Genomic DNA, 72,089 nt, shown 5'->3' with positions numbered 1-72,089 from the left:
TTATTTATTACTCTAAAATAAAAATAACAATTATTCAAATGGGGCAAAAAGTAAGCACACGGACCCCCATTTTTTGTGCCTGATTTCGAAAGAACAACCCTTTCCCTAATGATATGCAAAATATTAAGAAACGTTTAATACCAGACCTCTTTCTATGAAGGGGTAAATTTGGCAAAAATGGCTGAAATTGTGCATTTTGAAGCTCAAAAGTAAGGGGTAGGAGTAGCATTTGTTCTTATTCTGAGAAATTCAGAACTGTTATATATTTTTAATGAAGACTATTGGAAAATGAATTCTATAAACATCCATGTTCATCAAACATCTAATTAGGAAATTTGGCAATTTCTTGTGTATATGGTCAAAACGGGATATTATTTTGTCAACTAGGTATCTTTGAGTGACAAAAGCTCAAAAACGAGCACACTGACATATGTATTTTCTTTCATTTTCATTTATGGTGTGAACTCTTATTTCCAAAAATCTATATGGGAAAAAAGTCTAATACAAGAAATGGTTAACTTCTCAGAGGAGTACATCTTTAAAAAAGAAGTCCACAGAAGTGAATTTGTTTCTTGCACATCAGTTTAAAACATCACAAAAAATAGTTATTTACAGTTGCAAATATTGTGAATAACAAGGTAAAATTATCAAGTCCCGATGCTCTTGCAAATATTGACAGATTTTGACCAGTGTCAAACCGAATCGAGATCACATTGATGTAAAGCAATCGGACAATAAATACTAATGTTATCATACGGAAACCTTTTTCCGGACGCCGTCGAGACCGACGCGAACAGGAGATACAAAAATATTACCATGTTAATGTAAATTTGTAAACACGTAAAATCGGGACATTTTCTAAACGTATACAAAATTGGAAAATGATAAAACGCTCAGTAAAGATAACAACACGAATCAAAATAGCAAAATATTCGTAATAATATGATTCACATTCTCGGGACAATTGTTCTAATAAATCAAGCAGATAACCATGACATCCGATTATGTCTGACAAGGAATAAAGTAATGAAAATATGCTTGATTAAACGTTTTGTAAATGCTTCACACATGTTTATCTCTGATATTTTAACACGGAGAACACCTGTGATATAAAATCAAGAAATAATGCATGTCATAAATCAAATCCAGGAAAGATACCTGCAAATGATGCATCGCCTGGAAATATACGACGGTTACACAGCACTTCGTTATCATAAGTAATTACCTATAATGAGGAATGATCATAGAGAACCAACGTTTCTTGGACACGGTATAAATGGAAGTCCCAATAACTTTCACACAGTGCAGACGGCGTAAGTACAGAGACATGTACGTATGTTGCTTGTTCTTTTCACGTGGGTTCATTAGTCTGTATTTGCATATTCCAGAGTTATCTGCCATTGCGGATATAATGATAACATACATTGGGTGTTCTAGCATAGCCAATGGTGCGCATTAGCTCACAATGACAGATATGCTAGGACACCCAATGTATGTTACACACCAAGGTATGTACAAGAAATGCGGGAGGACGGTAAATGGGAATGGAGATTTGCTTGTGTTATTGTAAAACATGAAATCCACAGGAAAATGATCTGAAGTTGAATTCAATACTTAACAGGTTGGTATCGATCGTGACGTTATTATTTTATGACCGAATCTTACGTCGTTTTCTCAGAAAACTATGACATTACGTTTGGACACACATGGCGTCACAATCGATACCTACCCGCCAGGTCAAATAACTCTTGTAATATGCAAAGGCGGAATTAATCTCCAGTTCAGGTCATTTTCGTTTGGATTTTAGGTACATCGTGTATAAGAGAAAAAAATATAAAGATATAATATAAAAAAGTCCTTGTAAGATTCCATACAAACATTAAGATGTTTCCATGTGATTTATTTTTATCAGTACAGAAGTCACGATGCTGAAGGTTACAGCTGTGCTTTTTGTGGTTGTCATTGGTGACATCAGTTTATACGAATAACTATCGTATAACACCATAGGTTTAGGTGATGTAGGAAATGCATTTAGTAAGTAAACCTTCGCTGTCATTATTATGAGGAAGGAAAACTAATACCTCCACTGTTTATTTGATTAGCGCTCATTATATAACAACACTGTCTTTATTGTGACAAAAGGAATTTATCTGAGATCATGTAAAAATTGCAACTGTTTCTGTAGATAATAGGTTTTTCTTATGTCATTTACTGCATGACAATTTCTATATGAAGATTACTTGTCAATGGGTGGCTCAGGCCAATTCCAACACCCATACTGGCGCATCAACCCATATCAGCCAAGATGTAGTTGTAGCTGTAGACGTGGTGGAAGTGGTATTGACAGATTAGGCTACTGGCACAGGAGGGGACGAAGGGCTCAGGGATAGACTTGATGGCTTTTCTGTCAATAAAGGTAAACTAAAAGAGCTTTAAAATTTGATATTGAAATTATTGACTTATAAAAAGCAAAGGTAGCATAATTTTAATGAATTATGGTTTTATTCTGACGTTTAAGTATATGCATATATATGCAGCTAGTTACGCTTGATAGTATGTTATTACGTCATTGTTATGTTTGAAGACCATCATCTTGTTCAGCAAAAATGACGTATTTTCGCTCACAGAATAATGATGTCACAATCAATAACTTCCCGAAAGGGAGATGCAAAGACGGCATATATCAATAGTAGGTTTTGAACATTTTGAACCTAAAATACTTTTGACATTAGCGGCTGTCAAATCAATGTACTACATGTATGTTCTAATGCCTAATACTGTCGACTTACTGGTACCGAAGAGAGACCCTTCGGTCCCTTGAGACCGAAGGAAAAGAACTTTGACTGTTGACGGATAAGACATAAAACAATTTGTTTTGTTATCGGAATTGTTCAGAAACCTAATGAGGTACATGTAGAAATAAAGCAGTATTAATATCATCGGTGTTAATGACGTCAACAGTTAAGTATGTAAAGTTTTATCGCCGGACAACAGTCAAGCTATAGCTTATGGGAATTCGTATATTTATATGACGATTTCATAGCAATATCATGTGAGAACAGTCAAAATATTCTATATACGTTTATATAGAGACTTGAGTGAAAGCTACTTAGATGGTTATTAAATATTCACATTTTAGACAGCAGTTTAATTTCTATTTTCAGAAAAAAAATCTTTACGGGGTGCATTATCTAAACATTTTAATCCATCACAACTACTACTACAATTTCATATTTAAGGCATTATTTGGTTGTATTTTTCAGATCCAGGTGAAGCCATTTCTGATTTATATGCAGTATATAGCATTCAAATTAAAGTACTTAAATGACATGAATGTTTTTGTTTTAATACAAACATCAGTCATCAATTGATGCTAACATTTATTTGATATTTGTGACAGTTATAGAGAGTGGATGAAAACGGAGTTCCCGAAGAAAAACCACTGACCAGCGTCGGTACCTAGAACTGAACAGGTTATTCAGCTTGGTATCATTCACGGGTTGTATTTCGAAAACAATCATGTATGCAATAGAATAAGACACATACTTATTATAGACGGTAAAATGTTCTAGTGGTATAGATCATTAGAGATCGCAAGCTTCTAATGCTTTATTATAGACGACAATGTAAACGTTTGCTAATGCCCAGGTTAAATGACCGGTCATTTATCACTAACATTAAAGAGATCATCTTCTAATATACCCTGGAATTAAAACGTTAAAAAGATCTACCATCATGCTAAACGTTCATATGGGGTCGCAATATTATGTTGAATTCCTCACCACAAATTCACCAACGTCTTCATACAATTGAAATATATTTTATTCCCTTGTCAGAAATAAACTTAAAATAATTTTACAATTCTTGACGTGCGTTACACCTGCATGTAATACCTAACCACACATTAAATGTTTGAAACTTATGCACCCTAAATACTCAACTATCAGAATATGCAACATGCATCTCATGAGGAAATTCCAAAAAGCTTTCTTTGGATTGTTTCTCTGCCGTCTGTATTAGCCTGCAGTTTCAATATATATTGTTGTTTCTGGCAGATAGGTTATATCCTTAGCCAAATGAGCATCAATAGATCTACGTAAAAATAAAAATTTATGAAGCGAGCGATGTACCCTTTCTGCGGAAGTTTTTTTATATACAAAAGTCATCCAAAATATGAACGACGTCTGAACATTATAGTTTTGATTTAGAAATGCATGTACAGGCTGTGCTGAATGTCTCAAAGATTTAACACGGTGGAGAGCAAGCCCCAAAGTAGTAGTTATCATTCCATTTTATATTTAACAAGGGTAAAACATGAGAATGAAAAGATTATGTAATAAATGGAATCGACATATGTTTTATCGTACAGGCCTTTGGAGGTTAATGCTTTACTATATTATTAGATTGTCAATAGATACATAAGAGACGATATAAATTATCGAGGAATACCTGCATTGGTCGAATCTATACTACCCTTCCGAAATGACAAATGGTGTATTAAGCGGAATTTACACTCGACCTTTTTCGGTACTAAACCCAACGGAGAAATTCTGAATGTGTCACAAAGGGCTTTAATTCTACCTTTATTAACTTCCTGTATTTCCCTTTTGTCAATGCTTGATTTGTAAGTAGTCAGGAGCTTAATTGATGAGCCTTGCTGCAGTCGGTTTCTCCTCTCTACTAACTTAAATTGTATTCTTCAGCATACAGAGTATTTGATTTAGTTATATACATTTAATTATCTATACATTACATAGATCCGAGACGGATATCGTTCAACTCACATGTCATAACAAACACGTGGTGTCCATTTTGTCGAACTACTTTTATTCATATACAAGTTATATTCATACGCAGGGCGTGATTAATAGTAATTATATAGGAACCAACTGGTTTCCGGAATTTAGGTAAATACAGGATAGGGATATTCTACCCGAGGGTCACAAAATGGAGTAAATCCTGGTGTCCAGAAGGGTGCCAATAGTAGGTGTCTAGTAAGACTGTCGATAGTAGGTGTCCAATAAGGCTGCCCATAGTAGGTGTCCAATAAGGCTGTCCATAGTAGATGTCCAATAAGGCTGCCCATAGTAGGTGTCCAATAAGTCTGTTCATAGTAGGTGTCCAATAAGGCTGTCCATAGTAGGTGTCCAATAAGTCTGTCCATAGTAGGTGTCAAATAAGTCTGTCCATAGTAGGTGTCCAATAAGGCTGTCCATAGTAGGTGTCCAATAAGTCTGTCCATAGTAGGTGTCCAATAAGGCTGCCCATAGTAGGTGTCCAATAAGGCTGTCCATAGTAGGTGTCCAATAAGGCTGTCCATAGTAGGTGTCCAATAAGGCTGCCCATAGTAGGTGTCCAATAAGGCTGCCCATAGTAGGTGTCCAGTAAGACTGTCGATAGAAGGTGTCTAATAAGGCTGCCCATAGTAGGTGTCCAATAAGGCTGTCCATATAGGTGTCCAATAAGGCTGTCGATAGAAGGTGTCCAATAAGGCTGCCCTTAGTAGGTGTCCAATAAGGCTGCCCATAGTAGGAGTCCAATAAGGCTGCCCATAGTAGGTGTCCAATAAGGCTGTACATAGTAGGTGTCCAATAAGGCTGCCCTTAGTAGGTGTCCAATAAGGCTGCCCATAGTAGGTGTCCAGAAGGGTGCCAATAGTAGGTGTCCAATAAGGCTGTCCATAGTAGGTGTCCAATAAGGCTGTCCATAGTAGGTGTCCAATAAGGCTGCCCATAGTAGGTGTCCAATAAGGCTGTCCATAGTAGGTGTTCAATAAGGCTGTCCATATTAGGTGTCCAATAAGAATGCCCATAGTAGGTGTCCAATAAGAATGCCCATAGTAGGTGTCCAATAAGTCTGTCCATAGTAGGTGTCCAATAAGGCTGTCCATAGTAGGTGTCCAATAAGGCTGCCCATAGTAGGTGTCCAATAAGTCTGTCCATAGTAGGTGTCCAGTAAGACTGTCGATAGTAGGTGTCTAATAAGGCTGCCCATAGTAGGTGTCACAATAAGGCTGTCCATAGTAGGTGTTCAATTAAGCTGCTAATAGTAGGTGTCCAATAAGGCTGCCCATAGTGGGTGTCAAATAAGGCTAGTGCCAATACTTCATAAAACTGTACCACTCAGATAAAAAAAAATTGTCTCTCATAGAACTTTTTGTGGGAAAATCGTTCAATTGTTTCTAAACCCTTCAAATTATGGTCTGAATACACATGTAGCGATGTAAGTTCATTGCAATATCAATGAGATTTCAAGTTTATGTTAAAATGTTACATTTTAGTTGACAATCATCATAGACTACTACATCAGAGTGCATCACTATTTGAATTCTGATACGTCATTTCGTCCTGGTAAATGCATTTTTTGTCGATTTAAAAAAATGCATGAGTTATCACCCTGGTTACCGGAATTATCTAGCTAAGCAACAAACGCAGTTTTAAATTCGACGATGAAAGATAGATATAAATATATTCCAGAGCCGATAAGGGTGGCATTATTCCCCGGGCCTCGCAGTTGTAATGAAATCCCAAATACATCAAGGTCAAAGTAGCAATTATTCAAGTATATAACTTTAAATGTATGCGAGCATTGTAAAACTGAAAAAATAACAGCAACTAACAAAAAGAAGCGGTAATTTGGTATTTTTTTACCAAGTTTCGGTGTTGACGGAAAACGTTCTAAAAATGGGAGGTCCGCAATAGCAAAAGGCACGACTAGGGCACTTGTCTAATGTTTACAGAAAGCGTCATGGAGTTGCGTTGAACAGGGTTTAAGTATGCCCATAGTAGGTGTCCAATAAGGCTGCCCATAGTAGGTGCCCAGTAAGACTGTCGATAGTAGGTGTCCAATAAGGCTGCCCATAGTAGGTGTCTAATAAGGCTGTCTATAGTAGGTGTCCAATAAGTCTGTCCATAGTAGGTGTCCAATAAGTCTGTCCATAGTAGGTGTCCAATAAGTCTGCCCATAGTAGTTGTCCAATAAGGCTTTCCATAGTAGGTGTCCAATAAGGCTGCCCATAGTAGGTGTCCAATAAGGCTGTCCATAGTAGGTGTCCAATAAGTCTGTCCATAGTAGGTGTCCAATAAGAATGCCCATAGTAGGTGTCCAATAAGTCTGTCCATAGTAGGTGTCCAATAAGGCTGCCAATAGTAGGTGTCCAATGCCATAGTAGGTGTCCAATAAGTCTGTTCATAGTAGATGTCCAATAAGGCTGCCCATAGTAGGTGTCCAACAAGGCTAGTGCCAATACTTTATAAAACTGTACCACTCAGATTAAAAAATTGTCTCTCATAGAAGCTTTTTTTTTGTGGGAAAAATCATTCAATTTGTTTTCTTACATCCTTCAAATTTATGGTCTGAAAACCCATGTAAGCCGATGTAATTTCCAATGCAAAATCTATGAGATTTCACAAGTTTAATGTTTAAAATGTTTCATTTAAGTTGAAAATTCATCATAGAGCATACTACATCAGAGGTGCAATCCCCAACTGAATTCATGATGACGTCATTACGTCTTGGTACATGCAATTTTTTGTCGATTAAAACAAAATGCATGAGTTATCACGCGCTGGTTACCGGAATTCTCTAGCTAAGCAAACAAACGCAGTTTTTAAATTCGACCGATGACAAGATACATATAAAATATAACATGGGAGCCCTATAAGGGTGGCTAGTATTCCCCGTGCCTCGCAGTTGTAATGAAATCCCAAATACAACTCAATGTCAACAGAAGCAATTAGTATCAAGTAAATACCTTATAATGTATGCCGAGCATTGTGTAAAACTGAAAAAAGATAACAGCAACTAACAAAAAGAAGCGGTAATTTGGTATTTTTTTTTACCAAGTTTCGGTGTTTTGACGGAAAACTTTCAAAAAATGGGAGGTCCGCAATAGCACAAGGCACGACTAGGGCACTTGTCTACTGTTTACAGAAAGCTTCATGGAGTTGCGTTGAACAGGGTTTGAGTCATAGCTCTGAAAAGAATCTCGGACAGACGCACGGAGCCAAATTTAATAACCCCTGAAAAACGCAATTATCTATATATAAATGTTGAGGGCATGTTTGTAAAATTGTCTCATTATTATATATGAATTTATTTTGTATTTCATAGACATATTATTATAACTATAACATTAGTAACATTAGATTTATGCGTTTACTACCGTTGGACCCTATCTGAGAATGACGACAGTACTATATTACTGTAGCGAGTGTACATTGTATTGAATGAAGTGACACAACAAGATAGTCGCGTCCCACTCACCCTAAGGTGACGATGATTGGCTGAATTTGAAGTAGGCGGAGTTAAAAGGATTGAAGTCTCATTTGCTGAAGTTCAAACGTCAGCTGAACGTTGTGGCTAAATTTCTAACCCGTCTACCTTAAGCGGCTATAAAAACACATTTCTAGCACATCTTCATAAAAACGGCTACTACCGCTGGAAAGAGCGATAATTTTCCTTTCTGTTCAAAATCATTCTACACATATGTATATATGAATAAATGGGACAAGTAAGTAATTACAACCGTGTGGACAAAATAAAATTGTCAAATTTTCGAGGTGATCTGCCCCTTTATTAAGACATACAAAACGAACACAATTACATAATAGGATACGAACAGTAATGCGGGACAAAGTAGATAAATATTAAACTATACAGCACAATGGAGCGCAATTTACCATTCGGCAAGTGGCAGCCGAAGGCTGGATCTATTCAAATGTATCCATGCTGTTCGGCAGAACGCTAAAATATGAGCGATCATTGGAAAGCGTGCCACGTGTGATGTCAAATGTGTGGCGAAAGTTATATATAGTGTTCATTGGTATAAGATGCAAAAGTGGCCTATCTTCTCGGTGTGTTGGCAAAGAAGCAAAGTCCCAAATTAAGTGTCCTTTTGCTGGGCAGCATAAATAAATGATCAAAAACGCGTAGAACAGAACGGAAAAATGCTAGAAGTAGGGATAATTAATTGAAAAGCAATTGATCAATTGATGCAATGAGTATATTTTACGTTCGTTAATGCCTTTGGGATAGCGGGTCTGTAGATAGGTAATCCAATGAATCCCTCTCTCCCGACGCTTGGGTTTGTGTCCAGTAGGAACAGTGCTCAATTGCAATCACCTGCATGCGGCTTTCCAACTAAGGCTCCTGGCCTGGATGGGGTTAACCTGGGGGTAAGTTGAAATGTCCTGGCAAACTGGAGATAGATTAGGGGGATATATAGTAAGGGTTTTTGTTTCTGGTTTTGTTTGTATTAGCACCATCGTTGCTTATGGTAGTTGGTTTGTTGTTTCTACCGTTGAGTGGGACAACCGGGGTTCCACCCAAACAGTCATTGCAATTGTTGCATATTCTACATGATGAGTAGTTTAGATGACATTGCTGGGGTGGATTTGCCACGTCAAGCTACTGTTCGGAATTCTGTATGTTATGTGTTTGATGAGCAGCAATCATAAAGTGTCTTTGGGGGATGCTGTGTATAGGTGACCTACAGTCATCGCCATCTATCCTGTCGTTTTATTGTTTGCATGTATGGAATGAACCGCTTGTGCACGCAGGAGCAAGAAGAGGACGTTTGCTGCTCACAACAAGGTCTTTTACATTTTTTGCTCAGCGGTAGGCTAGTAGGATAGAAGGAAGATGTGGTAAGTTAGGATGGAATGTTACCACATAGAGAACACGTTGAGTGGCAGTTCTGGTTTGGTATATGAGGATATTGGCTCTATCTAGGGCGCGGACCTTGTCGATTTCTTTGTCGATCAGATGCGATTTGTATCCTCTAGAGAGAAGGTGGCTTTTCATCTTTTCGCACCGGCGTTCGAAGGTGGTATTGTCGGACACTATTTGACGGATTCGTAAAGCTTGTGAATAGGGAATGCTTCTGGTGGTATGCGAGGGATGACAACTGGTGGGACGGAGGTATAGATGAGAATCAGTAGGTTTGGAATACAAGTTAGTACTAATGGCCCCTTCAACTAAGGTGGATCTAGTGTCTAGAAATATATTGGTATCTGATGATATATCGGCAGTGAATTCGATGGTATTGTGGAATGTGTTTGCATGTTCAATAAATTCATCGAGAGACTGTCGGTTGTAGGTCCATTTGATTTCAATATCGTCAATGAATCTGAGCCAGCAGTTTTGTAGATTTATTATTCCCACTGAATGTACTTTCTACGCCAACCTAAACCAGTGGTGCCATACGACAGTAGATTTGTATCAACTTTGCCTTGGACAGTGGCAAAACCAATGACAACCACAAAAAGCACAGCTGTTACAAAAATGTACCACCAGCATCGGGATTCCGCTTATAACCAAAGTTAAGGGAGATAATTTGAAAAGTGTTTTAATTAATGTTCATATGGAGTCTTTTTTAAATGTTTTTCTTTTAAAGTATCGTAATCTTTAATATCTAGCCAAATAGTATTTAATTTATTATACAAACCACTTCGCGATATTCGCTTATTGTTTTTTTAAATGTTTATTTTTTCTTTTAAAGTATCGTAATCTTTAATATCTAGCCAAATACTATTTAATTTATTAAAACCACTCCGCTTATTGTTTTTTTTTAAATACTTTTCTTTCTTAAGTATCGTAATTCTAATATTTATCCAAATACTATTGTATTTCTTGGAATTTTCGACATCACAAACGCTCATAAAGCATACAATGTGTGAATATAGATGCTGACATATGATGGTTCAGATCCATGAAAGCACCAATTTTACATAGCTATTTTAGTAGTAATTTTTAATAGCCAGCCAAATACTAATCTATTGCACACATCACTCCGTCTAGGTATTATCATGTTTACAAATACAGAAAAGTCACAAGGATAATTCAACTAAGTTCTTTTCAGATCTTGTGGCGTCCATGAAACGTCGATCGCTTATGATATCTCCATATAATTAGTTATGATCAGCGAACTATTGCGTAAACCGTTATATAACTATATATGAGTTCATTTGATTATAAGGTATCACAAGGTATTAATCGTTTTTTATTACAATCCAACCACATATTAATGTTGTGTGATATTTTTAGTGTTAATTATCTATGGTTGATTTGTTACAATAATGACACTGTGGTGTGACTCGATGGGTTAATAAGACCGTTTTAACATGAAAATTGATGTCAATACTTCCTCCAGTGGTTTGGTTTTTGAATAATTCAGTCCTTGCCTTGAATTTTGAAATGTGTTGAATTGTCAGTAGGTTTGACGATGATTTATGCAAGCCATCTTTCATGAATAAAGCCACCACTCTTTTGACTGGGTTGCAGCTCTTACAATCCATTAATACCGGTAAACAACGGTTTTAACATGGGCGACATTTCGTCAGCTGAAATCGTGTTTTATAAGATATCATCTGGAATATATAATTTCAGTGATGGAATGGTAAATTTAAGTACGTGCTCTCGGCTCCATTAAGGGAGATGTTTAGCCCAGTTGGCATTTCAGAAATTAACTTGTCTGCCGTTGGAGGGCGTGTTTTATTCGTGTCTGCGTCCGGCATACACATCCCAGTCCCATTTTTTGCCTATTATCTGGATATAAATTTTACCACGATGCAAAATATCTAATTTTAATAAGGATGGGTGGGCAATGATTTTGGTTTTCTCCTACGAATCCACACTTATGTCAGGTCACAATATTATTTCATTTGCTTTTCAAGCATGGCGTTTGTCAGATATATCTACAACTCACTTCTATACATGTATTCTCAATCCCACCCATTAACCCTCTGTGGGCATATTACTTCTGTGCCTAGTTTTATTATGTCAGTAGTTCTAGCCATATAATCAGCGCTCTCGGTTGGACTTGTTTCGTGTACTCTAGCATGCATTTGTGATTTATCTGTGAAATATCAATTACTGAATTTCTCGAAAATATTAAATATACAAGTCTGAACAGAGAGATTTTTTTCTTCATTAAGTTGACTTTAACAACATATACAGCTAGTAACCTAATGGGCTGAGTTTGGAACTGAGTTTATAAAGGTCTATTCTATGCGTTTTCCGAAACAAAACATGAAGGATTTCTTAAAAAAAAACATTAATAATATCAAAATAATTTGTATTATCGCTTGGCCTAAGCTGAGGTGTGCAACATGACAAACATTCAGCATGGAAAAGAATCCCTGCCTGCCATTTTAATATATGATAACAGGGGAGAGTCATTTCGCTCGGTTTGGCGTCTGGCGATTGTGATGTATGCAACTACCGCGGGGTATTTAGGATGACGGCGGGAAACATAAGACGTAAACCCGCGTTATGAAAAATAACATTTTATTTTATTTCATATTTAATATTGGTTAGAAGGTAATGATAAATGCAGTATTAAATGGTACACTTAATAATAGATACTTTGGCGACCTCTACAAATTTATCGTTGCTTATTTGAAAATTCCTATTTGAAAATTAAAAGCCGTTTCGAGAAGTAGTGGGCCTTTTACAGTACTCTTTAGATATCGCTATGGAATCACAACACGGACTACGTTTTTGTCAGTCTGACTGACTTCCCTGTTTTGGATATTCTCCGTCCTGCCGTCGCGCATAATTTTAATCGTGTCGACAAGTCTTTTCAAACTCACTCTGAATCAACCTCACTGACACTAATCTGTTAATGAGGAACCATTTACCGAAAAATTTATGAGGGCGGATTTGGTCACACAGCTGGTATCACTCTAAGTGTGATTATTCATTGCAAAGTATCATTTGGGATTGGATTCTACCGCACACAGAAGATAGGAATGAATTGATAAGCATATATGTTTTTTTTTTCTTCTATCGATTGGCAATATATCACTATGGTTTGAAAATTGACCTGCCACAGGAAAATAACTAGAGGTTTCCAATCCGGTAAAATTGAGTTAATGATTGTGAGATTTTAATGTATTCACTCATCCAGATGCGAACGCTTCGTTCCATGGTCATATAGTTTGTGACAGGTGATGAGAATGTGCGGCTACATTGAAATCTGAATTTTCAACCCTAAATAAACCTTTCAGGGTTTCGCTTTATAACTATCGAACCTGCATTGTAACCCATGTAACAATACTAATAAGCCAGCATAATCCGTATCTTTCAGGGTCCGTAAATCAACTAAAGAAAATTTATGGGTACATATATTATAAAATAGTACATACCCTTTCACCCTTATTACACACCCAAAGAAAGTCCCGAGTTCAAAAGAAATTAATGATCTAAAAAATGCGATATCAGAGTGTATTGACTATGCTTTTTCAATCGTATGTCGATCAACGTGACCTCTCCAACCAACGAAATGGCGTGCCAGGTTCAAAAGTGATGTCGTTCATGGTTAGCTTGGATACTTCTACGGCTAAGAGCAGAACGTTCGTTATCTTATCATCAACAAGTGTATTGTTTTGTTAATGTGATGAAGTTAAGTATGCTCCCCCAGAAACAAATATATATACTTTATCGTCGTGTAAACAATACTTCCATTCGGTCATTTTGTGTGGTTTCATTACGGCGATTCAGGGTTGACTACGTCTTATGCCTAATTTACGGGGGACTCCGGATGGGATTTGTTGTGTCTTTGCACACACGGGAACGAGCTTATTAATCTTCGTATAATAAGACGTGTTGCGATTACATAAAATCTGTACTTGATACAAGATAATTAAATGGTACATATATAATTGTTCTCTGCTCATATTAAAATTTTGGTATTGATTTATAATTGTAAATAGACTCAAGACACATCGTACTAATATTTGAGAGATGATATAGGGTCATATTCTTCATGTCACTTCTTATGGTGATATTTTTAATAATTAATAAATAATCTCAGACACGTTATTGGTCTTTGCAGTGGATTACCATTATAATCTTGTTTGTTTTATAAAGGTCCAAATGTTATTTAATAATAAATCAACGTAAATTATGCGACGGAGTGCATTAGCTATGATTCGAACTTGGACATCCTCCATCAGATATATGAGTGACTCTTCTTCGTCCTTGGTAATGCAATTTGTTATTGGATTCATTGGATTATGGCTCTTAGTTATAAATATCACCACTGTACCGCACCCAAACCAGAACGTAGCAGTAATAAAACTTTAACTACATGTTAATTGGTCATTGTCATATTTCTGATTTGTTTAGTTGGAAAAGCTTCATGGTTCGTTACAAAAAAACCATCCACCCCCAACCACAACCACATGTGATATAGTTTTATGGGTGAAAACCTTCTTTTTTTGTTCTGTATTTCTATGTTTTTTAAATAAAAACATTTGGTTGTTTACAAAAAAATAAAAAAAAATAATTTAAAAGAAAGATGAATTCGTCGGTTGACTTGGGGGGTCGGTGCCACAACAATATGGGCACGGTTATTTTTATGTGTGTTTAAAGTTTTTTTTGGGGAATGTTCTAAACAAGCAATTTTATGTATTTGCTTCTCTGGGTGTATATGTGGAATAGATCATGTTCCCTGGTTTAAATTTGTGGATGTACATTGGACATTTAATAGATTGCCATATATACACTTATTGATGACCATTTATATTTTATGTTCAAGCCCCGTGATTTTGTCACCCTCTTGAATCCAATGCAAATCATGACAGGTATAATTTTTGTTGAAAATATAGACCATTTGTGTTTATTAAGTACTAATCACATTCATATACTCATATAGCTCATCTGTATCGTTTGTTTAGTGTTTCCCAATGCTATAAATTTTACGGCATTGAAATTTTTAAGTTTCCAATATAAAAAAATGTAATGGAGTTTCAAAATTAGAATACATGTTAGTGTAAAATAAGCTTTGCAACATAGAATGTTGATTATCATGTCTATTATGAGTTAATTGCTAGTTTAAAAATTCATTTTTTTAGTACTGTTTTTTATTGTTCTACTAACTCTGGTGGGAAATTCTAACTTCTTTTTTTTTTGAAGTTTTAATGTTGTTATGTTGTTTGTTTATCGTTTGATTTTATTTAATTCAATTATAATTTCTTTAGTGTGATCTTGGCTCCACAAACAACTAAGTGATGTTTGATAAAGACCTCTCGTTTGTATCCATCGTAGTACCCCTTTTGATTTGACCTTGGTGCTACATTAGAAGAAGAAGAAGTATGCATGATAGGAAAAAGAGTGTCACCCCCTTATTGCTCAGTCTAGTCACATTTAACCTAATTATCAATCAAAATATTTGGAAACTTAAAATCTAGTTCGAATAATGAATATTTGCAATTTAACAACTTGCGTCAACTGGCTATGATGTCTGCTAACAGATTTATGGATTTACTTACTTATGAGTAATGGTGCATTATCTGTGATATTTACAGATACATATCAAGATTGTTTGGGGTTTTTCTTAATTGGGGCTAAATGTATACATATCGTTGCACAACTCAAATCCTGAGATGTGACACTGACTGTGCATTAATCACACCTAAGAACCTTGTGATTTCCTAAGCTTTCCTGTTCTTGTTTTGCTATTTTTTTTTTCTGTATTTTGATACATTTATAAAATGTACTCGACATTAGTTACTACTACTAATCCAAAGTACTTTTTGATACTATATGTGTATTTAATTGGTTGAATTGTGCCACATCATATATTGGATTTTACATCTCATTGTAACCTTTTAAATTCTATAAATGATGCAGTATAGTATTAATTACTCGGTTTGGGAATATTTGCATGATTCTATTTTTATTACTTTTGTTTCTTTTGGTTTGTGATGAGAAGAATAATATTTTATATGTTATTGCGTGTTTTATATACTTGTCCACCACGTGATTAGATAGTATAGGAATTATGCTAGGTTTTGTTCTGTCCTGTCCTTGTGAATATTATATATAAAATTAATTTCTTTCTGGGTGCATATTTAATGGTACATTACAAATACGACTTTTTTTGTTTTTTCTTGTCTGTAGGGTTTGTGATCTCTCAGTGGAGACTTGTTAGTTGTTTTTCCCATTTCTATGAAGTAAAATGTCAGTTATGTACAGAGATAAATACTGTATACATGTATGTACATAATATTCCAGTGTAAGCCTACATGTAAAACAAACTAGTTCCAATTGTTTTTATGTCAAACACAAATTTATGACAATTACACATTCTTTTGATCACAAGTTTATCAAAATCAAACCTCACTAGATACTACTGAGTCAATTCTTGAATTACAGAGGTTTAGGCATTTTCCATGTGAAGAATAATGGTACTAATAGTACTAGTGCCAGAATTTATGTAGCCTAAATGTATTGGACATACTATATAATACATATTGTAAAAAGTCAATTACTATTCTTTACTTACACCACTTGTGATGTATTGGTGTGAATTTTATATAATTAAGACCAGCAGATAGGATAACGAGTACGTGACTAAGTGACTGTAAGTCTAAAAAAATACAATCTTACACACACGGGCACTGATGAAGTAAGTTTGAAAGTGGCTTCTTTAATACAGTAATATCCATAGCATACAGTAAAAGGATATATATCACTGCATATACATACATACACAAATAGATATCGGAAAAGATATCACACTCCTGACGCTGAAAGTGTAGCTAACAGTAACAATATATCGTACATAACACTGAAGAATGCGATCATCTTTAGGGAACCGCGTATAATTAATACGACTCTATTGTATGCTTCTGTTGTAATCCAAGATTAAATCTGTTATATGTCCCCCAATTTATCAACACTTTTCCTGATTTCTAATCTCTATTTTACTATGATACTAATTAAAAAAGCGACCAAACACTTACAGTATAGAATATAACTGTTATCACTTCGGGGCCCCACTCACCTTATAGAGACGAAGAGAAGTCAGTTTATGTGGTTTTGGTAGATCATTCTCAAATCATAGTTGTTGCCATAGCTTTCACTGCAAAGCTCGCGCCATTGCGGTAAACAACTTTTATTTCCGGACATGCGCAAAATAGCATTTCTAAGCTTTGGAGGCGGTAGCTTTTGACTTTCTGTCGGACCGCGCATAAATCTAAAATAAGATTTTGCATATCTATATCTTTTGATCTCTTAACTTTCTAGACTTTTAATTTGGGGAAACTTTTTAGAGCTATTACACCATATCTTGTAATTTTTTGTTTTACGGACCCTGAAAGATACGGATTATGCGGCTTTAATCTCTAATCTTTGAAAAGTTAACTTAGCATCGTGTATATTGAATATTTCATATTTCCAGATACATACTGTATGAATCTGGTTATTAATTAAAAATAAATTTATATTACTGCAGTTATATTCTTGACGTAATTAAGTACATTTTTGTTCATGTATATCATGGATATTTATTGTGTATAGGAATATAAGAGACGGATTAGTGAGCAAGTTTTCAGCTGGAGAAAAGACAACTAACTAAAAGCGAACTTTATTCAAGTGATTTACATTTAGTTTTCATGGTTATACACGTACGATAATATACCCCATGTTGGTGTCCCGTGTATGCGTACACTATTAATAGACATTCCCAAGCATTCAAAGTACGACAACACCGACATGATCATACAGAGGTGTCCGTATTCTAGGAGTTGAAAAGCATGTGTACAATGTACAGTGCATGGCCGGTAGCGGCAAAATTTCAAAGGAAATTGATCCTCAAATGAATGAGCGGCAAAGGTTCTGACATGATTGATTATAATTATATAATTAATTATTTAAGGTGGTTCGATACAGTTCGGCCTAAATAATTCCCCTCGTTTAATTTTCTTTAAAATTTGCTCACTGAAATATTGGTTGATAAACTGTTTATTAAGGCTTTTAATTGAAATTTGACCGAGCGGTTTTGGAAATATTGTACTCTCAATAACCCTACTTTACCGTCTGTTTTTCTCAAAATACAATTTTACACACATATTTTCAAAGCTTGGTAATTGACTGAAATATTACAAACAACACTTTTTATCTTTAATATGTAAGTTTATATGGCTATCAATGACCTCAATGTCGTTTCCACTCTTAAAAATACATTAATTGTGATTTTTTTACGCAAATGCGTGTAAATGAGGCCTAAAAAGGGCCAATTTTTGCATTTGAATTTCAATTTAAATACCTAATTTCAAAAAATTGTGTCATTTAATTTTCTTTATTTTTTGTCCACATAATAAAACAGTTGTTTGGGTTGGGATGAAAGAATATAAAAAAAAATTGACCGGGGAATTTTTGAGTAATTATCCTTTCTATACCCCTACCCCCTAAAAATGACTTTTTTTCACAATTATATTATTAGACCGAAATCGAACGGTAATATTTTTATAAATTACAACTTATATATTCAACATTATAAAGTGTCATAGTCTGATAATATAAATTGTTATAACTATTAATTTTATGTCACGATGCTACCGATTTGGTGCTATGCAAAGCTAAGAAATGGTACAAATAAGCCATTATCTGGCCTGGATATAATATCTGAAAAATGATTATGGAAAATTAATTACCCTTTAGACAATCTATGATTTTATATTGTTTTAACGGATATATATTTTATCAAAATCTATCTTTCCATCGTCAAGATATCTTAGCTTCAAAAGTCGTTTGAGGCAGATATTTAAGCATAAATTTGAATTTGGCGCCAAAATTGTAGCCATGAAAAGCGTCTACGTGACAACGATCGAAGTTCGGTAAAATCGATGTCATCATACACAATATTGAATGTCATTGTATGTTTTTTAGGAGATATCTGCATATCTAATACATGTAGATATATATTTATTATCCGAAATAAACTAAAACCGATTTTTGGAACCTCAAGATTAGCTGTACTGCAAGTGTACGCCTAAGAAAAAAATCTCTTTTTTTTAATCCTCGATCTACGTGTCAACCAGAAGTTCTTCCGACTTGCACAATTTTAAGATAGGCTGTTGGCAGTTACTATGGATTGTTTTATATCATATTCTCATATTTTATGATTAGAGGTTATTATATTTTATTAATCTAGGTATTTTTCTTATTTTTTTCCTTTCACAGTCATGATTTCTGGGACAATGAATTTTTCGGCATTGCCGAAATGGAGGCCTCAGAAATGGACCCCCAGCAGCGTTACGTCCTTGAATGTGTACACATGGCCCTGGAAGACGGCGGGATCACCCGGAAAGAGCTGGATGGTTCACAAACAAGTGTTTACATTGGCGCCATGAACAGTGACGCCAAGACCTCCAAAGATGGCGACTATTCGTTAATGACGAACTACACCGTGACCGGAGACGCGGCCAGCATCATCACGGCTCGGGTGTCGTACAACTATAACTTACTGGGTCCATCACTAACTATCGACACAGCCTGTTCCTCATCACTCGTGGCTGTCAACCTCGCGACACAGTCTCTCAGAATCGGTAGGTCGTTTTCTGGCATAAATAGCGTGTATGGGAAAATAGATTATTTTGCATCGATCTATTTTGTTTTAAGGTTTCACCAAGACATTTGCTCGGAGGTCTGCACAGTAGGAGACAATAACTGTATGATTATTCTTATGTCTAAATTTAGTATTGGTCATACCAGCAAACCAATAGTACTTAATTATGCTATAAAGTCATTTTTCTTTATATAAGATGGAAAGAAAAACAACAACTGTACCATTTACCATTTTCTTAAACACATTATAAATATATCCATTTACAGGAGAGTCATCCATGGCGATATGTGACGGTGTCAACAGTATTTTTCCCCTTATTCGTATACAAAAATCGAAAGACCACTTCTTTGTATCCCTCAATTCTGTATGCTCTCTCATAAAGCAGCAAGCTCTGTTTACTCAAAATGAATAATCAAGAATAAACAACGCAACAAGGATTTTTGGCAGAAAACTGGCTCACCTTTTATGAAGGCGGCCGAAAATATTTATTTTGACTTAACCCAAATTATTTATCGAAAAGAATTTTGAGTGAAGGTGCGGCCTAAAGAGCGCCAAAAGGTTACTTTTACCTTAATACATATGGAACTGCCGCCACCCTTGCTGCGTATAAACAAACCTAACATATATATGTATATATATATCTAAACAAAACAATATGATAACTTCAATGCATATAACAGAAGCAAATAATGTTGGAAACACATTCAGTGTCCAAACAGACTTTACAACAAGTCTTTTATGGCATATATCTCTGCAAATACCAAATGTTACAGAGTAAAACACAGTACATCAAAAGAAAACTTAGAGTCATAGAAAAACCACCAGGGAACGGGCGTACCGCCACTGAGTTCCCAGTCGCAGATGTAGTCTCAACATATATACATCAAAGACAAATATCAAACTTATATCAACATGTTAACTACAATGAATTTTATACCACAATGACCTGGACGTACCGTCACTATAGCCTGTGTGGAACAAATAACATTGTAAAATTAACATGTATGTGAAATGGCAGGAGATCGAATATAGACCTTAAAAGCGTCACCTTTTAAGGTCTATATTCTGCTTACATGGCAGGAGATCGAATATAGACCTTAAAAGCGTCACCTTTCCATCGACCAAGACTTCGTATTTGAGAATCAGACAAGCCCAATATATTAGCAGCAAATGATGCCCCACCTATACGAAATGAGTGACCCTTGAATCGAGTCACATCAAGTCCGCATATGGACAAGCATTGTTTTGTCAACGAGTCAAAACTTCTGCGTGAGAAAGCGTCACCACGTTTAGTTTGAAAGAGACAGCCCGGTTTTGTACCGCGATGCCTTAGATATGTCATTAAGTATTGCACAGGGCAGTGACCATGTGCTACTGCCTTGATAGGTATAGTGTGAGGTTTACCGCCTAGGTTATGTTTTAAAATGCCGAAATGTAATGAGTATCTAATAAAAAAAGTAATAAAATATGAACGCGGGCCATAGGCAAAATAATAAAACTAACGCGGGCCAAAGGCAAAATAATTAGAATATAATAACGCGGGTACACAAATAAGCCTCTCAGAGTTTACACCGCTGCCGAAACAGATATGGCGTATATACTGGTACCAGTAAAGCCCCGATTGGCTGTGTACATAACACTTTTTTTTTTTTTTTTTTTTTTTAATATTTTTTAAGTGATGTTATGGATTTTAAGTATATATATATATATATATATATTTTTTTTTATAATATATTTTTATGTATATATGATTATGAAAAAAAAAATCTGCAATTACTCATTAATTCCATACTGATATGTATCACAGCAAAAGTATGCTAACTACAGGTGTTTTGGGCTGCAATATATATTTAGTTGTAGGCTTAGTGATAATAGATCTCATTCCGTGTAAAGGGAAGTAACCCCGAAATAAATCTCTGACCACAGGAAATTCTCAAAGGGAGGTAACTTCTACCGAAACAGGGAAATTTGTAAAAAATTTATTGGGCAAGAGCATAGATAATACCACCTTTAACTGAGCGATAATAAGGTTTTAAGCAATGAAAGTGCACACCATCTGATCCTAACAAGTCATGTTCATCCCAGATCTCCCTGGTATGACGCAAGAAGGTAACACCTTGGAAATTATTAAGTCTATGAAGCAATAGCTCATTGGTTTCGGCCACACGCGAATTGTATATTGAAATCGCAACATCACCTTTATGACGACGTGTTCGCTCTCGCCGAAACAACTGACAAACAACGACATGCCTGGTACCCCTGGACAAGAGTTCCTCGGTGAAATACATAATAGCGTCAACCACACGATCAGGCAAACCTCGTGGCCTACTTAGGTCATTTCCGCCGCATTGTAAACAAATGACGTCGTAAAAAGATGTCGAACCGGGAAGCTCAAAACGAGAAGCGATACGTTGCATATTAGCCCCTGGGATACCCACGAAATCCACAAGATCACGAGATAAACCAAAATTAGCCCTCGATGGGGAGTTATTGATATATGAAGCGAGACGCACAATGAAACTGTGGCCGATAACCAAAACTCGAGCAGGGTCTGACATAGTGACCCAAATTTGTGTGATAACTGAACCATAAAATAACACAAAAAACTTACCCAATTTGCAATTGACCAATCAGTGATAAGAATCTAGTTACTGGTAGTGGTATAACGTCTTCAACGCTGATATAAACGAATGAAATTCCAAAATTTCTTGTCTTACAAAATGGCGTCTTACAATTTTTTCTGTCAGCGAAGAATGACATATGCGCATGTGCGTTACGTATATGACGATCACATGATATAAACTGACCAATCAAAGAACAAAAACATAAAGCATAAAGCGGGAAATACGAATTGTGAAAAAAGACGTCTATTGCATAGACTTTTTATTTTATACCCAGATATGTTTGTGACCCTGACGAAAGCCCGGATGGCGTCCCCTACCGGCAAGTGCCAGGCGTTCTCCGCTAACGCTGACGGATATGTCCGGGGAGAGGTTGTGGAATCATGATACTAGAGACACTCAGCGATGTAAGTGGATGAAAACATATTACTTTTAATGTTGTATATATTATATAATATTTGCTACATCTTCTTTTATCCTGCAACTGCCCCATATACTGACGGATTACTACTGCTAGATAAACTTGTGTTTGATCCGTCACTACGATTACGTGAATTTGTTCCACATCTGACGGAACTTTTTCTAACCTGACCCAGAACTTTAACCTTCTGGTGTATGAAACGTCATTCAGTCCCGCTAAAAAGTGACATCACATTCACCGGAATGTCGTCATTTTTACGTTATCAAAAATATCGTATGGCGGTGTCGGCTTTTTCTTGGGTCATGGCAAACTTATGTATTGTAAAGTATTTTTTTGATGGGTAATTATTGTTTTTGAGTATTTTCATATTGTTTCAGTGATACCGTAAAATGAGATATTTTGGCGTCGGTAAAATTTTTGGCGTTTTGCATCAAAATAGGGTAGTTAAATTTTGGTGAGTTTAAATTTGGCTTTTCCTTGTAGCATGCAAATTTTTGGGGCATAACTTGATTTGATCAAAAGAAAAAAATCTGAAGATTTAGTTTTTCTATACACATATATCCCGAAATAATGGCAATTTGACGTGATAAGTTTTGAAACCATATCGATACTAAAAACATCCATTTAAAATATTTGTTTTAATAGAAGTGATTAATAGTCATACATCTAATCATATACATGATTGCACAAAAAAAAGACTCAAACCGGTAACGTTGATTCCGGTTGACCGCACATACCTTAAATATATGTTTTTTTACAACAGTGATTTACCCGAGAGTACGTGTTCACACATACCTAATAAATGATATGTAGATTTATTTTTCGTTACATACAATCCAAAAAATGCATAGCCACATTTTGGTGTGTCTTAACTTTTGGCGTTTGTCATAACAGATATAGGATAATCAGAATATACGGTTAGTTTATTAAAATACTAGTTTTATTTTGGTGCTCGTCATATCGGCTTTCTTAAGTCTCGCACCAAAATAAACCAGTAAAATAAGTAAGATAATAAACATTGTATTCTCTAGTTATTTTCCTTGATCAAAATATTGTGACATTCTGTATATATTTACCATGTATTTCTGTATATATCTACCATGTATTTCCACATCTTATGTATTTCAGTTGATTTGAAGATTTTTTTTTTTAAATGTTTAGCCCTTTTGATCCCTTTTGGCCCCACCCTCAGGTCCCTGGGAGTCAGCAGGGACCTATATGGATGTGATGTTAAAATACTATCTCAGTCTAATAACTCTAACCAAGTTTGACTCATTTCTGAAAATACGAGATTTCCGAGTTACCGGTTTCCGGACGGTTTTTGTGTTTAGTTATGACGTACGTCACGTGATTTTGCAAAAAAAGTCCTGGTACCCTACTTCCGGTCCTACTTGTTTACATTGGCAACTCCTGTCAAAATGCCGTTTGCGAACCGCTGGTGTGTTGCCGAAGGGTGTAATTCCGCAGATTGTAAAAGAGGGAAGTATGATTTTATGAGCGGCATTGAATTTTTTTCCAATTCTATCTCAACAGAAAGCGCCGAAAGCCCGAAAACGATGGTTGGAGCTGTTGCGAAGAGAGGACTATGACCCAAATAAACGGCACAGACTGTGTTCTCGTCATTTTGTTGACGGCAAGCCCACAGATAACCACCCTTATCCCGAACTATTTGCTTATAATAATTATAAACAGTCATGCAATCCAAGATCAACACGTTTACTCAGTAAGCTTGGTAGGTGTAGGGATGAAGAGAACTCGACAAAGCACACAGCGACAAATACATGTACAGATCATACCGAGGAGATGCCAATGGCCATGATGCTTGTTGACTTTCCAGATACTGATTAGGTAAACAGGGCCAATTAATTCTAATTACAATCAATATCAACCATGTGTTTACTTGCATGATAAGTTAATTTTAACATTCAAGGAAAATAAAAAGATGTATTTGTTTTCCTGAGTACCCGTTTATTTATGGTGAACAAATAAACATGTTCACATTTTTAGTCATTATGCAATTAATGCTGCCATCACTAAATAATCTTTTACTATAATGTATTGTACTATACACATTAAACACTAAGTATAGTATCCATATTTGAACTAAAATATGATAAATCCACAGCATCATTAACCAAAAGCAATATCCAACTTTACTGAAATCACCATTATGTCAACATTATTTCTCAGGTTGGTCACAAGATATTTATCCCTGTAATACATGAAAAAATAGTTGATACCTCACAGATTCCACAGAAAGATGGTAATAATAAAACTTGAAAGTCATCACTAATATATTGATTTTATCATAATGATAGGAGATTGCTTTTTAAGTTGGAATGTTACTGTTTATACAACAAATATGTTTAAAGTTAAAATTCTCAATAGAACACAACCTATATAAGATAAAATAATTTAGTAAATGCATACCAACAATATATACCCAAGTATTTAGAAAAATTATTTCCCTTTAAAAAACCTAGTACATGTATACACAAATGGATGTGGAGGTGACAAAAATGTGACTAAATATTAGATGATACATTGTCAGTTTAAATGTTTCACATTATGTTCTTTTCTTACAATATTTGTGTATATATTACATGTATGCATACACATGTTTGATAATAAAAAGATATTGCATGTTTTATTATCCTAAAATTGGAATCATATCACTTCAGGTGTAATGATAGACCATGTATATCAGAAGTCTAGAGATGATGTGCATGATGTTTGTGTCCAAAATACCATTTCTATGGAAGACATGGAAATAGCTGAGAAAAAACTAAAGTCCTTAGAGGATAGTGAGGAAGAAAACATGAGGCCATCTGTGGTTAACAATATAACTCAGTCTGATGAAAACTGTGAGAAAGTACACTGGGCTGCCATCATTACTAATGCTCAACACATTGTTTGGTAAAGATTGGGTGTATTTATAGCTGAATAATAATTTACATATACCAGGTATATGGAGTTTGACCTAATCTTTCAAATCAAAATTCATGGCAAATATATATTTAAAAGTGGATAAATAGCAGTTGATAATAAATACAAAATAGTTCAATATTTCTGCGAAATGCAGCAACAGTATATTAAGGATGAAGATATATTTGATAAAATATACATACAAGCATGTATAATAAACATACTTTTGTGATGAACATTATGATTTTGCATTAATTAAATTACCTGCAAATCAGTAACTGTTTCAATGCTGTATTTTGTAGGGAATCTGAAGAAAGCATCTCCAGTTTCTCAATTACTGGTCACAGAAGACCCCCCTTATCATGAAGACCTGGAGAAAAAAGACTGGCCCTCCAAGAAAAAATTACTATGTTTTTCATGAATTTCTTCTGACATTAGTCAGGCTGAGGTTGGCTTTGCTTACCTTTGTCATTGCTGATATGTTCAATGTGTCCAACAGTAGAGTTTCACAAATTTTTACTACATGGATAAATTTTATGTATGCATGCTATATTTTGTCCACTTTTAAAGTGGTCATCATCAAACAGAATCAAGAAATATATGCCCAGATCATTTAAGGAAACCTTCCCCAATACAACTACCATAATTGACTGCACAGAATTTTTCATAGAAAACCCAAAATCACCTACTGCACAGTCACAGACACAGAAATACGTATAAAGCTCTGCTAGGAATAAGTCCATCAGGTGCGTTTATCTATGTGTCAGATTTGTGGGACGGAGACACATCTGATAGATACATTACAATGCATAGTGCCTTCCTTGATCATTTAAGGCCTGGGGACGAGGTCATGGCTGACCGAGGCTTTTTTATTAGAGATCTTTTACTTGAAAGACATGCCACATTAAACATTCCTCCATTCACCAGAAAATGTAATTGGGGAAAAGGGAAACGCCTAAATGCAAGTGATGTTTCCAAAACTAAAAAAAATGCCCGTCTAAGAATACATGTAGAGAGGGCTATAGAGAGACTAAACAAATTCCATATGCTTTCTGATACTATGCCATTAAAAGTGAAACCTCTGGCCAACCAAATGTTGAAAGTGTGTGCATTATTTTGCAATTTACAGAAACCACTAGTGAAAAAGTAGGTACCAGTGTATATCAATATCTAAACAAGTACAGTGTATAATATGTACAACTGTACTTACCTAGTGGATATAAATATATACACAATTAATTGCTTTATGGACAATCAGCTAAGTTACATTTGTAAATCCATTCAGGATTCTATACAGCTGAACAGACTAGTATACCGTGTATTATACTGCCTTTGTGAACTTACTGTTAAAGTTATATGTGCCGTAACTAGGGAAAATTTTGACATGCTATTTTTTCATCGTTAATCAATTAAAAACCATAAGGTTTGATGAACGAAGCTGTAAGAAATCATTCAAATGGCTTCAGATGACTTACAAACGTTAGTTATAACACAAAAAAATTGTACTGTAAAATTGTTGTTTTTATGCCTTAAAAATAAATCTTCATAATTTTGATATTTCCTTCAGATCAAGTTATGCGCCAAAAAGTACAGAGCACAAGGAAACGCCATACTCACCAATTTTTTTTCAATGACTTATTTACTGATTTTTTTTTTCTGTGGAGGCGCGACAGATGTTCATTTTTGGAATGAGATGTAGATAATCCATGTGAAGAACGTGCGTTATTCACTCAATGAAGCTATCTAACCCTAGATATATACGATACTAGAGTTGTATGTCTTCATTCGATGACTTCATCACATGTCAACAATGCGGATATACATGGACTAACGATCTTTCGAACGAATATAGCTAGCCATGCGCATGATACTTTACAAATAAACTTGAGGACATCTTAAGGTCATCGAGTCGTTGATAACGGTAAGTAGTATATGCGAAATATATTTAGAGTAACGGTTAAATATTCTTTAACATTGTAGTTTACGTACGAACTGCAACAATAAGGTAAAGAGTAGCACAATGAATGCAATTATAACCAGTTGTGTACCAGGTAAGCGTATAAAAAATGACAAGAAAGCTAGTACTACTATTACATGACTAAAGGCGTTTTAAAGCAGCAAACTTTAATTTGTATCGGTAAATGACATGTAAGTGTTGTTTCAATACGTTTCGACAAAACGTTAATAACAATAATTTGTAACAACATCCATGTAATTCGTTGTTACTTCATTTATTTTGTATTTGACGACAACCAGAACATTATTGTTATTGTATACAAATCATTATTTGGATCTCGAAATGACGTTTCGTTTTGGGAGTTACACATATGAAATATTAACACCCCGAATTTAGATAATAACAATTAGCATAAATACCAAACCTTTTAAACAAAGTATTTAAAATGCAAAATGTCTTTAATTATTCGGTATTCGTCAAATTGTACAAAAAAGAACCTTTGTTATAGCGAACCACATGGGATAAGGATCAATAATTCGTTATAACGAAAAATCGCTATAGAGTTTCTGAAACTAAAAATAATTAAAACTCCTAATTGATTGCACCCCGAATCAACGTAGTTACTAAGCTCACTATCAACATGTAATTGTATACCTGTTTGATCGTATTTGATTTTTTGTTAGTCGATTCCATATTTGTTTCGCAAGGCTACATCCTGCACTTTGAGAACGAAATTCTGGAAGATTTTCTACTCGAGTAAATATTAACTTGACGGATCCACGAAATCATTTCGTAGCAAAAGATAACTTGTTATAAGCAAATGTGTTATATATTTCTTAAAGAAGTATAAATAAAGTGGAGGCAAAACGATTTCAATTTACTTCCAAATAAGGAGAAGTTCGTATCAAAAAGATTTGTCTTAATAACGTTTTGCGGCAAATATTGTATTTCATTATTGCAAAACAGTTTTGTTTAACTCAACAGCAGTCTCTAAATTTACCGTTCACTTGTGCTTGGACTTAAGTTAAACTCTTTAAACATTAAACATCAACGATTTATATGATATACCAATATATGAGTTAAATGTGATTGCAATTGACTTTCCTTTCCATTTATTACATCATATTGCGGTTTTATTTCGCGTGTGACAACGTGTGACTACGAATTTATCCGTTTGTACATAACGATCAATACATCTACAAGCCTATGTAAACACGTACTCTCGGGTAAATTACTCGATCACGGTATGTAAACATACAAAAAACACCCGTCACGTATTGCGATTCCCTTTTCTGTAAAAACAATCACTTCAATCGATAGGACGAAAGGGTTCTCTTTATATCGATACGGGTTCAAAATTAATACTTTCAGTTTTTACTGTTGCGAGATGTATGCGTACAGACAAAAGACTGCGTTATGAAATATAGGTAAATCTTCATAATTTTGATATTTCTTTCAGATCAAGTTATGCGCCAAAAAGTACAGAGCACAAGGAAACGTCATACTCACCAAATTTAATTTTCTATGATTTATTTACTGATTTATTTTAGTTTTTCTGTGGAGGCGCGACAGAAGTTCATTATTGGAATGAAATGTAGATAATCCATGTGAAGAACGTGTGTTTATTCACTCAATGAAGCTATCTAACCCTAGATATATACGATACTAGAGTTGTCTGTCTTCATTCGATGACTTCATCACATGTCAACAATGCGGATATACATGGACTAACGATCTTTCGAACGAATATAGCTAGCCATGCGCATGATACTTTACAAATAAACTTGAGGACATCTTAAGGTCATCGTGTTATGTATGACAGTAAATACATGTAGTTATTAGATAGGGGAGATAACTCCTATAGCTATACCATCAATACATCCTATAAAGTTCATATAATTAATTTAGGTTATAGAACTTTCTAGAATATTATCATGTATAAACAAATATGTTTGTAAACATGTTGATTATAAGTAGAGATCTAGAATGATCTATTTCCAGAAAGTTCTGTGTGTTTATTTGTTTACTGTTTTTAGTTAGATATTTCTAGAAGTAGAAGGTTCTCCAATATTCTTGAACTAGGGTTTAGCTATATATACTCGAGCTGTCCAAGGCTAATCAGAACTGTAATGAGACCTGTAATTAGACATATCAAGAATTGTATAGCGCCATATAAGATTCTATTGGGAGAGCTATTGTGACTTTATCTGTGGGTTATTACAACACTTTGTGTGGATTTATTCATATTGCCTGGAACTTTACAAATCATCTGTGGACATTCATTTTCCTCGTGGATTTGTGATTATTGTTGCTTTAAAACCTGGAAGGATAAAGGATTATACCAGGACATTCGCATACAGATAAGTAACACTTTAAAATCATCGTATTACCCTTGTACCACCACCAATTACTTTAGATATTGTAAATCATCTCTGTATGATATTGTATATATAATTAAATTGTGTTTTGAATTTAGCTGCTGGTTTCTCATTTCTGTTATTCGTTCATGTAACAGGAATTGGGGGCTCTTGTCCGAGATCGATATTTTATTTGTGAAATCTAACTTCGAAAAATTAATTAAGAAATTTTCAAAATTTGTGTACAAACTTGGAGTTTACATTTGAAACCAACAGCTAGATAGACATGACTTCTATACAGGTAGAACAGTTTGTTAAAGCGCCATCCCTGGAAGTTCTTTTGCAAGTTAGTAAGAAGGATTTACTGTTATTGGGTAAACATTTAGGCCTTACTATCAAAACTAATTTGAGGAAAGCTGAAATTAGGAATGTAATTATAAGATATTTTGTTGACAATGGCAAATTTGACTCTAGTGCATTAGATAATATAGAGGAAACAGTCACTTCAGAAATCAAAATTAGACAAATGGAACTTGAACATGAAATGAAAATGAAACAAATAGAGAAAGAAATGAGAGAAAGAGAAATAGAAAAAGAGTTAAGAGAAAAAGAGATTGAGAGAGATTTAGATGTTAGAGCTAGAGAAGCATAAAATTCAAGCTGAAACAGAACTTAAAATTAAAGAATTAGAGCTAGCTTCTCAAGACAGTTCAAGTAATCCAACTTTTAGGGGTTTACAAGGAAACAGAGGTTTTGATGTCAGTAGAAACATTAGGTTAGTTCCTCCTTTTCAAGAGAAAGAAGTTGACAAGTATTTTCTGCATTTTGAGAAAATAGCTGATAGTATGAAATGGCCTGAAGATAAGCTTACAATGCTTCTTCAAAGTGTCTTGATTGGTAAAGCTAGAGACATTTATTCTTCTTTGTCTGTTGATGACATTTCAAATTACCAAGTAGTTAAGAAAGCTATTTTGAAAGCTAATGAGTTAGTTCCTGAGGCTTACCGCCAGAAATTTCGAAACTCGAGAAAGAGAGATGAACAAACTCATGTAGAATTTGCCAGAGAAAAAGAACAATTATTTAATAGGTGGTGTGATTCTAAAGAAATTGATGAGGATTTCGGTAAATTGAGGCAATTGTTGTTGATAGATGAGTTTAAAACGTTGTGTCCACATAAACATAAAAAACTCATTTAGATGAGAGAAAAAGTTGAAACGCTTAGTGAAGCAGTTACAATGGCTGATGATTACGCTCTCACCCACAAAGGCTCATTTGTTAAAAACAGTTCTCAAGACAAAAACAGTACCACAGGTACTAGTAAATTTGGTCAGTCTAGGAACCCAACCTTTAGTGGCCCTTCTAACGACAAACTTAAATTAGGTGATAAGACTAAGTCTGCTTCTAAAACAGATGATAGGGTAGGTGTGGGGTCTCCTTCTGGTCCTATTTGTAATTACTGCAAGAAAGTAGGGCATGTTATGTCTGAATGTTATTCTCTCCAGCGTAAGGAGCAAAGGCGTTAACAGTCAGTTCCTTCTGTGTAGCTATGTCAAAGCCTAGTCGGAAACTTAGTGATATTGTGGAAGATTCTAAAGTGTCTTTTGAGATTAAGAGCTCAGAGTCTGATAGTGTCTTGGAGAAGTACTCTCCCTTCATTTCTGAAGGTTTTGTTTCACTTACTAGTGATATTACCAACTTGAAACCTGTGAAGATTTTGCGAGATACTGGGGCTTCTCATTCTTTGATATTAGATGGCGTAGTGCCTTTGTCTGAGGAGACCTCATCTGGTAGTAGTGTTTTGCTTCAAGGTGTAGAGTTAGGTTTTGTTAATGTGCCTCTCCATTCTGTTTATTTAAAGTCAGACTTGGTTACTGGGCCTGTCACCATTGGTGTTAGACCGGAACTTCCTATAGAGGGCGTGTCGCTCATTTTAGGCAATGACTTGGCTGGAGAGAAAGTTAGGGTAGATCCCTTTGTGTCCAGTATCCCTGATAAAACAGATGATGCTGAGACTATTCAACAGGAATTTCCTGGTATTTTCCCTTCTTGTGCTGTAACTCGTTCAATGAGTAAGAAGGTTTCTAATGTTGCAGTAGTTGAGGATCATTATAGTCCAGGGTTAGGTGACACTTTCTTGGCTCATGATAAAGAGGATGTCGGGAGCAAGTGTGATCTTTTGAGCAATCCTGTAGACTTTGATAGTGATAGAGTTGTTCCTAACAAGGGTACTTCTTTGCTGACATGATGAGTAAATCATCTTTGTCTAGAGAGGAGCTGATAGTAGAACAGGAAAAAGATCCTGAAATCTCCTTATTGTGTAATCGTGCTTTGAGTGAGGAAGAGGTTGAGAAAGTCCCAGTTTGTTACTTCCGTAAGTCAGGTGTGTTGGCGCCCCCCTGATGTGTCTCCCGAGGAAGACTGGAAGGTTGTCAATCAAGTAGTTGTCCCACCGAGGTATAGGCAAGATATTCTGAGTTTGTCTCATGACGTACCTATGGCAGGGCATTTAGGTGTGACCAAGATTTATAACAGGATCTTAGATCACTTCTTTTGGTCCAAGTTGAAACGGGATGTGGCTGATTTTTGTAGGTCTTGTCATACTTGTCAGGTGGTAGGGAAACCTAATCAGGAAATCCCTGTTGCACCTTTGCACCCCATTCCAGCATTTGAGGAACCATTTAGTAGAGTCATTATAGACTGTGTAGGTCCTCTACCCAAAACTAAGTCTGGGAATGAGTATCTTTTAACTATTATGTGTGCTTCCACACGCTTTCCTGAAGCCATTCCACTCAGGAATATTAAGGCCCCTAACACTGTCAAGGCTTTGGTTAAATTCTTTACATTGGTTGGTCTTCCAAAAGCGGTCCAATCGGACCAAGGTTCGAATTTCATGTCTGGTATTTTTCAACAAGTCATGTACCAGCTCCAGATCAAGCAGTATAAGTCTAGTGCTTATCATCCAGAGTCTCAGGGTGCTTTAGAACGTTTTCATCAGACATTAAAGAATATGATGAGATCTTATTGTTTTGAAAACAAAAGAGATTGGGACGAAGGTATACACATGTTGTTGTTTGGCGTTAGAAAATCTGTACAAGAATCTCTTGGCTTCAGTCCCTTTGAACTTGTGTTTGGACATACTGTACGTGGTCCTTTGAAAATTTTGAAAGACAAAATTTTGGACGAAGATTCTAAAGTGAATCTCTTAGAGTATGTGTCTAACTTTAAGCAAAGGTTGACAAGGGCATGTGAACTGGCAAAAGAAAATTTGGCCGTTACTCAAACCAAAATGAAAACATGGTATGATAAAGATGCCCGTGCAAGAAGTTTTGATCCAGGTGACAACATTTTGGCTGTATTACCAATACCGGGTCAGCCTTTGCAAGCTAGATATTTTGGACCTTATGTTGTTGAGAAAAAGGTCGATGATGTTAACTGCATTGTAGAAAATCCAGGGAGGCGCAAGAAAACTCAATTATGTCATGTTAATATGCTTAAGAAATATGTAGATAGAGAAGAGAGCAAGACCTCTCAACCTATTGCTACTTTGGCCTCTGTACCATCACAAAGTGAAAGTACAGCTGATATTTGTAAATTAGACTTAGATGGTGGTGTACAAGATGTAGGTTTAGACTGTGGTGTTAAGTTACGGAACTCAGATGTGCTCGCGATCTTGGACAAGAAACTATGTCATCTATCAGAAAAGGAACGCAATGAACTGAAAGATTTGATACTTGAGTTTAAACATTTGTTTCCGGATACACCAGGCAAAACAGATGCTATCTATCACGACGTGGATGTAGGCGATGCGCCACCTGTCAAGCAACATCCTTACCGTGTCAATCCTTTGAAAGAAGAACATTTAAAGAAAGAAATTCAATATATGTTGGACAATGATATTATTGAACCAGGCAAAAGTGAATGGAGCTCTCCATGTGTTCTGGTGCCAAAGCCAGACAAGACCTACCGGTTCTGTACTGACTTCAGAAAAGTAAAACAGACTCTTATCCAATTCCAAGGATTGACTCATGTATTGACAAAGTTGGCAAAGCCAAGTACGTAAGCAAGTTTGACCTGTTGAAAGGATATTGGCAGGTACCATTAACAGAAAGAGCCAAAGAAGTGTCGGCATTTGTAACTTCACAAGGTTTATACCAGTACAAAGTTATGCCGTTTGGTATGAAGAATGCCCCGGCAACATTTCAACGTCTTCTTAACAGCGTTATATCAGACCTGGAAGGCTGCGATGGATACATTGATGACGTCATCAACTACCACGACACGTGGGAAGACCATCTACGCGGGATTCGTGAATTCTTCGAAAGACTCACTACCATGAAATTGACTGTAAACTTATTGAAATGTGAATTTTGTCATGCAACTGTTGAATTTTTGGGCCATGTTGTAGGACAGGGGCAGGTTAAACCTGTTCAGGCCAAAGTAGAATCAATTATAGATTTTCCAACTCCTGGAAGCAAGAGAGAGCTGATGACATTTCTTGGTATGGCTGGATACTACAGAAAATTTTGTCAAAATTTCTCTGTTATAGCAGCTCCACTTACTGCTTTGTTAAAGAAAAATGTCAAATTTGTCTGGTCAGACGAATGTAAGTCTGCCTTTGAGAAAATTGAAAGCCATATTATCAAACTCACCAGTTCTGGCTGCTCCAGATTTTAATAAACAGTTTAAACTGTTTGTTGACGCCAGCGATGTAGGTGTTGGTGCTGTTTTGATGCAAGAAGGTTCTGAACAAATTGACCATCCAATTTGTTATTTCTCGAAAAAGTTTGACAAACACCAGAGAAATTATTCCACCATTGAGAAAGAATGTTTAGTGTTGATTTTGGCCTTGAACCAATTTGATGTGTATCTCTGCACTACAGTTGTGCCTGTGTTGGTCTTCACCGACCACAACCCTTTGACATTCATTGGGAAAATGAAAAACAAAAACCAAAGAATTCTCAGGTGGAGTTTGACTTTGCAAGAGTACAATCTTGACATCAAACATATCAAAGGAAAAGACAATATTCTAGCTGATGCTTTATCAAGGATTTAAACGTTACTTGATATTTCAAGAAAGTTTCCTTTTCAAGAAAACTTTCTTTTCTTTAAGGAGGGGTGTGTTATGTATGACACTAAATACATGTAGTTATTAGATAGGGGAGATAACTCCTATAGCTACACTATCAATACATCCTATAAAGTTCATATAATTAATTTAGGTTATAGAACTTTCTAGAATATTACCATGTATAAACAAATATGTTTGTAAACATGTTGATTTTAAGTAGAGATCTAGAATGATCTATTTCCAGAAAGTTCTGTGTGTTTATTTGTTTACTGTTTTTAGTTAGATATTTCTAGAAGTAGAAGGTTCTCCAATATTCTTGAACTAGGGTTTAGCTATATATACTCGAGCTGTCCAAGGCTAATCAGAACTGTAATGAGACCTGTAATTAGACATATCAAGAATTGTATAGCGCCATACAAGATTCTATTGGGAGAGCTATTGTGACTTTATCTGTGGATTATTACAACACTTTGTGTGGATTTATTCATATTGCCTGGAACTTTACATATCATCTGTGGACATTCATTTTCCTCGTGGATTTGTGATTATTGTTGCCTTAAAACCTGGAAGGATCAAGATTATACCAGGACATTCGCATACAGATAAGTAACACTTTAAATCATCGTATTACCCTTGTACCACCACCAATTACTTTAGATATTGTAAATCATCTCTGTATAATATTGTATATATAATTAAATTGTGTTTTGAATTTAGCTGCTGGTTTCTCCCATTTCTGTTAATCGTTCATGTAACAATCTACGAACCCGACCTATTATGCTTAATGGCTGACACCGTTATTTCGAGCTACACTATTGAATCAATAAATATAATAATTGCGTAGATATTTTTGTTAACAAAACCTAAAATCAATCTAAAATCAACAGCATTTGTACAATTATAACTCATTTGTAATGTACTTTACATAGAATTCATAATGAATATGTAGATAAAGTTCTGTATGGAAATGATAATCACTATAACTGCCAACACTTCGTCATCATCTCCTCGAAGTACTCGTCCAGGTCTATAAAGGCGCTCACTCCACTGTAGTAGTCGACAAACTCATCAAAGGTAACCTGGAAAATAAACAGGGTTATCATATCAAACTCATCAAAGGTAACCTGGAAAATAAACAGGGTTATCATATCAAACCATCAAAGGTAACCTGAAAAAAATAAACAATATTATCATATCAAATTCATCAAAGGTAAAACCTGGAAAATTAACTGGGTTATCATATCAAACTCATCAAAAGGTCACCTGGAAAATAAACAGGGTTATCATATCAAACTCATCATAGGTAAACTGAAAAATAAACAGGGTTCATCAAAGTTGACCTTTAAAATAAAAAGAAGTTACACAATAAATGGTTGTTGAATATTGAATTCATTCCATGCGAGTTATTTTATAAAAAGTTACAAAAGACACGAGCTTTAGCGATGACGAATTACGAGTGTGGAATAAATTCCATATTCAACAACAACGAGTAGTGTCACCTGTTTCTACAACAATCATATTCCTTTTTAGCCGGTAGAAATACGGCGGAAATAAGGTAACGTGTATTTAACGAAATATGCGAATAAGGTGTAGTAATATTTTCATCAGCAAAATGACACTAATTAGTATTCAAAAGTCATCGTTTGATAAAGAATCCATTGAATATTTAAATTTTTCTAAGTTTGAGAAACCATGCATTTAGGGTGTCAATAATACTCAGTTAACGTTTCTTATTGAGTTTCAAATCTTCCTAGTTGGTTCTAGAACAATAATACTCAATGTCGGAGTACATGTATACATGCAAAAGCCATTCGCACAATACTGAGCATCGTCTATTTCCGCCAGATAGTATCAAGACAATTCCATCCAGATCAGTTAGTTTCATACTCTTTAAATTATACGGACACTCATCAATGAAATTCTTGTCCGTCCTATATGTATTATTAGTACCTAAGGTCGTTTAAAAGTGTGAAAACCATCGAGTATTTTGACACAACAGACACGACGCATGCCTTCAACAGCAGTTTTGGACGTCAAGCGGCGATCACAACATAAAAGATGTCATTTGATAAATTGAATGACGTTAACATTGAGTGAACGTGACACTGATGAAATACCACAAAATCGGCAAGAGAAGACAAAAAAATTATTATCACTAATAAGCAGAGATTGACAAAAAACCTTCATTTACAGCAACTTGCTACAGCAGATATGACAAAAAAAAACTATTATTCATAATACACTGCAGAAGAGTGTACAGAAAACAACTGATATATTCAATACCTCAGCAAAGATGACAAAAAAAAACTATTATCACGTAACTCTAGAAGAGTTGACCAAAAACACTCTATTATCACCTCAAACAGCAGAGCAGTTTGTCAAAATAACGAGCGCATCAAATAAAACAGCCAGAGATGTACAAAAAAAAAAACTTTTTATCAAAAAAACACAGCAGATTATGGACAAAATAAACTATTATGAGATAATACAGCAGAGATGTCGCAAAAAAAACTGATTTACCAAAAAACACAGAAAGTGAGGACAATATAAACAAATTCAAAAAAACACTGCTCATTGATGACACAAAAAACTATAGCAAAAAGAAAAGAAGAGATGGACCAAAGAAAAACTTTATCTCACTATCACAGCAAGATATGACAAGAAACCGTATTATCAATAATACCTAGCAGAAATGACATAAAATAAAAAACTTATTTATCAAAAACGCAGCAAAGATGCCCAAAAAACCTATTAGTCCTAAAAACACTGCGATGAGATGACAAAATGGGGAAACTGATTATCGTTAACGCACAGCAGAATTGACGACAAAACAGGACCTATTTCACTAACACTGCAGGATGACAAAAAACCTTTAGGCAAAAACACAGCAGATATGACAAAAAAAACTATTATCTAGAAAAACAGCAGAAATGACATAAAAAAAAAACTATTATCACTAATTTCGGCAGAGATGACAAAAAACTAGTATCACCAATAACACAGCAGAGTAGTTGGACCAAAGAAACCTATTATCAATAACACAGGCAATAGGATGGACAAAAAACCTATTTACCAATAACACAAGCAGAACATGGACTAAAAGAAAAATATTATCAACTAAACACAGGCAGAATTGTCAAAACAACCCTATTTTCAATAACTTCAGGATGATGACCAAATATACTATTATCAATAAAAACAGCAGGAAATTACAAAAAAGGCCTATTACACTAAACAGAAGAAAGTGACCAACATAAGACTATTATCTATAACACAAGCAGGTAGGGATGAACAAAAAAGCCTATTATCATAACACAGCAGAGATGACAAAAAACCAATATATCTAAAACACAGCAGATTGAGATGACAAAAAGACTGATTATCATATTAACATCCGCAGAGATGACAATATCAACTATTACCACTCTAAGCACAGCAGGAAATGCACAAAAACAAACAATTGTTTATCATTAAACTCAGCAGAGATGAAAAAAAACCTTATTACCAATTACTACAGCAAAACATGACATAAAAACCTAGTTTCAACTAACTCTCAGCAGATATGAGACAAGAACAGAAACCTATTTATCTACTAATTCACGAGCAGTAGATGACAAATAGACCATTATTATCAATAATACTAAGCAAAGATGTGGACAAAGAATAACTATTATTGTGTTAACACAGCTGAGATGACAAAAAAGACTAATTATCACTAAAACAGCAAGAGCGAGGACACCAAAAGAGCTTTTATCACTAACCCAGCAGAGAATGACGAAAAAAAACCCTATTTTCAATAAAAAACCGCTGAGATGATGACAAAGGATCTATATCAATAACACAGCAGAGATACTAGATAGACTACTACCAATAAACACAGCAGACGATGAAAAAAAAGACTATTATCAATAACACAAGCTCAGTAGATGAGCAAAAAAAGCCTATTGATCACCTAACGCGCACTGCTGAAATGATGTGTTAAATAACAAAATTTATTAGCACTTACTCAGCCTGGATGATGAAAAAATACCTAGTATCAATAACTAAGCAAAGTTGACAAAAAGACATATATTATCAATTAACACCAGGCAGTAGCATGACAGATAAAAAACACATATTTTAAATAAACTCAGCGAGAAATGACAAAAAAGCTATTATCACTAAACAGCAGAGATGACAAGACAAAAATCCTTTTTATCAAACTAATTACCGCAGTGAAAATGTCAAAAAAAGCTATTATCAACTAAACACAGCTAGAGATGACAAAAAAACAATATTAGATCAATAACACAGCAAGATGACAAAAAAGCTCTATGTATCACAACACAGCATAAGACACAGCAAACACTATTTTCCATGACTCGCAAAAAAAATACTGCGTTTATCACTACACACAGGCAGAGAATGACAAAAAAAAAGCTTACTTATCACAAGTAAACACAGCAGAGGAAGACAAAAAAAACCAATTATCACTAACACAGCAGAGATGACAAAAAAAATATATCACTAACACAGCAGAGATGACAAAAAAACTATTATCTCTTAAATAGCAGAGATGACAAAAAATCATATTAAGTTTAACTACAGCAGAGATGACAAAAAAATACTACATTATTCAATAACTAAGCAAGAGATGACAAAATAAAATAACTATTATCAATAACACAGCAGAGATGACAAAAAATCTGAAATCTTCTTACACCAACCCCCCCAGCAGAGCACACAAAAGCCTATTATCACTAAAAAGCAGAGATGACAAAAAAGCCTATTATCACAAGTAAACACAGCACAGAGATGAAAATAAAACCTATTATCAATAACACAGCAAGATGACCAAAAAAGCCTATTGATCAATAGCTCAGCAGAGATGAATGACAACAAAAACTATTATCAATAACACAGCAGAGATGACAAAAAAGCCTTATTATCAGTAGCACAGCAGACGATGACACAAAAAACCTATTATCAATAAACACAACAGAGATGACAAAAAAAACCTATTATCAATAACCACAGCAAGAGATTGACAAAAACAGCCTATTGTTTACTAACACAGCAAAGAGATTGACAAAAAAAAACCTATTATCAATAACACAGCAGAGATGACATTGACAAAAAGGCCTATTATCAATAACACGAGCAGAGATGTAACAAAAAGCCTATTATCAATAACACAGAGCAGAGATGACCAAAAAAGCCTGATCATATTCAATAAACAGCAGAGATGACAAAAAAACCTATTATCACTAACACAGCAGATAAATCAATAACACAGCAAGATGACAAAAAAAAAAACAGTTATCAGAGAGAAGACAAAAACTATTATCATAACACGAGGCAGATATCAAAAAACTATTAATACTAAACAGCAGAGATGACAAAAAAAACTATTATCAATAACACAACACACCCGCAGATAATGAACAAAAAAGCTATTATCAAAACAACAACAGAGATTACAAAAAACCTATTCATCAATAACACAGCAAAAGATGACAAAAAACCACCCTATTATCAATAACACAGCAGAGATGGATGGACAAAAAGCCTATTATCAATAACACAACGACAGAGATGAAAAAAAGCCTATTATCAATAACACAGCAGAGATGACAAAAAAGCCTATATCACTAACAGGCAGAGATAACCAAAAAACCCATTATGAATAACACAGCAGAGATGACAAAAAAAACCTATTATCAATAACACAGCAGAGATGACAAAAAAGCTTATTACCAATAACACAGCAAAGATGACAAAAAAACCTATTATTACTAACACAACAGAGATGACAAAAAACCTATTATCAATAACACAGCAGAGATGACAAAAAAGCCTATTGTTACTAACACAGCAAAGATGACAAAAAAAAACCTATTATCAATAACACAGCAGAGATGGATGACAAAAAGCCTATTATCAATAACACGACAGAGATGACAAAAAAGCCTATTATCAATAACACAGCAGAGATGACAAAAAAGCCTATTATCACTAACAGGCAGAGATAACCAAAAAACCCATTATGAATAACACAGCAGAGATGACAAAAAAGCCTATTATCAATAGCTCAGCAAAGATGACAAAAAAACTATTATCAATAACACAGCAGAGATGACAAAAAAGCTTATTATCAATAGCTCAGCAAAGATGACAAAAAAACCTATTATTACTAACACAACAGAGATGACAAAAAACCTATTATCAATAACACAGCAGAGATGACAAAAAAGCCTATTGTTACTAACACAGCAAAGATGACAAAAAAAACCTATTATCAATAACACAGCAGAGATGGATGACAAGAAGCCTATTATCAATAACACGACAGAGATGACAAAAAAGCCTATTATCAATAACACAGCAGAGATGACAAAAAAGCCTATTATCAATAACACAGCAGAGATGACAAAAAAAACCTATTATCAATAACACAGCAGAGATGACAAAAAAACCTATTATCACTAACACAGCAGAGATGACAAAAAAACCTATTATCAATAACACAGCAGAGATGGATGACAAAAAGCCTATTATCAATAACACGACAGAGATGACAAAAAAGCCTATTATCAATAACACAGCAGAGATGACAAAAAAGCCTATTATCACTAACAGGCAGAGATAACAAAAAACCTATTATCACTAACACAGCAGAGATGACAAAAAAAACCTATTATCAATAACACAGCAGAGATGACAAAAAACCTATTATCACTAACACAGCAGAGATGACAAAAAAACCTATTATCAATAACACAGCAGAGATGACAAAAAAACTATTATCACTAACACAGCAGAGATGACAAAATACCTATTATCAATAACACGTGCAGAGATGACAAAAAACTATTATTACTAAAACAGCAGAGATGACAATAAAAACTATTATCAATAACACCGCAGATATGACAAAAAAATTATTATCACTAACACAGCAGAGATGACAAAAAAACATATTATTACTAACACAACAGAGATGACAAAAAACCTATTATCAATAACACAGCAGAGATGACAAAAAAGCCTATTGTTCACTAACACAGCAAAGATGACAAAAAAAAACCCACCCTAAATTATCAATAACAACAGCAGAGATTGGATGACAAAAAGCCTATTATCAATAAACACGGACAGAGATGAAAAAAGCCTATTATCAATAACACAGCAGAGATGACAAGACAAAAAAAGCCTATTATCACTAACAGGCAGAGATAACCAAAAAAACCCATTATGAATAACACAGCAGAGATGTTGGACAAAAAAGCCTATTATCAATAGCTCAGCAAAGATGACAAAAAAACTATTATCAATAACACAGCAGAGATGACAAAAAAGCTTATTATCAATAGCTCAGCAAAGATGACAAAAAAACCTATTATCAATAACACAAACACAACAGAGATGACAAAAAACCTATTATCAATAACACAGCAGAGATGACAAAAAAGCCTATTGTTACTAACACAGCAAAGATGACCAAAAAAAAACCTATTATCAATAACACAGCAGAGATGGATGACAAAAAGCCTATTATCAATAACACGAAAGTGAATGACAAAACAGAGCAACTATTATCAATAACACAGCAGAGAGATGACAAAAAAAAACCTTATTATCAATAACACAGCAGAGATGACAAAAAACCTGTTATCACTAACACGTGCAGAGATGACAAAAAAGCCTATTATCACTAACACAGCAGAGATGACAAAAAAGCCTATTATCAATAACACAGCAGAGATGACAAAAAACCTATTATTACATAAACACAACAGAGATGATGACAAAAAATCATATTATCAATAACACAGCAGAGATGACAAAAAAACTATTATCACTAACACAGCAGAGATGACAAAAAAACATATTATCAATAACACAGCAGAGATGACAAAAAACTCTCTATTATCAATAACACAGCAGAGATGACAAAAAACCTATTATCAAGAATCAATAGATGACACAGCAGAGATGACAAAAAAAACTCTATTATCACTAACACAGCAGAGATGACAAAAAATACCTATTTATCAATAACACAGCAAGAGATGACAAAAAAATCTATTATCACTAACACAGCAGAGAGGACAAAAAAAACTATATTATCAATAACACAGCAGAGATGACAAAAAAAGACTATTATCACTAACACAGCAGAGATGATCTCTCTCAAAAAAGCACACATTAAAATCAATGCGTAACACGACAGACAAATGACAAAAAAAACTTATTTTTCAATAACACAGCAGAGATGACAAAAAAAAACTATTATCAAATAACACTGCAGAGAAATGATCAAAATCCTTCTATTATCTCACTAACACAGCAGCAGAAATTAACAAAAAAAACCTATTATCACTAACACAGCAGAGGATGACAAAAAACGTCGTATTATCAATAACACAGCAGAGATAACAAAAATACACCTATTATCAATAGCTCAGCAAAGATGACAAAAAAAACTATTATCAATTAACAGCGCGCAGAGATGACAAAAAAAAATCTATTATCAATAACACAGCAGAGATGACAAAAAATCTATTATCGATAACACAATAGAGATGACAAAAAAAAAATGCCTATTAACAATAACACAGCAGAGATGACAAAAAAATCTATATTATCAATAACACAGCAGAGGATGACAAAAAGCCTATTATTCAATTAAACACAGCAGATAATGACAAAAAAATGCCTATTATCAACTAACACAGCAGAGATGAAAAAAAGCATATTATCAATAACACCCAGCAGAGATGACAAAAAACCTATTATCACTATACACACAGCAGAAGATGACAAAAAAAGTCTATTATCAATAACACAGCACAGAGATGCCAAAAAACCTATTATCAATAACACAGCAGAGATGACAAAAAAAAGCCTATTATCACTAACACAGCAGAGATGACAAAAAACTCTATTATCAATAACACAGCAGAGATAACAAAAAAAACTTAATATCAATAACACAGCAGAGATGACAAAAAAGCCTATTATCAATAGCTCAGCAAAGATGACAAAAAAAACTATTATTAATAACACAGCAGAGATGACAAAAAACCTTATTATCAATAGCTCAGCAAAGATGACAAAAAAACCTATTATCACTAACACAACAGAGATGACAAAAAAACCTATTATCAATAACACAGCAGAGATGACAAAAAAGCCTATTGTTACTAACACAGCAAAGATGACCAAAAAAACACCCTATTATCAATAACACAGCAGAGATGGATGACAAAAAACCTATTATCACTAACACAGCAGAGATGACAAAAAACGCCTCCTATATCAAAAACACAGCAGAGATGACAAAAAAAACTATTATCAATAACACAAGCAGCAGATGACAAAAAAAGACCTATTATCAATAAACACAGCAGAGATGACAAAAAAACCCTATTATCTCAAGTTAAACACACACTCAGAGATGACAAAAAAAAACTATTGATCACTACTCAACAGCAGACAGATTGACAAAGAAAAAACCTAATATCAATACACGTCTGGCAGAGATTAACAAAAAACAATTATTACTAATAATACAGGCAGATAGTTGAGACAACAAAAACTATATATCAATAACAGCCAGCAGATATTACGATACATGGAGAAAAAAGCCTATTACAAATCAAGAACACAAACAGAGATGGACAACAAAACCTATATTCAATAAACACATGTCAAAGATGACAAAAAAACCACCCTATTATCAATAACACAAGCAGTATCAGATGGATGACAAAAAAGCCTATTAATCAATAACACTACAGAGTATGAAAAAAAACAACTTATTTAATCAATAACACAGCAGAGTATTGACAAAAAAAACCTATTATCACTAACAGCATAGATTAACTCAAAAAACCCACTCATATGAATAAATCACAACGAGCAGAGATGACAAAAAACCACCTATTTGATCAATAACACAGCAGAGATGACAAAAAAGCCTCTATTACCAATAGCTACAGCAAAGATGACAAAAAAACTATTATCTTACTAACACACAACAGAGATGACAAAAAACACTATTATCAAATAACACAGCAGGAGGGTATGACAAAAAAGGCCTATTGTTACTAACACAGCAAAGATGACAAAAAAAAACCCTTATTATCAATAACACAGCAGAGATGATGACAAAAAGCCTATTATCAATAACACGACAGAGATAGACAAAAAAAGCCTATTATCAATAACACAGCAGAAGATGACAAAAAAGCCTATTATCACTAACAGGCAGAGATAACCAAAAAACCCATTATATGAATAACACAGCAGAGATGACAAAAAAGCCTATTATCAATAGGCTCAGCAAAGATGACAAAAAAACTATTATCAATAACACTAGCAGAGATTACAAAAAAAGCTTATTATCAATAGCTCAGCAAGAATGACAAAAAAACACTTATTATTACTAACACAACAGAGATGACAAAAAACCTATAATCAATAACACAGCAGAGATGACAAAAAAAGCCTATTGTACTACTAACACAGCAAAGATGACAACAAAAACAACCTATTATCAATAACACAGCAGAGATGTGATATGATCAAGAAGCCTATTATCAACTCAACACGACTGAGAGTATGACAAAAAACCTATTATCAATAACACAGCAGCGATGACAAAAAAAGCCTATTATCAACTAACACAGCAGAGATTGACAAAAAAAGCCTATTATCAACTAACACAGGCAGAGATAACAAAAAAAAGCCTATTATCACTAACACAGCAGAAGAGATGACAAAAAAACCTATTATCATTAACACGACAGAGATGACAAAAAAAGCCTATTATCATCATAACACAGCAGAGACATGACAAAAAAAGCCTTATTATCACTAACACAGCAGAGATGACAATAAAGCCATATTATCACTAACAGGCAGAGATAACAAAAAAATATTATTCACTAACACAGCAGAGATGACAAAACAAGCTAACATATCACTAACAGGCAAGAGATAACAAAAAAACCTATTATCACTAACACAGCAGAGATGACAAAAAAACCTAATATCAATAACACAGCAGAGATGACAAAAAATCTATTATATCACTAAACACAGCAGATATTGACAAAAAATCATATTATCAATAACACAGTTCAGAGAGATGACAAAAAAATCTCTATTTAATCACTAACACAGCAGAGATGACAAAAAAAAACTATTATCAATAACACAAGCAGAAATGACAAAAAAAACTTATTATCACTAACACAGCAGAGATGAACAAAAAAAACCTATTATCAATAACACAACAGAGATGACAAAAAACCTTATTAATTATTCCTATTATCAATAACACAGCCAGAGATGACAAAAAAGCCTATATTATCACTAACCACAGCAGAGATGAACAAATAAAAACCCCACCCTATTATCAACTAACACAGCAGAGAGATGACAAAAAAGCCTATTATCACTAACACAGCAGAAGATGAAAAAAGCCTATTATCACTAACACTCAGCAGATGATGACAAAAAAGACTATTAACACACAACACAGCAGAGATGAACCAAAAAAAAAGCCTTTTATCAATAACACAGCAGAGATGACAAAAAAGCCTATTATCCAATAACACAGCAGAGATGACAAAAATCTATTTATCACTAACACAGCAGAGATGACAAAAAAAGGTCCTATTATTCAATAACACAGCAAAGATGACAAAAAAACCACTATTATAATCAATAACACAGCAGAGATGACAAAAAAAACATATTATCAATAACACAGCATGAGTAGAGATGATAAAAAGATAGACCTATTATCACTAAATACAGCAGAGATGAACAAAAACCATTATATTATCACTGACACGCAGATAATGACAAAAAACAATTGTCAATAGCTCAGCAAAGATGACAAAAAAACCTATTATCAAACTAAGCACAGCAGAGATGACAAAAAAAAAACTCATTTAAAACAAACACAGCAGAGAAGACAAAAAAAGCCTTTAATCAATAACCACTAGCAGAGATGGACAAAAAAGCCTATTGTTACTAACACAGCAAAGATGACAAAAAAAACCCAAAAATAATCACTAACACAGCAGAGATGACAAAAAAAGGCCTATTTATTCAACTAACACAGCCAGAGATGACAAAAAAACCTATTATCAAAAAACACAGCAGAGATGACAAAAAAAACAACTAACAGGCATAGATAACAATAAATAACACAGCAGAGATGACAAAAAAACACCTATTATCAATCTAACTCAGCAAAGCACTGACAAAAAAACTACTTATCAATAACACAGCAGAGATGACAAAAAACTTATTTAAATAGTCAAATATTATCAATAACACAGCAGAGATGACAAAAAAACCTATTATCAATAACACAGCAGAGATGACAAAAAAGCCATATTATACACTAACACAGCAGAGATGACCAAAAAAAACCCTATTATCAATAAACACAGCAAGAGATGAACAACAAAAAGCCTATTATCAATAACACAGCAGGGGGCAGAAAAGGATGACAAAAAAACCTTATTATCAATAAACACAGCAGAGATGACAAAAAAAAGACTATTATCAGGCAGAGAAAACAAAAAACCTAACACTGCAGAGATTGACAAAAAAACCTATTACTCAAATAACACAGCAGAGATGACAAAAAACCTTTTATCCACTAACACAGCAGAGATATGACAAAAAAAGCCGTAAAATTACTAATACAGAGCATCTCTCAATAGCTATTGATCAATAACACAGCAGAGATGAAAAATAACCCAATATCCATAACTAAGCCAACAGATGACAAAAAAACCTATTCTCAATAACACAGCAGATGATGAAAAAAAAACCTATTATCAATAACACAGCAGAGATGACATAAAAAGCCTATTATCACTAACACAGCAGAGATGACAAAAAACCTATTATCAATAGAACTCAGCAATGATGACAAAAAACAAAAAAACACAGCAGAGATGATAGTATAATGCAATTATGCTAATAGCAGAGATGATTACAAAAAATTGATTATCAATAACACAGCAGAGATGACAAAAAGCCTTTTATCACTAACACAGCAGAGATGACAAAATAATCTATATTTATCAAATAATCACAGCAGAGATGACAAAAAAAACACCCTATTATCACTAACTCACAGCCAGAGATGGACAAAAAACCTATTATCAAATAACACAGCAGAAAGATGACAAAAAAAAAATATTATCAATAACACAGCAGAGATGACAAAAAAAATCTATTATCACTAACACAGCAATGAACAAGAGGCCCATGGGCCTAAACGGTCATCTGACTCATGGCACAAAACAACAAAGTCACAGTATAAAGTATTGGTTAACGATTAAAATAAACAATACAAGGAACTCCTTAGTTGAATATGTAAGTTTCTGAAAAAGGTAAATGTCATTTGTTGAACAAACTTGGTAGCCCTTCATCCAAATATGGTCAAAACCCATTCAAGGATTAATATAAGGAGGAGTCAGATTTTAAAAAGCCATTTCAGCAAAGCTCCCATTTTGGACCTTCGGTCATACTATCCCCATGGGTCTTACCTCGGTCCTTTATAAAATATGATTGTCCTTACCTAAAGTTCCCCCTTCTGAATCAATCAAAACCACTATAGACCAATTTTCATTGAGATCGGAGACTGAAACTTTAAAACAGGAAGTGGGCCAGCGGCCATCTTGGAATACCAAAATCTTTACGAAAATGTTTGCATGTTGTTCGGCATCAATTAAAACCCCTATAGACCAATTTTCATTGAGATCGGAGACTGAAACCTTAAAACAGGAAGTGGGCCAGCGGCCATCTTGGAATACCAAAATCTTTACGAAAATGTTTGCATGTTGTTCGGCATCAATTAAAACCCCTATAGACCAATTTTCATTGAGATCGGAGACTGAATAAACCTTAAAACAGGAAGTGGGCCAGCGGCCATCTTGGAATACCAAAATCTTTACGAAAATGTTTGCATGTTGTTCGGCATCAATTAAAACCCCTATAGACCAATTTTTATTGAGATCGGAGACTGAAACCTTAAAACAGGAAGTGAGCCAGCTAAAATTAAGAAAATTTGCCCTTTTGGGGCCCCACCCCTCAGTTCCTAGGGTTCAGACCAGACTCATCTTATATAAAATATAATTGTGTTTTCCCCAATGATGCTTTCACACCAAATATGGGATTAAAATTCATCCAAGGATGGAGGAGAGTAGGACTTTAAAGCTAAAATTAAGAAAATTTCCCCATTTGTGGCCCCACCCCTCAGCCCCTAGGGGTCGGACCAGGCCATTTGTGTAATATGATTGTCCTTCCCCAATGATGTTTCACAACAAATATGGATGAAATCCATCCAAGGATGAAGGAGGAGAAGGATTTTAAAGCTAAAATTTAAGAAAATTTTCCCCATTTGGGGCCCCACCTCTCAGCCCCTAGGGGTTGGACCAGGCTCATTTATATCAAATAATGATTGTCCGTCCCCAATGATGTTTCACATCAAATATGGATGAAATCCATCTAAGGATGAAGGAGGAGTAGGATTTTAAAGCTAAAATTAAGAAAATTTGCCCATTTGGGCCCCACCCCTCAGCCCCTAGGGGTTGGACCATGCTCATTTACATCAAATATGATTATCCTTCCCCAAATAATGTTTTACACTAAATATAGATGAAATCCATCCAAGAGATGAAGGAGGAGTAGGATTTTTTAAAGCTAAAATTGATTGCCCTTTGGGGGCCCCACCTCCCTCAGCCCCTAGGGGTTGGACCACGCTCATTTATATAAAATAAGATTGTCCGTCCCCAAATAATGTTTCACACACCAAATACTGGATGAAATCCATCCAAGGATGAAGGAGAAGTAGGATTTTAAAGCTAAAATTAAGAAAATTTTTGCCCTTTTTGGGGGTCCCCTACCCCTCAGGCCCCTAGGGGTCCGGACCAGGCTCATTTTATATAAAATATGATTGTCCAATCCCAAATGATGTTTCACACCAAATATGGATGTAAAATCCATCCAAGGATGGAAGTAGGAGTAGTAGGTTTTTAAAGCTAAAATTAAGAAAAATTCCCCACTTTTGAGGCCCCCACCATTTTTTTCAGCCCCTAGGGGTCGGACCAGGCTCATTTAATAAAATAAAAAATGATTGTCCTTCATCAATTATGTTTCACAACCAAATATGGATGAAATCCATCCAAGGATAAAGGAGGAGTAGGATTTTAAAAAGCTAAAATAAGAAAATTCGCCCTTTTGTGGGCCCCACCCCTCAGACCCTAGGGGTCACATTAGACACCTATCTCAATATATAAAATATATTGTCCATAGACCTAATGAATGTTTCACACTAAATATGGATGAAATCCATCCAAGGATGAAGGAGGAGTAGGATTTTAAAGCTAAAATTAAAGAAAATTTCCCCATTTGGGGTATGGGGGGGGGGGGGGGGGGGGTTTTGGGGGGGGGGGGGGGGGGGGGGGGGGCCCCACCCCTCAGCCCCTAGGGGTCGGACCAGGCTCATTTATATGTAATATGATTGTCCTTCCCAATGATGTTTCACAACAAATATGGATGAAATCCATCCAAGGATGAAGGAGGAGAAGGATTTTAAAGCTTAAAATAAGAAAATTTGCCCTTTGGGGCCCCACCTCTCAGTCCCCTAGGGGTTGGACCAGGCTCATTTATATCAAATCATGAATTGTCCCGTACCCCAATGATGTTTCACATCAAATATGGATGAAATCCATCTAAGGATGGAATGGAGGAGTAGGATTTTAATAAAGCTAAAAATTAAGAAAATTTTTGCCCATTTGGGGCCCTCACCCCTCCATAGCCCCTAGGGGTTGGACCATGACTCATATACATCAAATATGATTATCCTTCCCCAATAATTGTTTTTACAATAAATATAAATGAAATACCATCCAATGATGCAGGAGGATAGGATTGATTTTAAAAGCAACACAATTACTTAAAATATGCCCCTTTGGTGCCCAACCCACCCTTCATCCCCAAGGGGATGCATGGACCATCGCTTCATATATAAATAAAATAAGATTGTCCGTACAATATAATTTTTTCAACACCAAATATGGAAATTAAAACCATCCAAGGATGTACGTGAGAAGTAGCAAATTAAAGACTAAAATATAATGCAAAAATATAGCCTTATTGGGTCCCTACCCCCTCAGACCCAAGGGGTCGGACCAGGGCTCAATTAAATAAACATATGATTGTCCAGCCCCAATGATGTTTCACACCGACAAAATAGTGGATTGAAATTCCATCCAAGGAATGCGAAGTAGGAGTAGGTTTTTTAGAAGCTTAAAAATTTAAAAAATTTGCCCTTTTGAGAGCCCCACCATTTGCATGCTCACCCTACGGGGTTCGGACCCAAGACTACATTTATACACAAATATGAATTAGTTACCTACATCAATAATGTTTCACACACCAAATATGGATGAAATCCATCCAAGGTATGAAAGGAGGACGTAGGATTTTTAAAGCTTAAAAAAAGAAAATTCACGCGCCTTTTGTGGCCCCACCCCTCAGCCCCTAGGGGTCCACACCTATCTCCAAATATATAAAATATAGAATGCTCCTTACCTAATGACTGGGTCACACTAAATAATGGAATGAAATCCATCCAAGGATGAAGGAGGATAGGATTTAAAAGCTAAAATAAGAAAAATTGCCTTTTGGGGCCTCCACCCCTCAGCCGGACCTAGGGGTCGGACCAACCTCATTTATATAAAATATGATTTGTCCTTCCCCAATGATGTTTCAAAACCAAATATGGATGAAATCCATCCAAGGAGAAGGAGGAGTAGATAGTTAAATCTAAAATTAAGAAAATTTGCCCTTTTGTGGCCCCACAACTCTGACCCTATAGGTGGTGCGGGACCGAGGCTCATTTTATATAAAATATGGATTGTCCTTCCCTAATGAAGTTTCACACCAAATATGGATGAAATCCACATCCAAGGATGAAGGAGGAAGTAGGATTTATAAATCTAAAATTAAGAAAATTTGCCCTTGCTTGAGGCCCTGCCCCTCTGACCCTAGGGGTCAGACCAAGCTCAATTATATAAAATATGATTGTCCTTCCCCAATGAAAGTTTCACACCAAATATGTGATGAAATCCATCCAAGATAAGGAGGATATGATATATAAAGCTAAAATAAGAAAATTTGCCCTTTTATGTGCCCACCCCGCATCCCCTAGGGGACGGACCAGGCTCATTTTTATAAAATATGATAGTCCCTACCCCAAGAAGTTTCACGACACAAATATGGATGAAATCCAAAGGTAAGGATAGGAGGAGTAGGTATTTTTAAAAAGCTTAAAATAAGAAAAATTTGCCCTTTTGGTGCCCACCCCTCAGGCCCTAGGGGTCCGACCAGCTCATTTATATAAGATATGATTGTCCCCTTCCCTAATGATGCTTCAAACCAAAATATGGGATGAAATCCCAAAGGATGACGGAGGAGTAGGCCTTTTTGTAATAAATAGTCTTCGCACGACCACGGCGCACCACGCGCACGGCGCACGGGCGGATGGGGGGGGGGGGGCGGCGGACGGCGCACACGACGGACGACACACGATGACAATAGGTCATCCTGACCTTCGGTCAGATTACCTAAAAACCTTTTGTCACTAAAAGAGTAGAGATGACAAAACCAGGTCTATTATCACAAAATCAGCAAAGATTACAAAAAAACAACAGATCTATTACACTAGTACATGTATTACAGTGATATAAAATCATAAAAGATTCAAAAAAGTATATTATAACAAAATCAGCAAAGATATTCGAAAGAAAAAATGAAAACACCCAGTCAATATGCTATATATTTAACTTCACGTTACCATGAATTATCCAATAAAAATCAGAACAACTCTAATATATACCGTTTCTATAACAAATGTCAAAAACAAAATGTAATGTGTATATTGATAACAAGAAAAGCACTGTTCAAAGAACGCTCTAATGAATAATGTTGCGTTTGGACAATGACGTTCGCAAGGAAATATTGTTTCTGAAAATGAAAACAATCAATTAATAGTTACATATTGAACGTCACCGTCTCACGTGACCATTATGATTCAATGAAAGTAGTGGAAAATTAGAGCAATTTTACAATATGCTAATATCGACTTATCAAAATGCTATATACCATTTATGTTAATCATTCTCTAATTAACATGTTAGTTACAAGAAAAAGCTTGGTCATAGGACGCCATCCTGAAGAACTCGATGAGTCGGTGTTTCTAAAAATGGAAACATCGAGTCGATGAGCTAAACATTGCATGATCTTACAATTCCCTGTGTCTAACCTAAGCTCACAATTGCTATATCTCGGGCTAGCATGGTAACTATACTTTACGTACAAGACCATCTTTGTTTGTTTCCGAGTCGAAGCTGTCCAGGAACTCCCGTAAGCACTGCTCTTCTGTCCATTCTCCGGACACAAACTTGGGGTGGAAGCGGACATTGTACTTAAGTTTCAGATCCTCAACAGTGACCACACCGTCGTCACCTGTCCCGTCCATCACTTTAAACGCTTGACCAATTAACGCCATCCTCCGGTCATTCAGGGGTGGCTATAACAGAAGTATACCATCTTACAATTATTATGTGAATAGTTTTATTTTACATATATATACCGATATATGTCATCGAAACTCAAAAATATGGTTATATATTAACAATTAGTACAGGGGCGTAGGAAGCGGGGGGGGGGGGGGGGGGGGGGGGGGCAGGGGGGGCAACTGCCCCCCCGTTCCCCAGGACGGGGGGGCAAACATGTCTTTTTGCCCCCCCCCCCCCCCCCCCCCCCCCCATTTTCGCCGACTGAAATTTTCTAAAAATGCTTATTTGAAAGAAAAAAGGGTTCCTCCTACACATTTTTCGTACTTCATTCTAGAAAAATTTTCCGCTGCGCGGCGCCATTTCCTAAAACGTTCAAGCACATAATGTCAAACCTTAAATAGTGAAAATTCAATACACACAAACTAGACTAAAAATGTCCATCAAGGGATTCTATGTGCTATTTAAAAAAATGTCTCTTAAAAGATCAATTTGTTTATATGTCTTAGCGAGACAATTAATTCATTTTTTATGTTACACAACAATGTGCCGATGGTGTGAAGCCGGTAGATCGAGTAGGGTTGCGTAATGTTTGACGACAACAATTATCATTTCTAAATGCAGGTAGCTTTAATCGAAAATTACACTTAAGAACGCTTTAAATCATTAAATTTTATCGTATAATTTCTTTCTAAAATCGTATTTTTTCCCCGGGGGAGACCCCGGACCCCACTAACACCAAATTCTCGCGCCTTTGGGCGCTCGCAAATTCATCAAAATGCATCGTAAAACTCATCTCAGCCATTCTTAATCGTAATTTTTTCCCGGGGGAGACCCCCGGACCCCACTAACACCAAATTCTCACACCTTTGGGCGCTCGCAAATTCATCAAAATGCATCGTAAAACTCATCTCAGCCATTCTAAATTGTAATTTTTTTTCCCGGGGGAGACCCCCGGACCCCCATAACACCAAATTCTCACGCCTTTGGGCGCTCGCAAATTCATCAAAATGCATCGTAAAAATCATCTAAGCCATTCTAAATCGTAATTTTTTCCCGGGGGAGACCCCCGGACCCCCCAAACACCAAAATCTCGCGCTGTCGGGCGATCGCAAAATCATCAAAATACATAAAACTAATCCCGGCGGTCACCGTCAGACCCTAATAAAACACCGAAATCTCGTGCCTTCGACGCTCACACGCTAATTCGGCCAATTTGCGTATCTTTTTAGCGACCCCACTGTCTATAAATGTGTACAAGGATTAAATTTAGTGATATATGAAAAATGAACGTAAAGCATATATTATATGGTTGGGAGTTGAATTAATCTCCTCCTGTAGGTGTGGCGGGGGGTGGGGGGGTTACAAAATATTGAGGACCTTTGCCCCCCCCCCCCCCCCCCCCCATGACGTTTCATCTTCCTACGCCACTATAGTACATCACATGAAAGAATATTGGAGTCTGATTGACAGTCAACCATCGTTTGCGCAACACCACATGGAGTCTAGAAAATCGAGGCAATCCCATGGGCTGTCGTTACATGATGCTAAACGTTTAAGGAGGAGTTGAAACTTTTCTCGTGATTTGTGGTTTGAACGATCCGAAAGCCCATTCCGGACTCGTGAACGCATGTACTAAACCTATTATGGCCTGGCTGGGAGAGCACTATGGTCTAATTGTATTATCTCGTGATTGAATAGTTATCCATCGACAATATCATATCTACAGTACATCTACCTAGTGGTCGACCTACTGCATCATATTGAAGATCATGTCGATATTGTTGAAGGTGTGGCTATGTACAGGGAAAGAGAAGAAATTTATCAAATAAGAGATGAAAGATGAGTTTTGAAGCAGTCTAGCGACTTTGAAATTACTACAGTAAGGGATTTGGTATGCAAGTGTGTTGGAATGTCCGGTAGGGCGGAACTGTGAGGTCAAGTATTGGTCTTTTTTAATAGCTACTATGCCGTTTGTGATTTTGAAAAACATAGTTAGCCGTGCGTTTTTTCTTCTAACCGCTTAGCTAGGCCACTCGAGGTGTTCGAGCATGTCAATAACACTGGAGGTGTTATGGAATCTGTTAATGACATATCGAGCAGCTCGGCGTTGGACTATGTCTAGCTAATTAATGTCTCCCTTCTGGTAATAGTTCCACACTGTACAGACATATTGAAGTGTGGGACGTACTAAAGATTTGTATGCTTGTTCTTTGATCTTTTTTAGTTATTTTTTTTAGATTTCGTCTAATCAAACCAAGGGTCTTATTGGCTGTGCAGGTGATAATGATGATGTTTGAGTCCAATTTTAGTCATGTTAAATTGTTAAGCCAAGATATTTTGCCTTATCAGTGTGTTCCAAACAGTGACCATGAAGATCCGAAAATAATTATGTTTGATTGAAGGTTTAGTCTTGGTAATCGAAAGAACATTACATTTCTGGGGGTGAAATTCCATTTTTTCCATCTTTTCCCCAGTCAACTAGTTTGTCTAGATCATTTTGGAGTTTTCTGAATCTTTTTTTCTCTCGATGTAATGGACAAATGGTTATGTACGAGATAATGTCATCGGCGAACAATCTAACTGAGGATGACAGTTTAAGTGGCATATCATTGATGTAATATATACATATGTGTATAAGAACAAGCTTGTGCCGAAAACAGACCCCTTGGGGACCCCCGACTCTACAAGTGATGTTATATATTTTAACCCGGAGTGCTGTTATAAATATTTACCCGGAGTACTGTTATAAATATTTACCCGGAGTGCTGTTATGAATATTTACTCGGAGTACTGTTATGAATATTTACCCGGAGTGCTGTTATGAACTCCTTGTAGCTGAGTTTTCCGCTGCCGTCCTTGTCCATGCTGGAGAACAGAGAGCGGATCTCCTGATCAGACATATCGATCTGGTATATCTCTGTACACCTGATAAACTCATCCATGTCGATTGACTGGCTACGGTTCCGGTCCACGATGTTAAACATTCTGTTTAGGGAACAAAAATATTTCTTAATACATGGAAACAAAGTATATATGTATAAAATATGTATATGTGGAAGTGTACCTACATGTCTCATGTCACATATAAGTCCGCTTAACCTGCCTATATTACATGCATTAGGCTTTTTTATTATTTTGTTTTGCCTAATATAGTACCATTTAAAGCTGGTCATTCATGCGAGTAAAAAAAATCGATTTCCACAAAAATGAAACATTTTGATTATTTATTTCTAATTATCTAACGGATATTCTTTTTCGAGACCATAATAATGTGCGATAAAGTGATTTCAACAAATGTACTAGCATGATGACACACACATATATACATGTATATAGGAGGTAATATTTTAAGTTCCCCCGGTCTATATTTCCGGTGTACATTTTTCAGTGTACACCGTATATACGGTGATGCTCGTAACTATACTAACTACATATGTCTTACTCACCTTCCGAAGCCCAGTATACCTGATGACCCCCTCTCTAACACTTTACTCCTCAGCTTCTCGATTGCTGACATCTTAACAAAGCTTTACTTCACCTCTGAGTTTACAGAATAAACTTGTGTACAGGTGGTCGAAGACAGGTGTGTACTTAGCCGCAGTAAGGTGTGTACCAGGTGAAATCCCCAGGTGAAAATGTTTACCAACTTGTTCATACACGTGGAGTAGTGTGTACCAGACACCGTGCTCACCTGTGTGCGGTTATATACTGGACACGTATTACTGTTTTACAATTCACTATGCTACATCATAATAATGTCTGTAATGTTGAGTAGTATGTCTGAATATATACAGTGTAACGTATATGAAAAGTGCTTGTTTTTATTTACTACTGCCCAATTCAAGACAACGGTTTGATAACGAACCGCACGTACAGTGTATTACCAGAAACATATATACATAGAGATTGGAAAACTCTTTCTTTGTCTTTGTTGACAGGAAGCGGGATCTCCGGTTTACAGGCATTTTCCCTTGGCTAACTTCTTTTAAGTGTATTCTCTTACACATGATATTTTTGCATCAACACAAAGTTCTTAATAAAAATAAACATTATATCATGGTTTGATGTGATCAGTTTTCCCGATTGATGTTATTGAATATGATTTTTGAAAGCACGAAAATAAGTATTTTTACATGTTTTTTTTTTCGAAAATCAGACATTCAAAACCGGAAGTGCATTTTGTTTTATTTATACATACATGTAAGACGTTAAATTATTATTTTTTCTATCCAAAATCGTACTCAAACAATCTGAAAAATACTGAACTTTCATAATATATCAAAGTGATTCTGCTGTAATTTAATATTTAAAAGTTTAGTTAAAAACCCCTAAGCACATACAGAGGTGCATCTGCCGATCGTAAAAATGGCGGAGTTGCCAATCTCCATTTATATATGTTTCTGGTATAACAAACGTCGATAGCGTGATCAATAATTCACTAAACGTGGCGTGTGAACATTTACAAAGTAGCATTGCCTGTCGGTCACCTTGGTATCCCGTTAATTATTAAGTTTTAGCTTACCGGAGATGGTACAGTGTAGCTGAAAGGTCAACTAATCGAATTGCAATATATTACTACTGTAATACACATTAACAGCACTGCTGTAGAGGGGAAATAACCTACAATATATAACAGATTCATTACCTTATGAATTTTCATTCATATCGAGGGGTCAAATTATGGAGTTAATTGTTCTTATATAAAAGTACACAATTTCTTAATTTTTTCAACTTGTAACATTAATTAATTCTTTAAATTTTATAATGTTTGGTCTTAACCAATAATATTTGACTATGTATAACATTCAAGTACATAATGATACAATAAGTACATTTTCTATTATTATATCCAATCTGGTGTTATCTACCAGTTTCACCTACAGTATAGATTTGTGATTAGTTGTACAAAAGTTACAAAAAGTGGTTCTATCTTTATCATTTAAGATATCTAAATAATTTTTCAAAGTGGCAGTTATCTAAAAAAATATAACATATAGTTTTTAATGAATTGTTTACATAACCCTTCCATTTCTGTAAATAGTGGTCATATCATAACTTACTATTATAAACCTATCCACTAATATATATAGTGTGAAGTTAGTTCAACTATACCGACACATCAATACATCAAACATGTAAGCCGTTAATGACACAATTGGAGCTCTAGAACGAAACTTAATTGTTTTTAGCTCACAAAACCATATTTTACTAGACTGTGACACTTTTATGTACGGGTTATTTCCATTTCAAAAACGTTAGGCAGACGTTGAATGATGCATTTTATGAGATATGCAAATGAACTGCACCATTGTCATGCAACATAATTTTTGTAAAAGTAGTTTCACATGGTAGGTAGGGAGAAATAAACAGCAGTCGGTGGCGGATCTCCAGGGAAAACTATTCTGGTTATTGTTGTATTGTTACTGAGTTGCTGGTGGCCCTACAGTTGGAGAAACCGAGAAGAAAAACGAAATCAAATCAAAGTACTCAAAGTACTGCAAAAACAACGCAACAGAAACAGGAAAATAGAATGAAATCAAATGAATTTCCAAAATATAAAAACCATATTACAAATACTTTTATATCAACTATTTCAAGAACATTCAACTGATCACAGAAAATACATATTTTGTTTGACATTTTTTCTTAATTAAAGTTCCTACAAGAGAAAATAGAAATAAGTTTTTATCCTATACTCTTGTTTCTTATGATGCATATACACTTATTTTGGTAAAATCATGCACACATGAGGACAGCCTTATTAGTTATATTGCCATTACTTAAAGCTGACAATGCAAGTTAAAATTATTAACATGATTTTTTTTAAAAATAAGTATACTCGTTTTTCCAAGAATCGTTTATGAGACATTCCCCGGTTGAGGACAGCCATTTTTGTTTTACATTCCGACGACTCACCGACCCCTATATAAAGCGCGTGAATCGACACACGTGCGCTCATTCAAGTACCTATACACCTAGCAGTCCACAGGTTATGTCACCTACAAATAGGTAAACAAAACCCTCACCTGTAAAACTATATGGGACTTTTTTTAGCAAGAAAACATGTCAACTCCTCGAAGTTGTCATTTAGATGTTTCTCAAAATAAAATTCCAACGCAAGTGAATAGAAATCCAAAAATAATCCGTCCACATATCTCCACGTATATCATCGTACCCGACGCACTCAACTGACCATATACACGTGACTACGTACCTGATCCGAACGAGCGACAACTATCAAGGACACACACGTGTCGTTGTACATGTACGTGTAAAACTTAGTGTATATTGAAGTGTTTTATTAGTTCGTATTGGACATATGTTGGGATATAGCATTCATCTATTACTTCAATGAAATATTGTCAGGTGAGTGCAGTGTTTATTTTCAATTTGACATTGTTATTTGCAATATCGGGGCATGTGTATCTGAGACAAGATATGTTTAGAATGATACACGTGTGTCAAGTGTCCCGTGCTTTATATAGGGGGTTGGCCAGTGAAGGTTACTAAGCAGAGCAAAAGAAAAATGGCTGCCACTTCCTTAGATACCACACTGTCATAACTAGGGGATGTCTCAGAAACAATTTTTGAAAAAAAAATATTTCGTTAATATTTTTTTTTTAAATTTCAACTGCATGTTTTTAACTTGCATTGTCAGCTTTAAGATCTGTTTTTAACAGTCATTCAAAAATATTATTTTAAGGTACACAGAAAGAGCATCTGATTAGTTTACTTTATAGCTGTAATGCACTCTCAGGTCTGTAAGCTTTAGATAGTAAGTCCAATTTGAATTGTCATTAACAGAGAATATGTAAGATGGACAGAGGAGTCACCAGCAAGCAGAACAATCAGAAAGTACTGGTATAAGGTACAGTTGACCTAGATGTCAACTGTGTATTATATAACACTCTGTGCATTCTATACACACTTTGCGTATTCTACCAATCAGAAGGCAGTCTTCCCATGACTACTGATTGTTCCAAAGGGTTATTATTTAATGAATAGAGAATTAATGAATGGAAGTTTATGAATGAAATGGTTCAAGAGATCACCACTAGATGTCATTGTAGGGCAAGTCCTACAAATCAACAGTAAACCGGATAGCAATAATACAAACGCTACTCAAGTTGAATTAAAAACTGTCCTATGGTGGCAGACACGACATCCAGGGTACTTAAATTAGTAATGTTTTCTGTAAAATCTACCTCCCTTTCAAAAACGTTAGAAAACGTTGAACTATGCATTTTATGGTATGCAAATGAGCTGTACCATTACCATGCAACACAACTTTGGTATAATTACAATCCAACGGTACGTATACACATCAGCCAAATAAAAGGACGAGTGCTATTTTTATAAACTCGTATACTTAATTTGGTTGTCAGATAGCTATAAATAGTTTAAACAATTAAGTGCTAACTTTTCAGTATAAAGGATATGATTGGCAAAGAGTTATGATTCCGTCGATCAGTTAAAAGAATGCTATTCATTAACATTCGTATTTACATAATTATCTATCAAAAGGTAGAACACAACTAACATATTTCAGCGATTAATTATTACATGCCTATACATCAAATGTTTAAAATATATAACCTTATTATGATTTGCGGTTTTATGTAACTCTCCATGTTTTAAAGTAAAATGATTCTTCGCTTTTCATTTCATTTATCATACATTGTAGCTCGGTTTTCATCATCGTCGGAGACCCACGAGTGACCGCACTATACTACGCTACACTTATCACCAATGGGCAAACTCCTCGTAAAATCCTCTTAAGACATGCTAATTCACATACTAGAATTGACCAATTAGAATACTCGATACATAGTTCAGAACTCTTCAGAGTGAAGGCTGGTTTATTATCTTGAAGACAAAAAAAAATCTCGGCGCCAAAAAAAACATGTGAGTTTTGTATTCAAAAACGATCAAGGACAAATCATACAGATCTCTATCTTCCAAAACTATTCTCATTTGACCACATATATATTATAGGTCATGTAGTATATGGTGAGTATGGAGGTATGACACCAAAGGTATAGAATGAAGTTGTTGACCACGGTGAGTGTTAAACCAGCTGTGTTTGGTTACAATGTAGGTCAAGGCGGTGTTGGCTTTCATGACGTTGACTACAACATACCTATGCCCTAATTAATACTTAATAACATTAAGATTTATTAGTATAAAACACTCATATGACAATACCTATTTCTGCCCTAATAAAGCATACTATTATTATATAAATACAGAAATAAAGTCAGTGCGCTAATACTAATATGAGAAATAAACGATGCTAACTACCCGCGCGGGTCAGGGGCCGCGGTGGCTAAAAGTGGTTAGGGAGATGTCCTCTACATTATAACCACAAGGCCCTACCCCTCTGGGATAACGGGTTAGAATACACATGTGGGTGCAGTTGCCGCGGAGGTAACTGACCCGCTAGTGGCGTGTGGGGTGTTTTCCTCCTTTTGTACGTGCCGGCTTTCCTCCACCTACGAATACCTGGCAGGGGGGGGAGGCGCTCCTAAACAAGGAACCCTGGCTGTGTAGCATGACAGTAATACATTAGGCAGCGTTAAAACTAATGATAACCAAAGATGACAAACGGGGGCGCTTTTGTTCATATAGTTTACCATTGCCCCTATCACACACAGCGTGTATAGAGCGGCGATACCTAAACATTCGCCATGTGCAAGTGTTGGCCATCCCGTATACTGTATATAACGCTTACTCTGATTGGCTGAAATTCCATCGCAAAAATGTACTGGAACCAATCAAAATTCTCATGCATATAAATTACTACAAGGACGTTACGAGGAGTTTGGTGCCCACGGGTGATAAGTGTAGTGTAGTGCTATCACCAGTGGGTCTCCGACGATGGGTTTTCATTTAGCAATGTACATGTAGATCGTTTATCATATATCATACATTGTAGCTCGTTTTCATTTATCATACAGTGTAGCTCGTTTTTCATTTTATCTGTAAAATAATACGGAAATGTTAAAATTTAGAAAATTTGTACATAAAGTCAATTTCTAAATCTTAACATTTCCCAGTATTATTTTACATACGTGTCCAATGTCATAAATTAGTAACAATTTAGTTAAAAAAATGGTCCTTAAATATTATTATAAAATCTTTCTAAATTTTAACATTTACATATGATTTTACATATAATATTTCCAAAAACGCTTGTTTGAGTATGACCTATGATGTGGGTTTGTTGGTTCCATGGCTCGTCGAGGTTCATGTCGATGTTGTGTTGATGAAATGAAGGACTGTATTTGTTATGTCGACGATTACTTTCTTGGTTCAATCGTAAATATATTTACATATGCTTATTACATACAATTTATGTAGTGTGCTTGTCATCATGAGCCCAAAAAGGGTCCACACACAAGTGTAATTTCCCAGAGTGTGTCCTGACCCCAAAAAATGGAGCGGTCAGACAGCTGTTTCTAACCGTCTATGCTTGGCCTTAAATACCTGATGAATGTTTGTCAGAATAGATACGACACGGAACATAATTGTCGGTACAACATTGGAGTCCTTTTTCCGTGTCGTATGCTGGTCTAATGTTTGTTTGCCTGCAGATAATTCTGCCATGATATTTCTGTGGTTCATTCAGTGTCTTATAAGTAAGATAACTTTAATTAATATTAAATGACCTTGGCTTGATAATTACACATTTAAATGTATTTTTAGTAGGAAGGTAGGTTACTGTATGTAATTGCTTCTGTACATTTTTTTTCAAAATCGTTGTAAACTTTATATTTCCTCACAAGAAGTTTCGATAATTTGATGCAAAAAGGATGATATTTTGTTATAATTCAATCTCCTATCGTGCTTATATTCCGCATTTACACCGCTAAAACATATTAGTCATACATTTCGATCATCAGCCCATTAAAACAAATGTCGTTCGCAATGTGCCCCTGGATGGCTGATGCATTCTGAGAATATAAGAATTATGTTAATATATGTATTCTCATCGTAACCCACCTAATAAAGCATACTATTAGTATATAAATACATAATAAAGTCCTATACTATTATGAACGAAGCTAACAACGCGCGCAGGGGCCGCGGTGGCAAAAGTGGTTAAGATGTCTTGACATATAACCACAAGCCCTCCACCTCTGTGATACGGGTTCGAATCCCATGTGGGGCAGTTGCCAGATACTGACCGCTGGCGGGTGGTTTTTCTCCGGGTACTCCGGCTTTCCTCCACCAACAAACCTGGCACGTCCTAACATGACCCTGGCTGTTAATACATGTAGGACGTTAAACTAATGAAATCAAAAGCTGACAACGCTTTTGTTCATAGTTTACCTTGCCCATACACACACGTGTATCGCGTACCTAAACATTCGCCAGGTGCAAGTGTTGGCCATCCCGTATACTGTATATAACGCTTACTCTGATTGGCTGAAATTCCATCGCAAAAATGTACTGGAACCAATCAAATTCTTCATGCATATAAATTACTACAAGGACGTTACGAGGAGTTTGCCCACGGGTGATAAGTGTAGTGTAGTGCTATCACCCGTGGGTCTCCGACGATGGGTTTTCATTTAGCAATGTACATGTAGATCGTTTATCATATAGCATACATTGTAGCTCGTTTTTCATTTATCATACAGTGTAGCTCGTTTTTCGTTTATCTGTAAAATAATACGGAAATGTTAAAATTTAGAAAATTTGTACATAGTCAATTTTCTAAATCTTAACATTTCCATGTTATTTTACATACGTGTCAATGTCATAAATTATAACAATTTAGTTAAAAATGGTAAAATATATTATAAAATTTCTAAATTTTAACATTTACATATGATTTTACATATAATATTTCCAAACGCTTGTTTGAGTATGGCTTGATGTGGGTTTGTTGGTTCCATGGCTCGTGAGGTTCATGTCGATGTTGTGTTGATGAAATGAAGGACTGTATTGTTATGTCGACGTTTACTTTCTTTGCTCAATCGTAAATATTTACATATGCATATTATATACAATTTATGTAGTGCTTGTCATCATGAGCCCAAAAGGGGCCACACACAAGTTTATTTCCCAGAGTGTGTCTGACCCCAAAAATGGAGCGGTCAGACAGCTGTTTCTAACCGTCTATGCTTGGCCTTAAATACCTGATGAATGTTTGTCAGAATAGATACGACACGGAACATAATTGTCGGTACAACATTGGAGTCCTTTTTCCGTGTCGTATGCTGGTCTAATGTTTGTTTGCCTGAAGATAATTCCGCCATGATATTCTGTGGTTCATTCAGTGTCTTATAAGTAAGATAACTTTAATTAATACTAAATGACCTTCGCTTGATAATTACACATTTAAATGTATTTTTAGTAGGAAAGTAGGTTACTGTATGTATTTGCTTCTGTACATTTTTTTCAAAATCGTTGTAAACTTATATTTCCTCACAGGAAATTTCGATAATTTGATGCAAAAGGATGATATTTTGTTATAATTCAATCTCCTATCGTGCTTATATTCCGCATTTACACTGGCTAAACATATTAGTTATACATTTCGATCATCAGCCCATTAAAACAAATGTGCCCCTGGATGGCTGATGCATTCTGAGAATATAAGAATTATGTTAATATATGTATTCTCATCGTAACCCACTTCGTGCTTTATTACAAAATGTGTTACTAGTATACACCTATAACATAAAAATCTGTTCAAGTTGATCCTTAAACATAACGGATGTTTAATCGTGTATATATGTGTCTTTTGGTGCATACGCAAACAGTACTTCATTTCATATCAGCCATAATGCCATGCATTTTTTCATAATTCAATTAATTATTTTTGATATTTTCATCTTTGAGTGAAATAAGAAGCTCCAACTTTCCAATGGTGGTTATGGTGAAAATTATGTACCGTTTATCACTGAAAAAAACTCCTTATTTGTCTGTCTCTTTTTTGATAGAGCAAAAATACCATTTTTTAGCGGTGGAGTATTTTTAATCACATGTTTTTTTATGCATACGTTAAATGCTGACAATAAAGGAAGGTGACGTGATGTAGAACAAAACCTCCGCGTAATGATAACGCGACGATGCATGACTGTGTTTGATATACAGTTGTATTCAATATATTTTTCTAATTTTGTATTAATATTTCAAATACTGATTGTGGCAAGATATTTTTGTACCAATACAGGCATACGAGAGCTAATGATAAAAGTATACATGTATTATCTGCCGTCTAACCGTGACATGATGGTACAAATATAATAGGATAGATAAGATTTTTTGGATGTTATTTTTAATCTAAACTTGCCTCTCCGAAGGGAAACGCGTGTGTACTGATGTATTATAACTGAAGTTCGCCAAATGCCTCATAAATATTTTTTTTAATGGAAATGAAATACCAAACAGAAAAGCATTTCTTGTAACATGCTATTGACAACAACCCCATTTTAGTTTTCGGATGAACTTTTGGCAGAGTGCGGGTGATGTCTATTTCTTCCCAATAAACGGGACACAGACTGTACAAACTGGACGCCTTTCTATTATTGGAGTAAGACAACTTGCTTGTCCGTTATCAGTATGATGCGCCATGATGGATTATGATGTTATGTATCATTTGAGTACGTTTCAGTGACACTATACAATGGCCGATATTCCCTATTTTAATAATAAAAACATAATTGCTTAAAAACGTCATTCACAACGCATACAGGGGAGGCACTTGTACGCATTAGCTTGATTCTTTGTTGTGTATCTTACGGTGTGAGTTATGGGAGTTGCTACTTATTCATTTTGTATTATGTTAATGTGATAGATATTGCTATAATTACAGAAAGTGCACGCCGTCCCTTCTCATTCGTTACAACAGAAAATATGAAAAGCATGACCTGAATGAATATTTTTTGAACAATAAAAACACATTTTGCATATTTTGATATACCAAGGACTGTAAATTTACTGAACAATCAATCCCCATGCATCATTCCGTAGCCATGCATGTCGTTGATATTAGTATAAATATCATAACATTTTTGAAAGTGAGTGCAAACTCAATGTTCAAGACACTCTAATAGGTAAGTACTGTAAATATATGTGTCACACATGTGTTGGGTCTTCAATGCACATATAGACAACAACACGTAGACACGAAATCTTTCACTAAGCCTGCCAAAGACACATTACAGATTAAAGCTTGTGTTACTACATATGTAAAGGTACCTTTGTGACAGTAAGCCATATAAATGGATGTGTGTTTTCTTAGAACATACGTGTGATATTTTAACATATATATTGATTTACTGCAGTATTATCCTTTGCTCTGTGCTCATGTCCACCTATCTATATTTTCTTCAGTTCAAGCCTATTTATACACTGCATACATATTTCGCTTAGCTTTTCTATTATTTTATTGCTAGTTTGTGTTGATATACTTGATACTAGCTACCTTTCAAGATGCTCCACCGCTGACAAATGGTTTTTTTTTCTGTCAAAAACAGGAGCAGACGAATTAGTATTTTTTTTTTATTCAGTTGCAAAAGTTTACTGACCATTGTCACCATGGAAAAGTTTGAGCTTCTAATTTTATTTCAAGATAAAATATCAAAAATAATTGATTGCATTCCCAAAAAAAAAATCCGTGGTGCTATGTTCTATTTTAAATGAAGTACTGATTGCGCATGCACCAAAACCAACTTAGTTATTTTATATCATGTTTTTGTGTTAATTAGACGTATCTATACACGATTAAACACCAATTTTTGTTCAAATGATCAGTATCGTTTATGCTCTGTCGGCGGTGGAGTATCTTTAAGATAACTTTTGCAGACATTAGATTTTACCGTGATGAAAATGCAAATTGCGAGATCGTTAAACAAATCTAATATTTGGTATGTTTTTTTCGATAATTCAGCTCCCCTTTTCCAGTCATGGGCTGATTTGCATTATATTAAGCGTTTACTGATCAAACGTTAAAATATGTCTGGTCTCTACCATTTTGTTTCAGTTATTTCCTTTGTTTTTTGCTGATAGAGGGAGCAGCATGCTGAGAGTGACAGCCGTACTGCTAGTGGTGGCCGTGGTTGTCGTCGCTGTCCAAGCCACCCTGTACTCCAGTCAAGTATCGTATGACTTCCCAGGTATAAACAGCTATCAGTAAATAGAACATATACATATTAAAGTTTATAAACTTCGATTATTTACAATTTGTATCTACAACTTTTTATAATCATCATGAATTTAATGTCATTGTTCAAAGTTTCGATTCTGTATAAAGTTATACTTAAATCAGTGATCGTTTCTCATACAGTATATTAAGCGTACCATTTCCCCCAGTATTGTATTCAAGCGAAAAGAGTTTTGGGAGCAAATTTGTAATATAGCACTATGAAATGAACAACCGTTTTTAGAACGACTATGTTTATTCTTATTCTATTCCGAATTTGCATATTACAGAGTTATCTGCACTTGCGGGTAGGTATTGATTGTGACGTCATGTGTTTGCGAGCGTAACGTCATATGTTTCGAAGACGTAACAATCGATGCCTACCCGCAAGGGAGCTAGCTCTGTAAATGCAAAGACGGAATAGCTGTAGGTAATATATGGACTCAAATGTCCCAGAATCCTCCACAGTTCAATATTGTTTATACATGTGTTATATACAGCCATTTCATAAACTTACTATCAAGAGTTTAGTGGATAATTACTTTATTTAGTGTGATTCTCATGTTAAAATGAGTAAAGGCTAAACTACACAAATTGTGTTATGTCTTAACAACTGATTTCAAGACGGATTGAAATAAATAGGTCGGATCTTTGTCGAGTTCTGTTTCACAATTTACTATGTTAATCTTTGTTAAATACGCATAAGAGAATTTACTGACTGTTGCTGACTATATAACTGTAATTGTCACCGTAGTTTGCGCCAGTGCGCACTATAATAAAAACAGACTTACTTAAAATAACTGTTTTGGATGTAGGATGGTCATTAATAAAATTGAACCAAAATTTCGGACATAAAGACCTTTAGCCGTTTTATGATATTTCCGTAGTGTATGCGTTTTGATATTTTAAAACGCTTCACAGTTCCGCTGCCTAGATCGCCGTGCTTTTGGGTCAATGTGATATTATGGTGATTCTATTAATCCAGAGTATGTTTAATCATAGTTTGCTGCTTAAATCATCCAACCATTAACACCATATTTAATCATGCCTGACGCGTCATTGTGGAATATCAAGACATTTTATTACTGTATGAAGAATTTTACCCTTTAAATCCTGATTTTGATTTATCCAGATTGGAATGACCGCCAAGTCAATCACTACCCGACTGTTTACCCGCACCGTCAGTTTGGACATTATAGATGTTGTCCCTCGATCTACTGTAGGCCCGGAAGCTCTATCCGCAGACGAAGGGGAAGAGGCTGGATTGGATAACGACTCTAGCAATAATTAAGGGTACATATTATATTATTTTATACCTCTTCAATTATACTAGGACACAAGTGCAATTGATTCAATAAGGTAGTTTTTTTCGTTTGTACGAAATTGTTAGAAATTCAGAAACATCATATGGTAATAAAGCTTGGCACAGTTTTATGAACATAAATTAAATTTTACCTTCATATTCTCTAAAGGAAAGCATTACAGATTTTAAGGAATGCTCATAAACTTATAATTATATCCTTAACTGCTATAATGCTTTCCTATGGGAAACTTAGTTAAGGAATTCCTTAAAGTTAAGGAATGTTTATGAAAATGGGCGCTGATCTTGTATGTTACATGTAAGTAATTCCTTTTCTTAACACTCTCATTTAATATGTTTCAGGTTCTTCACGCGCCTCAACAATTTTTTAACTAAAACATTCACTAATAAATATTGCCTGAAAATAAACGCAGTACAGTTCAATCGTGTTTTCAAAGCAGTTCCAAACGAAGTATATCAAACACAAGTTCCGAAATTGAAGCAAATGTACATAAGAATGGTCAATACGCGAAGTTAAATGTCTTTACAAAGCATTATGGAGAACTTTTGAACTAAACACCATGTGTTCCAAAAGAGTAAGTTACCGCACCACATAACCCGTTAAGCCATGCACTCGTGGAAAAAAGCTCACCCTGCATTGGATGAAATTTGACTGGTATCCATCAGTAAACAAGAAATATCCTCTCTCTATATATGAATTACGCCAAGATATCATGCCTTAGTCACACTTGCTTGACTATTCAGTCGAACACTTTAAGTATTGTTACATATCAATCTCTGCTGTGTTATTGATAATAGGCTTTTTTGTCATCTCTGTCGTGTTATTGATAATAGGTTTTTTTTTGTCATCTCTGCTGTGTTAGTGATAATAGGTTTTTTTGTTATCTCTATGCCTGTTAGTGATAATAGGCTTTTTTTGTCATCTCTGCTGTGTTTGTGATAAAATTGGCTTTTTTGTCATCTCTGCTGTGTTATTGATAATAGGCTTTTTTGTCATCCTCTGTCGTGTTATGATAATAGGCTTCTTGTCATCCATCTCTGCTGTTTTATGATAATAGGTTTTTTTTGTCATCTTTGCTGTTGATTTAGTAACAAATAGGCTTTTTTGTCATCTCTGCTGTGTTATTGATAATAGGTTTTTTTGTCACCTCTGTTTGTTAGTAATAATAAGTTTTTTTGTCATCTTTGCTGAGCTATTGATAAAAGAAATAAGCTTTTTTGTAATCTCTGCTGTGTTATTGATAATAGGTTTTTTTTGTCATCTTTGCTGTGAGCTATTGATAAATAGGCTTTTTTGTCATCTCTGCTGTGTTATTCATAATGGGTTTTTTGTTATCTCTGCTGTTAGTGATAATAGGCTTTTTGTCATCTCTGCTGTGTTATTGATAATAGGCTTTTTTGTCATCTCTGTCGTGTTATTGATATTAGGCTTTTTGTCATCATCTCTGCTGTGTTATTGATAATAGGGTTTTTTTTTGTCATCTTTGCTGTGTTAGTATAATAGGCTTTTTTGTCATCTCTGCTGTGTTATTGATAATAGGTTTTTTGTCATCTCTGTTGTGTTAGTAATAATAAGTTTTTTTGTCATCTTTGCTGAGCTTTGTGAATAAGCTTTTTTTGTCATCTCTGCTGTGTTATTGATAATAGGTTTTTTTTGTCATCTCTGCTGTGTTATTCATAATGGTTTTTTGGTTATCTCTGCCTGTTAGTGATAATAGGCTTTTTTGTCATCTCTGCTGTGTTATTGATAATAGGCTTTTTTTCATCTCTGTCGTGTTATTGATAATAGGCTTTTTGTCATCCATCTCTGCTGTGTTATTGATAATAGGGTGGTTTTTTTGTCATCTTTGCTGTGTTTATTGATAATAGGTTTTTTATGTCATCTCTGTTGTGTTATTGATAATAGGCTTTTTTGTCATATCTGCGGTGTTATTGATAATAGTTTTTGTTGTCATCTCTGCTGTTTTAGTAATAATAGTTTTTTGTCATCTCTGCACGTGTTATTGATATAATAGTTTTTTTTGTCATCTCTGCTGTGTTATTGATAATAGGTTGTTTTTTTTGTCATATCTGCTGTGTTATTGATAATAGTTTTTTTTGTCATCTCTGCTGTGTTAGTGATAATAGGTTTTTTTGTCATCTCTGCTGTGTTAGTGATAATAGGTTTTTTTGTCATCTCTGCTGTGTTATTGATAATATGCTTTTTTGTCATCTCTGTCGTGTTATTGATAATAGGCTTCTTGTCATCCATCTCTGCTGTGTTATTGATAATAGGTTTTTTTTTGTCATCTATGCTGTGTTAGTAACAATAGGCTTTTTTTGTCATCTCTGCTGTGTTATTGATAATAGGTTTTTTGTCATCTCTGTTGTGTTAGTTAGTAATAATAGGTTTTTTTGTCATCTTTGCTGAGCTATTGATAATAAGCTTTTTTGTCATCTCTGCTGTGTTATTGATAATAGTTTTTTTTGTCATCTTTGCTGAGCTATTGATAATAGGCTTTTTTGTCATCTCTGCTGTGTTATTGATAATAGTTTTTTTTGTCATCTCTGCTGTGTTATTCATAATGGGTTTTTTGGTTATCTCTGCCTGTTAGTGATAATAGGCTTTTTTGTCATCTCTGCTGTGTTATTGATAATAGGCTTTTTGTCATCTCTGTCTGTGTTTATTGATAATAGACTTTTTTGTCATCTCTGCTGTGTAAGTGATAATAGGTTTTTTTGTCATCTCTGTCGTGTTATTGATAATATGCTTTTTTTCATCTCTGCTGTGTTAGTGATAATAGGCTTTTTTTTCATCCCTGCTGTGTTAGTGATAATAGGCTTTTTTGGGCATCTCTGTCGTGTTATTGATAATAGACTTTTTTGTCATCTCTGCTGTGTTATTGTTAATAGGCTTTTTTTTGTCATCTCTATTGTGTTATCGATAATAGATTTTTTGTCATCTCTGCTGTGTTATTGATAATAGATTTTTTTTGTCATCTCTGCTGTGTTATTGATAATAGTTTTTTTGTCATCTTTGCTGAGCTATTGATAATAGGCTTTTTTGTTATCTCTGCTGTGTTATTGATAATAGAGTTTTTTGTCATCTCTGCTGTGTTAGTGATAATAGGTTTTTTTGTTATTTCTGCCTGTTAGAGATAATAGGATTTTGATCATCTCTGCTGTGTTAGTGATAATAGTCTTTTTTGTCATATCTGCTGTGTTATTGATAATATGATTTTTTGTCATCTCTGCTGTGTTAGTGATAATAGATTTTTTGTCATCTCTGCTGTGTTATTGATAATATGATTTTTTGTCATCTCTGCTGT

At 35.1% G+C, this 72,089-nt stretch overlaps 2 protein-coding genes, 1 long non-coding RNA gene and 1 pseudogene across 3 annotated transcripts; 3 read left to right on the top strand and 1 right to left on the bottom strand.

Moving 5' to 3' along the window:
- The first annotated feature begins 19,012 nt into the window (after positions 1-19,012).
- LOC138307043 (uncharacterized) lies at positions 19,013-22,365 on the top strand. The gene is made up of 2 exons (XM_069247667.1): positions 19,013-19,337; positions 22,256-22,365. The coding sequence occupies exons 1-2, from the start codon at positions 19,013-19,015 to the stop codon at positions 22,363-22,365; spliced, it is 435 nt and encodes a 144-aa protein (XP_069103768.1).
- A 1,447-nt stretch (positions 22,366-23,812) lies between these two features.
- On the top strand, positions 23,813-26,474 carry LOC138307041 (uncharacterized; annotated as a pseudogene).
- An 8,994-nt stretch (positions 26,475-35,468) lies between these two features.
- LOC138307755 (calcyphosin-like protein) lies at positions 35,469-56,951 on the bottom strand. The gene is made up of 4 exons (XM_069248621.1): positions 56,752-56,951; positions 56,113-56,290; positions 53,104-53,316; positions 35,469-35,785 (listed from the first exon to the last, which is right to left on the bottom strand). The coding sequence occupies exons 1-4, from the start codon at positions 56,820-56,822 to the stop codon at positions 35,684-35,686; spliced, it is 564 nt and encodes a 187-aa protein (XP_069104722.1). The 5' UTR covers positions 56,823-56,951; the 3' UTR covers positions 35,469-35,683.
- Positions 56,952-67,304: 10,353 nt separating this feature from the next.
- LOC138307306 (uncharacterized) lies at positions 67,305-69,362 on the top strand. Its single transcript, XR_011205964.1, has 3 exons — positions 67,305-67,434; positions 68,593-68,753; positions 69,124-69,362. It is a non-coding gene; the product is annotated as an uncharacterized lncRNA (long non-coding RNA).
- The last annotated feature ends 2,727 nt before the right edge of the window (positions 69,363-72,089 follow it).

This window comes from Argopecten irradians, chromosome 14, assembly GCF_041381155.1.
Source record: "Argopecten irradians isolate NY chromosome 14, Ai_NY, whole genome shotgun sequence".
NCBI lineage: Eukaryota > Metazoa > Mollusca > Bivalvia > Pectinida > Pectinidae > Argopecten > Argopecten irradians.
The sequence above is the reverse complement of the archived record's forward strand: the minus strand, read 5'-3'. Positions and strand labels throughout refer to the sequence as shown.

Coding starts and splice junctions, on each gene's coding strand:
- LOC138307043 (XM_069247667.1), top strand. CDS start 19,013: ATGGAGGCCTCAGAAATGGACCCCCAGCAGCGTTACGTCCTTGAATGT. Junction 19,338..22,255: donor GACACAGTCTCTCAGAATCG/GTAGGTCGTTTT, acceptor TTTTATACCCAG/ATATGTTTGTGACCCTGACG.
- LOC138307755 (XM_069248621.1), bottom strand. CDS start 56,822: ATGTCAGCAATCGAGAAGCTGAGGAGTAAAGTGTTAGAGAGGGGGTCA. Junction 53,317..56,112: donor AGTTCATAACAGCACTCCGG/GTAAATATTCAT, acceptor CTTCTGTTATAG/CCACCCCTGAATGACCGGAG. Junction 35,786..53,103: donor AAACAAACAAAGATGGTCTT/GTACGTAAAGTA, acceptor TTTATTTTCCAG/GTTACCTTTGATGAGTTTGT.